Genomic DNA, 72,089 nt, shown 5'->3' with positions numbered 1-72,089 from the left:
AAAGCGGGGAGTCAACAGAATTTGCTGATGGATTGGATATGCAAGAAAATGTGGGATGTGAGCAACTAGAAAAGTATACTTGACATTAACTTTCAGGAGGAGCAGGCTTGGGAAAGAAACCCAGGAGTTAAGTTCTGAATGTGGCAAATGCTACATAACTTGGTGAACCAGTACTTTTTTTCAAATGGTCAATACATGCTGATACAAAATCATGCATAGGTAAAGATTCATTCAACATTCACAATAGATCAGTGGATTTCAAAATAACAGGCTGAGAAATTTACTGATACAGTTTCAGATTCTACATTACAGCACATCATTAAGGAACTATCATCCTTTGAGTTTCAGGGTAGTTTTAAAGACAAATATCCATAATTATTTGAAAATAATAAAAATAACAAAATACTCCCCTCCTTCCCCAATTACATATCTGTACATATTTTCTTCATACACTTGAACCAAAACACATATTGCAGTAGATTGAATCCAGAAATACATACGAGAATCTTACTGTTTAACATCTACTGTTAAGCCAGACAGTAAAGAGATTTGCAAAAATGTAAAACATTGCCACTCTTCTCATTAATGCTTTTTGTTTTGGAAATAATTATTTTTCATAAAAGTATACTATTTATGTTAACATGTGATAGGTTATTTTAGTTATTTTTAAAGTAAATCTAAATTTTCTCAATCAAAATTAAGATGGTACAGAACATTGAGAGATAAAACCACACAAACAAAAATTCTTTGGGATCCTCAACAAGTCTCAAGGTATAGAAGCATTTTGAGACCAGAAAGTTTGAGAACTGCTGGTTTTGTCTACTTTGCATAGCTAGCCTAGATTCTTATAATGATTGTAAACTTACCTCCTTTGGAATTCTTAGTCCTCCTCAGGACCAGAGCCAAGGAGTTAGGGCTCACACCAGCTGGCTCTGTTACTATTCATAGGCGACAGAGTGGACACTAGAGACTTTTCCTTCACTTCTGTATCCTTCACTTAGGGTGCAATGGAGCGAAGAATACAACAGCACTTGATCATGTCCAAGAGCCAAAGGGAAGCCGTTCTTCATGTTTATGAGATGGATTTCAAATCTTCAAACTATTTGGAATTGTCTTATGAAGCAATTTTAGATAAAGTTTCCTAAACAGAATTAATTTAAAGGCTCATTTAGAAAAGGATATATGTACAATTTTAATATCCTATACTCCATTGAGAATTAAGTAAACCTCTTTTGTCCACTTTTCAACTGAGTTGTCTTTTTCTTTTAGTGCATTAATTACCTATAATATTTGTAATTGTCACGTAAGTACCTTTATAGTTTGTAATATAAATGTGTTATGTTTCTACAGGTCAATCTACATAATTAAATTTAAGGTTTGAATGGATTTATTTTCAAATGCTGGCTGATATCAACTGTACAGGAGACAATTTATTTATCAAGTTAGATACAACCTCAGAAAAGTAACACAGGAGATGCAACAATTAATGCAGGCATATACTATCTTGTGTAGATTTGTCATAGAAATGATACTTCTGTTTCATTTGATGTATAAATTCTATGATCAGTTCTTGAGCAATATATAGGATGGCTGCAAACCATTTCTTATCAGTTTTTCACAATGCTTGGATCACACTCTGAAATACTTTGGTTATAATGCACCTGCCCAAGATTTTGTAATTCCATGCTAAAAGTGAAAGTTGCTCAGTCACGTCTGACTCTTTGATCCCATGGACTATACAGTCCATGGAATGCTCCAGGCCAGAATGCTGGAGTGGGTAGCCTTTCCCTTCTCCAGGGGATCTTCCCAACCCAGGGATTGAACCCAGGTCTCCCTCATTGCAGGCAGATTCTTTACCAACTGAGCCACAGGGTAAGCCTAAGAATACTGGAGTGGGTAGCCTATCCCTTCTCCAGTGAATCTTCCCAACCCAGGAATTGAACCGGCATCTCCTGCATTGCAGGCAGATTTTTCACCAGCTGAGCTATCAGGTCAACATCCCCATGCCGAAATGTCCTGTTACTTACTAGAATAAGCTTTATAAACTTCTTGCTCAGATAATAAAAGGACAAAAATTAAAATGACAAATTTCTGTTACCAGTTTCATGATAAAATTCTTAAACTCAAAATTGATATTTATGTTCAAATCAACAATCTGAAAATTACATGCAACCTGGCTAACCTGCTGTTTAGATTAATTTCATTAATTAAGTCACTGACTTATTCAGTGAACATTTATTGAGTGTCTAAAATATGTAATTGACAGTTAAAGGTCCTTTGTGCGGGCAGATGTGCTCAGTTGCTCAGTTGTGTCCGACTCTTCGCTACCCCATGGACTGTAGCCTGCCAAGTTCCTCTGTCCATGGGGTTTCCCAAACAAGAATACTGGAGTGGGTAGCCATTTCCTTCTCCAGGGGATCTTCCCAACCCAAGGATCGAACCTGTGTCTCCTGCTTGGCAGGCAGTTTCTTTACCACTGCACCACTTGAGAAGCCCTGTTAAAGGTCTGAAATGAAAAAGCATAATGAAAAAGACAAAATTCTTATGCTTATATTCTATATTCTAAGTATAATCATGTAATTCCTAAGTGGGGTATTTATTTGGAAACTGAAAAACTATCAATGAGAATAATGACAACAGCAATAAGTAGTATATTTTGAGAGCCATGTACCAGGCACTGTTCTAAATGCTATGTATTTCTTTTTTTTTTTTTTTAAATTTTATTTTATTAGTTGGAGGCCAATTACTTCACAACATTTCAGTGGGTTTTGTCATACATTGACACGAATCAGCCACTGAGTTACACGTATTCCCCATCCCGATCCCCCCTCCCACCTCCCTCTCCACCCGACTCCTCTGGGTCCTCCCAGTGCACCAGGCCCGAGCACTCGTCTCATGCATCCCACCTGGGCTAGTGATCTGATTCACCATAGATAATATACATGCTGTTCTTTTGAAACATCCCACCCTCACCTTCTCCCACGGAGTTCAAAAGTCTGTTCTGTACTTCTGTGTTTCTTTTTCTGTTTTGCATATAGGGTTATCGTTACCATCTTTCTAAATTCCGTATATATGTGTTAGTATGCTGTAATGTTCTTTATCTTTCTGGCTTACTTCACTCTGTATAATGGGCTCCAGTTTCGTCCATCTCATTAGAACTGATTCAAATGAATTCTTTTTAACGGCTGAGTAATATTCCATGGTGTATATGTACCACAGCTTCCTTATCCATTCATCTGCGGATGGGCATCTAGGCTGCTTCCATGTCCTGGCTATTATAAACAGTGCTGCGATGAACATTGGGGTGCATGTGTCTCTTTCAGATCTGGATTCCTCAGTGTGTATGCCCAGCAGTGGTATTGCTGGGTCATATGGCAGTTCTATTTCCAGTTTTTTAAGAAATCTCCACACTGTTTTCCATAGTGGCTGTACTAGTTTGCATTCCCACCAACAGTGTAAGAGGGTTCCCTTTTCTCCACACCCTCTCCAGCATTTATTGCTTGTAGACTTTTGGATAGCAGCCATCCTGACTGGCGTGTAATGGTACCTCATTGTGGTTTTGATTTGCATTTCTCTGATGATGAGTGATGTGGAGCATCTTTTCATGTGTTTGTTAGCCATCTGTATGTCTTCTTTGGAGAAATGTCTGTTTAGTTCTTTGGCCCATTTTTTGATTGGGTCGTTTATTTTTCTGGAATTGAGCTTCAGGAGTTGCTTGTATATTTTTGAGATTAATCCTTTATCTGTTTCCTCATTTGTTATTATTTTCTCCCAATCTGAGGGCTGTCTTTTCACCTTACTTATAGTTTCCTTTGTAGTGCAAAAGCTTTTAATTTTCATTAGGTCCCATTTGTTTATTTTTGCTTTTATTTCCAATATTCTGGGAGGTGGGTCATAGAAGATCTTGCTGTGATTTATGTCGGAGAGTGTTTTGCCTATGTTCTCCTCTAGGAGTTTTATAGTTTCTGGTCTTACATTTAGATCTTTAATCCATTTTGAGTTTATTTTTGTGTATGGTGTTAGGAAGTGTTCTAGTTTCATTCTTTTTCAAGTGGTTGACCAGTTTTCCCAGCACCACTTGTTAAAGAGATTGTCTTTTTTCCATTGTATATCCTTGCCTCCTTTGTCAAAGATGAGGTGTCCATAGGTTCGTGGATTTATCTCTGGGCTTTCTATTTTGTTCCATTGATCTATATTTCTGTCTTTGTGCCAGTACCATACTGTCTTGATGACTGTGGCTTTGTAGTAGAGTCTGAAGTCAGGCAGGTTGATTCCTCCAGTTCCATTCTTCTTTCTTAGGATTACTTTGGCTATTCGAGGTTTTTTGTATTTCCATACAAATTGTGAAATTATTTGCTCTAGTTCTGTGAAAAATACCGTTGGTAGCTTGATAGGGATTGCATTGAATCTATAAATTGCTTTGGGTAGAATAGCCATTTTGACAATATTGATTCTTCCAATCCATGAACACGGTATGTTTCTCCATCTGTTTGTGTCCTCTTTGATTTCTTTCATCAGTGTTTTATAGTTTTCTATGTATAGGTCTTTTGTTTCTTTAGGTAGATATACTCCTAAGTATTTTATTCTTTTTGTTGCAATGGTGAATGGTATTGTTTCCTTAATTTCTCTTTCTGTTTTTTCATTGTTAGTGTATAGGAATGCGAGGGATTTCTGTGTGTTAATTTTATATCCTGCAACTTTACTATATTCATTAATTAGCTCTAGTAATTTTCTGGAAGAGTCTTTAGGGTTTTCTATGTAGAGGATCATGTCATCTGCAAACAGCGAGAGTTTCACTTCTTCTTTTCCTATCTGGATTCCTTTTATGTCTTTTTCTGCTCTGATTGCTGTGGCCAAAACTTCCAACACTATGTTGAATAGTAGTGGTGAGAGTGGGCATCCTTGTCTTGTTCCTGATTTCAGAGGAAATGCTTTCAATTTTTCACCATTAAGGGTGATGCTTGCTGTGTGGGTTTGTCATATATAGCTTTTATTATGTTGAGGTATGTTCCTTCTATTCCTGCTTTCTGGAGAGTTTTAATCATAAATCAGTGTTGAATTTTGTCAAAGGCTTTCTCTGCATCTATTGAGATAATCATATGGTTTTTATCTTCCAATTTGTTAATGTGGTGTATTACGTTGATTGATTTGCGGATATTAAAGAATCCTTGCATTCCTGGGATAAAGCCCACTTGGTCATGGTGTATGATTTTTTTAATATGTTGTTGGATTCTGTTTGCTAGAATTTTGTTAAGGATTTTTGCATCTATGTTCATCAGTGATATTGGCCTGTAGTTTTCTTTTTTTGTGGCATCTTTGTCTGGTTTTGGAATTAGGGTGATGGTGGCCTCATAGAATGAGTTTGGAAGTTTACCTTCTTCTGCAATTTTCTGGAAGAGTTTGAGTAAGATAGGTGTTAGCTCTTCTCTAAATTTTTGGTAGAATTCAGCTGTGAAGCCATCTGGTCCTGGGCTTTTGTTTGCTGGAAGATTTCTGATTACAGTTTCGATTTCCTTGCTTGTGATGGCTCTGTTAAGATCTTCTATTTCTTCCTGGTTCAGTTTTGGAAAGTTATACTTTTCTAAGAATTTGTCCATTTCATCCAAGTTGTCCATTTTATTGGCATAGAGCTGCTGGTAGTAGTCTCTTATGATCCTTTGTATTTCAGTGTTGTCTGTTGTGATCTCACCCTTTTCATTTCTTATTTTGCTAATTTGGTTCTTCTCTCTTTGTTTCTTAATGAGTCTTGCTAATGGTTTGTCAATTTTGTTTATTTTTTCAAAAAACCAGCTTTTAGCTTTGTTGATTTTTGCTATGGTCTCTTTAGTTTCTTTTGCATTTATTTCTGCCCTAATTTTTAAGATTTCTTTCCTTCTGCTAACCCTGGGGTTCTTCATTTCTTCCTTCTCTAATTGCTTTAGGTGTAGAGTTAGGTTATTTATTTGGCTTTTTTCTTGTTTCTTGATGTGCGCCTGTAATGCTATGAACCTTCCCCTTAGCACTGCTTTTACAGTGTCCCATAGGTTTTGAGTCGTTGTGTTTTCATTTTCGTTTATTTCTATACATATTTTGATTTCTTTTTTGATTTCTTCTATGATTTGTTGGTTATTCAGAAGCGTGTTATTTAGCCTCCATATGTTTGAATTTTTAACAATTTTTTTCCTGGAATTGAGATCTAATCTTACTGCACTGTGATCAGAAAAGATGACTGGAATGATTTCAATTTTTCTGAATTTTCCAAGACCAGATTTATGGCCCAGGATGTGATCTATTCTGGAGAATGTTCCGTGTGCACTTGAGAAAAAGGTGAAATTGATTGTTTTGGGGTGAAATGTCCTATACATATCAATTAGGTCTAGCTGGTCCATTGTATCATTTAAGGTTTGTGTTTCCTTGTTGATTTTCTGTTTAGTTGATCTATCCATAGTTGTGAGTGGGGTGTTAAAGTCTCCCACTATTATTGTGTTGCTATTAATTTCCTCTTTCATACTCATTAGCGTTTGCCATACATATTGCGGTGCTCCTATGTTGGGTGCATATATGTTTATAATTGTTATATCTTCTTCTTGGATTGATCCTTTGATCATTATGTAGTGTCCTTCTTTGTCTCTCTTCACATCCTTTATTTGAAAGTCTGTTTTATCTGATATGAGTATTGCGACTCCTGCTTTCTTTTGGTCTCCATTTGCGTGAAATATTTTTTTCCAGCCCTTCACTTTTAGTCTGTATGTGTCTCTGGTTTTGAGGTGGGTCTCTTGTAAGCAGCATATATAGGGGTCTTGTTTTTGTATCCATTCAGCCAATCTTTGTCTTTTGGTTGGGGCATTCAACCCATTTACATTTAAGGTAATTATTGATAGGTGTCCAGAATACAGAAAACCCACTCCAGACACAGCAATCTAAACAAGATGAAAAGGCAGAGAAATACCCAACAGGTAAAGGAACATGACAAGTGCCCACCAAGTCAAACAAAAGAGGAGGAGATAGGGAATCTATCTGAAAAAGAATTTAGAATAATGATAATAAAAATGATCCAAAATCTTGAAAACAAAATGGAGTTACAGATAAATAGCCTGGAGACAAAGATTGAAAAGATGCAAGAAATGTTTAATAAAGACCTAGAAGAAATAAAAGAGAGTCAATTAAAAATGAATAATGCAACGAATGAGATCAAAAACACTTTGGAGGGAACCAAGAGTAGAATAACAGAGACAGAAGATAGGATAAGTGAGGTAGAAGATAGAATGGTGGAAATAAATGAAGCAGAGAGGAAAAAAGAAAAAAGGATCAAAAGAAATGAGGACAACCTCAGGGACCTCTGGGACAATGTGAAACGCCCCAACATTCGAATCATAGGAGTCCCAGAAGAAGAAGACAAAAAGAAAGGCCACGAGAAAATACTCGAGGAGATAATAGCTGAAAACTTCCCTAAAATGGGGAAGGAAATAGTCACCCAAGTCCAAGAAACCCAGAGAGTCCCAAACAGGATAAACCCAAGGCGAAACACTCCAAGACACATAGTAATCAAATTAACAAAGATCAAACACAAAGAACAAATACTAAAAGCAGCAAGGGAGAAACAACAAATAACACACAAAGGGATTCCCATAAGGATAACAGCTGATCTATCAATAGAAACCCTCCAGGCCAGAAGGGAATGGCAGGACTTAATGAAAGTAATGAAAGAGAATAATCTACAACCTAGATTACTGTACCCAGCAAGGATCTCATTCAGATATGAAGGAGAATTCAAAAGCTTTACAGACAAGCAAAAGCTGAGAGAATTCAGCACCACCAAACCAGCTCTTCAACAAATGCTAAAAGATCTTCTCTAGACAGGAAATGCAGAAAGGTTGTATAAACGTGAACCCAAAACAACAAAGTAAATGGCAACGGGACCACAGCTATGTATTTCTGACAAGGAAATTCTTCTAACACATCACTGCACTCTCCTAGTTTCAGCCTCTTTCTAGAGTAACACCCTCATTAAATTAGGGTGGGGAATGGAGGAAAGACAGCGACTTCTTGCTGCTCTTGTTCAGTTGCTAAGCTGTATCTGAGTCTGATCCTGTGGACTTCTTGCTCTGACTTCTACCATTTACCTTGTATGTATATGTATGTGTGTGTGTGTGTGTGTGTGTGTGTGTGTGTGTGTGTGTGTTGGGCAGGGGTTGGAGAGGAGGGAGACTAGATTCCCTGTTTACTTTCTTCTTTGGTAATTTTTGGTATTGTATGTTCTTCACCACGAACTCACATTTCTGGTTTTACTAGTCACCTGGTTCCTTGGGTTTGAGACTAGATTCCCTGTTTACTTTCTTCTTGGTAATTTTTGGTATTGTATGTTCTTCACCACGAACTCACATTTCTGGTTTTACTAGTCACCTGGTTCCTTGGGTTTCTCTGTTACAGGAAACCCCAAATTAAATTGCTCTTAATACTGCCTAGGGGAAGGGCAAAGAGCTCTCAAGACAACGGAAGTAGAGTTGTTTGTAACAGGCAGCCCCACTTAATAACTAAACACAGAGAAACACAGCATTGTTCAATCTTGTAGTATCCTGGTACTGTACCAGTCTTCTGTTTTGGGGTAGGAACTAAAATATAATCATTTTGTCAATGAAAACCATCCTAACTGAAATAAATCTGGGTTCCAGAACTATTAACTTTATATTTTCTTTATGTTCCTTCACAATTTGGGCTAACATTTGTTGAGCACTTATTCTAGGCACTGTTTCAAGAACTTTTATACAACTTAACTCATTTTCTACTCATGATGACTTTAGGGTTGGTTTTGATGTACATCTATTTCAAAGGCAGAGAGATTGGACTTCCCTGGCAGTCCAGTGGTTAAGACTTCATGCTCCCATGCAGGACTCACAGGTTTAATTCCTGGTCAGGAATTCCACATGCCGCATGGGCAGAATAAATGAATAAACAGTAGAGAAACTGAGGCATGAACAGTTGAAGAAATTTCTCAGAGTTACAGAGCAGGCAAATCGTACAGCCAGGATTTGGGTCCAGGCAGTCTAGCTCTACATCCCATCCTTTTACCCACCCGATAGATGCACTGTATAATTGTGTTCTTTTCACACGTGTAATTAATGCACTGACAAAAGGTACATGTTCAGAAGACAAACTGAAGTTATCATGGAGTAATCACAGAGCAGGCAGACAAAAATGGAGTGGGGAGGCCAGTTCTTCCAGTTCACAAAGTCTTTGTTCCCATTCTGCTGTTGAGCCTACCGCCGAACTTCCTTATTTCAGTTACTGTATTTTTCATTCCTAAAGTTTCCATTTGGTTCCTCCTTATATCTCCAATGGTTTGCTGAGGGTTTTGATTTTTTCATCTGTTTCAAGCATGTCTATAGCTGCTCACTGAAGCATGTTTTATCATGGCCGCTTTAAAATCTTTGTCAGGTAATCTGATGTCGGTATCATCTCTGTATTGGCATGTATTAATTGTCTTTTATTCATTCAGTTTGAGATTGTGTGGTTCTTCATAGAATGGATGCCTTCATATGGGAATCTGGACATTTTGTATGATGTTATGAGATTCTGGATTTTATTAAAACCTTCTGTTCAGCTGTTTTTTTGACACTGCTCTGTCAAGGAAAGGGGGCTGCTGCCTAGATACTGCCAGATAAAGGGAGAAGCCGAGGTTCTCCTCTAGGCCCTCACTGACCCCCAAGGTGGGGAGCTCCTTATTATTGCTAGGTGGGAATGGGAGTACTGATTTCCACCAGCACCAGAGAGGAGGTGGTTTTGTTAGCACTCTACAAGGGTGAAAGTACTGGCTGTCTATCGGGTCTCTTCTGACACCACCCCAGTGGGGAAGGAGGGAAGAAGCTCGTTACTTCTGGGTTGGGGCAGAAGACCAGGTTCCCCAGATGATCTCCACTAAAATTGAGGGCTGAGGGGGCTCCGTGTCAGTCAGTGAGAATAAGGTTCTGTGTTCTTTTCTGACACCACCCTTAGTGGGGTGCTGGGGCACCCAGCTATAGGTTGTAAGGATGGAATCCTCCCCCCGCTCCCCCCCCCACCAATATTTATTTATTTAGCTGGCTACGCCAGGTGGGATCGAACCCAGGCCCCCTGCATTGGGAGCATGGTGGGGTCTTAGCCGCTGGATGGCCAGGAAAGTCCCAAGGATGGAATCCTTGAAGCTCCACTCAGACTTTGTTGGCATTGGTGGACGTGGGGCCACAGTTTTTCTTGTGGTGTTTGGCCAGAGCAGAATGTTGTTGTCTGAAAATTTTCTATCTTGTTAGGCTGTACATTGCCTTTTAGTTACAGGGAACAGATTTGATGGGGGTGCTTTTTTATTTTTGGTCTGTACCCAATGGCATTTCTGGCTTGCTAGCTTCTTTAGCACCAATTTGGGATATACAGGACAGAGAAGAAAATCCAGGGAACTCACAGCCATGTTGTTCCTTGGTTCTAGAGATCCCTGGCTTGTTTCTCTTCTTCTCTCCTGCTATCAGAGTCTTGTTTTGATTGTTTTATATATAATGCCTACAGTTTTCAGTCGAACTAATTGGGAAGAATAGGAAAAGTACTCGCCCTCCATATTCCCCACTGTTATTTATTTTGTTGTTCAAATTGTCTCATAACTGGCTACTGGGAGACTCTTCAAACTGGCTTCTGTCTATTTCTAATGCATTTCCATCATTCTTTGAATATACCCTAACTTTCTGGGCTAACAGAATATTCCAGGCTCATCATATACTTTCCCTGCTCAATCCTTAGGCAGCCATTTCTCTAAGAAATTCGAGTTCCTTCCAGTGGAGAAGGGCAGTTATACATGGGCACTAGATGCACTTGCTGTTACTGGTGGTTGCTGCTCCCAGGCCTTCTCGGTGGACACAGCACACATACGTATTTATATCTGTGATGGTCAGTCTTATGTGTCAATTTGGCTGGGCAATGGTGCCCAGATACTTGGTCAACCACTATTCTAGATGTGTCTATGAGGGTGTTTTTGTATGAGATTTACATTTAACTCAGTGGACTTTGAGAAAAGCAGACTCTCCTCCATAGTGTGGGTGGGCCTTACCCCATCATCTAAAGGCGTGACTAGAACAAAAGACTCAACACTTACAAGGAAAAGGGAATTCTCCAACTTGATGGACTTTGGACTTGAATGAAACATTATCTCTTTCATGTGTCTGCTGTCTGATGGCCTTTGAACTTGAACCACCACATCAGCTCTTCCTAGGGATTCCTGCCTCTTGACTCACTCAGTAGATTCTGGTCAAATTCAGAATCTAGCTCCATTATTGAATGAGCTAGCTCAAATGCTAAAGAACCTGCCTGCAGTGCGGGACCTGGGTTCTATCCCTGTGTTGGGAAGATCCCCTGGAGAAGGGAAAGGCTACCCACTTCAGTATTCTTGCCGAGAGAATTCCATGGACAGAGGAGACTGGTGGGCTACAGTCCATGGGGTTGCAGAGAGTCAGACACGACTGAGTGACTAACACTTTCAATTTACCAAAATGAATCTTGCTCTATATTCATATCCTATTGGTTCTGTTTCTCTGAAGACTGCTAACACTATCTTTGGCGACTCCTAACACTATATACTCCTAACACAATATTTATACTTATTTATGTATCTATATATTGAAAATCATGAGTTTATGCTAACAATTAATTCCAATTGAGAGAAAACTCTTTCCTTCTATATTTTAACTTTCTTTGATAGAGAAAAACCTGGATCCCACTATTTTTAATATATTCACTTATTTGCTTAATTCCTCTTACAAGTCTTTGAGAGATGGCGGTATGTATTTTGTTAATTTTCCAACAGGCAGAAGCGAAGTGTCCTGAGGATGGGGTCACTTTGCTTTCTAATTCCGCAGGAGACTATAGACATGGGGTGATGCTGGTTCGACCTCCAGGGAAGATGTCCCAGGAGAGGAGCTGGGAGATTGCCAGGGGCACAGCACACGTCCCTGGGGGTTTTAAAAGCCAAGTCATGGAAACTGGCAATAATGATTACAGGTTGTACAATATTTGTGTAACATTTTAAAGGAACTTTCACATATTTATTTTTAGTTTGCTCCTAACTGCCTTTACCTTACATATTTTATTTTACCTTACATGGCAAGAAGTACTTGGCCAATATGATTAAACTAGGGTTTTGAGATGAGATCATCCTGGACTGTGGTTGATTTTCAATGTGCCTGTGTCCTTGTAAGAAAAGAGTGGAAGGAGATTTGACACGGATTGAAGAGAAGGAGGCAGAGGTTGAAGTCAAGTGGCTACAGGCTAAGGAGAGCTAGCATCCACGGGAAGCTGGAAAAGGGTTCAGAAAGCCCTGGCAGACTCTCGCAAATACTGAGAATATGATTCAGCTCCATCTGCAAGGAGGCACCAGCCTGCCAGAGGTTCTCACCCTTGTGTTATCCCTGGAGTCAAGGATTTTCAGTCTCCCTTTAGTGCTCCTTGTTTCAGATTCCCGAATCTCTATGGGGGTAGAATTACATTTTGACCTGGAGATGATGGCCTTGGCAAGTACACAGCAAGGGGACCTTCCTTAAGGAACCACCAGAGAGTGTCTTTCTTTCCTCCTATGCTCGTCTCCCTTTTCTTGGGGGGCAGGATCCTTCCAATTCCATTTCTGAGGCATAAAGTTTCCCTGAGTCCTACTGGACTTTGAGTTAAAGTTCAGTATTTTGCAGTTCAAAGATCTTGAACTTGCAGTTCAAAACCTATCCTCCGCTGGTCTGCACTATCATGCTTTTCTTTAGATGATGAATACTTTTAGCTCAATGGTGTAAGTAGAAAAGGATTAAAGAAAATAGGAGGGTATAAATCTCAGTTGTTCTCTCAAATACTCATCCTGCCACTGAGAATTGGGTTCAAATATTGTGCTGGAACAGCTGAGTAAAAGCTGTGACACTGGGCAAGTTACTTATAGTTTCTGAGCCTCAATTTTCCCTTCTGTAAAATGCAGGATTTGTTGTGAGGATTAATGTGCAAATGTATGTATCTTGCTCTGTTGGCATTGGCATTCAAGGGTGGTCTAGATGAGTGTTCCTCCTTCTAACATTTCTGAGACTTCAAGAGAACTAAGAGAAACCTTGTGTAAATATCCAACTGTCTCATGTTGTGTTACTGATCTTCCTTCATCCCCAGACTTTAGTTCAAGAGACTGTATATATCTGGTTAGTTTCTTTCTCTTGCAGAGGCTGGATGGGTAAAATGGAGTAAGATGAAAACCAGAGAATTCTGGAAATGTCTCATGCCAAAATGAAGAATAGGAGAAAAAAGAAAAGAGAAAGAAAATATATAAAAGAATCTGGCATTAGGGACTTACCTGGTGATCCCATGGTTAAGATTCCATGCTAACACTGCAGGGGCCATGGGTTCCATCTCTGGTCAGGGAACAACAACAAAAGATCTGGCTTTAAAACTAAGTGTTCAGTGAAAGTGAAGTCACTCAGTTGTGTCCGACTCCTCTTTGTGACCCCATGGACTGTAGCCTACCAGGCTCCTCCATCCATGGGATTTTCCAGGCAAGAGTACTGGAGTGGGTTGCCATTTCCTTCTCCAGGGGATCTTCCTGACCTAGGGATCGAACCTGGGTCTTCCGCATTGCAGGTAGACACTTTAACATCTGATCCAAATGTTCAGTAGATGGCTTTTATTCATCTCAGCCCTCAGAAGTTTGGGTTGTGGTAAGCAGATATATTGCAAGTTGTTTCTATGGCACTTTGTAATTCTATTACTTCTGTAGTTAACATAGAACAGTTTAGCCAAAGCTTTGCTCTGGGCATCAAAATGTGGAGGGTATATAACTTTAATGTTTTTAAAGAACTGTTAAAAAATTAAAGCCACTCTCTGTCTCAGGAAATTTCTTTTCCCTTTTTTCCCCTGCATACCATCCTACCATTAATTTCCTAGTAGAAGAAAGAGACAGACAAAGTGGGAGACTAAACGTTGAGGATTGGAATGCCCCTGTACCTGAAGAACAATTCTTCCTTTCCTCTGTTCCTCAAATACTCTTCCTCCTACCTCCCCCAAGTTAAAAAAAAAAAGCAAACCAAAACCCCTTAGTGTCTATTTTACTTAATCATATTCTGCTATCCTTTACTGCCCACTGTGTGCATGCTAAGTCGCTTCAATGGTGTCCAACTCTTTGGGACGCTATGGACTGTAGACCACCAGGTTCCTCTGTCCATGGAATTCTCCAGGCAAGAATACTGGGGTGGGTTGCTATGCCCTCCTCCAGGGGATCTTCCTGACCCAGGGATCGAACCCACATTTCTTAGGTCTCCTGTATTGGCAGGCAGGTTCTTTACCACTAGCTCCTGGTAAAGAACTTGGGAAGCCCGAGTGCCTATACAGATAAACACAAATTCTTCAGCATCTTATTGAAAGCCCTCTTAAATGGCTTCAAATCACCTTCATTGGTAATTTATGTCTTATTATTTTCATATTAACACCAAAATCAGATTGATTATATTCTTTGCAGCCAAAGATGGAGAAGCTGTATACAGTCAGCAAAAACAAGACCGGGAGCTGACTGTGACTCAGATCATGAACTCCTTACTGCCAAATTCAGATTTAAACTGAAGAAAGTAGGGATAACCACTAGACCATTCAGGTATGACCTAAATCAAATCCATTATGACTATACAGTGGAAGTGAGAAATAGATTTAAGGGACTAGATCTGATAGACAGAGAGCCTGATGAACTATGGATGGAGGTTCATGACATTGTACAGGAGACAGGGATCAAGACCATCCCCATAGAAAAGAAATGCAAAAAAGCAAAATGGTTGTCTGAGGAGGACTTACAAATAGCTGTGAAAAGAAGAGAAGCGAAAAGCAAAGGAGAAAAGGAAAGATATACCCATTTGAATGCAGAGTTCCAAAGAATAGCAGGGAGAGATAAGAAAGCCTTCCTCAGCGATCAAAGCAAAGAAATAGAGGAAAACAACAGAATGGGAAAGACTAGAGATCTCTTCAAGAAAATTAGAGATACCAGTGGAACATTTCATGCAAAAATGGGCTCAATAAAGGACAGAAATGGTAAGGACCTAGCAGAAGCAGAAGATATGAAGAAGAGGTGGCAAGAATACACAGAAGAACTGTACAAAAAAGATCTTCACGACCCAGATTATCACAATGGTGTGATCACTCACCTAGAGCCAGACACCCTGGAATGTGAAGTCAAGTGGGCCTTAGAAAACATCACTACGAACAAAGCTAGTGGATGTGATGGAATTCCAGTTGAGCTATTTCAAATCCTGAAAGATGATGCTGTGAAAGTGCTGCACTCAATATGCTAGCAAATTTGGAAAAACTCAGCAGTGGCCACAGGACTGGAAAGGGTCACTTTTCATTCCAATCCCAAAGAAAGGCAATCCCAAAGAATGCTCAAACTACCGCACAATTGCACTCATCTCACACGCTAGTAAGGTAATGCTCAAAATTCTCCAAGCCAGGCTTCAGCAATATGTGAACCAAGAACTTCCAGATGTTCAAGCTGGCTTTAGAAAAGGCAGAGGAACCAGAGATCAAATTGCCAATATCTGCTGGATCATCGAAAAAGCAAGAGAGTTCCAGAAAATCATCTATTTCTGCTTTATTGGCTATGCCAAAGCCTTCAACTGTGTGGATCACAAAAAACTGTGGAAAATTCTGAAGGAGATGGGAATACCAGACCACCTGACCTGCCTCTTGAGAAACCTGTATGCAGGTCAGGAAGCAACAGTTAGAACTGGACCTGGAACAACAGACTGGTTCCAAATAGGAAAAGGAGTACGACAAGGCTGTATATTGTCACCCTGCTTATTTAACTTATAAGCAGAGTACATCATGAGAAACGCTGGGCTGGAAGAAGCACAAGCTGGACTAAAGATTGCCGGGAGAAATATCAATAACCTCAGATATGCAGATGACACCACCCTTCTGGCAGAAAGTAAAGAGGAACTAAAAAGCCTCCTGATGAAAGTGAAAGAGGAGAGTGAAAAAGTTGGCTTAAAGCTTAACATTCAGGAAACTAAGATCATGGCATCTGGTCCTATCACCTCATGGGAAATAGATGGGGAGACAGTGGAAACAGTGTCACACTTTATATTTTTGGGCTCCAAAATCACTGCAGATGGTGATTGCAGCCATGAAATTAAAAGACGCTTACACCTTGGAAGGAAAGTTATGACAAACCTAGATAGCATATTAAAAAGCAGAGACATTACTTTGCCAACAATGGTCTGTCTGGTCAAGGATATGGTTTTTCCAGTGGTCATGTATGGATGTGAGATTTGGACTGTGAAGAAAGCTGAGCGCCGAAAAATTGATGCTTGTGAACTATGGTGTTGGAGAAGACTCTTGAGAGTCTGTTGGACTGCAAGGAGATCCAACCAGTCCATCCTAAAGGAGATCAGTCCTGGATGTTAATTGGAAGGAGTAATGCTGAAGCTGAAACTCCAATACTTTGGTCATCTCATGCGAAGGGTTGACTTGTTGGAAAAGACCCTGATGCTGGGAGGGATTGGGGGCAGGAGGAGAAGGGGACGACAGAGGATGAGATGGCTGGATGGCATCAACGACTTGATGGGCATGGGTTTGAGTAAACTCCGGGAGTTTGTGATGGACAGGGAGGCCTGGCGTGCTGCGATTCATGGGGTCGCAAAGAGTCGGACACGACTGAGCGACTGAACTGAGCTGAACTGAACTGAACTGTTTTATGCTTAACTACATATTCTTTTCCCCCAGCAAAAAAGTCTTGTACTTCCTGGCTCCTCTTTACCTTTTGGGAGCAGTTCCTCCCAAAAGCTATCTGAGAAGTTATCTCCTGGCTAGGGTCCTCAGTAACTAGTGTTTGATCATCTACCCTTTGAGGACAGAATCATTCTGTTGTAGGTATTCGGTCAGTTTAGTCGCTCAGCTCTGTTCCACTCTTTGCGACCCCATGGACTGCAGCAAGGCCAGGCTTACAGGTCCATCACCAGCTCCCGGAGTTTACTCAAACTCATGTTCAACCAGTCGGTGATGCCATCCAACCATCTCATCCTCTGTTATCTCCTTCTCCCGCCTTCGATCTTTCCCAGCATCAGGGTCTTTTCCAGAGTCAGTTCTCTGCATCAGGTGGCCAAAGTATTGGATACTTTGGGATACTGGACAAAGTATGGGATATTTTGGGACAACGTATTGGATTTGGGATGCTGCTGTAGCCCAAAGGCAGTATTTGGCACAAAAACAGGAATGCAAGTTCCTGTTTTCTGAACGAACCCCGTTTTACAGATGAGGCACCTGAGACTCGGAGATGTTAACATCACACAGGTGGTGGCGTTGGTCATCTCTCCATTACATTTCGCTAGGAAAGCTTCGGGTTTCTGAGCGCCGACCGCAGATCTGATGTGCAGGCTGCGGTGTCCAGTTACAAAGGTTAAAGTTTGCTCTCTGTCCCCCTTCCCGAGCCAGTCAGCGGTAACGCCTGCTGCTCTCGCCCGGGGCCACCACCGCAGAGTTAATCCGAGGCTCCGCCCCATGGGCGGGGCTAGGGGCGGTGCGCGTGTAGGGAGCAGCAGCGTCTCCGGCCGTCTCGAGGTTCTGCGCCTGCGCGCGGCGCCCAGGGGACTTGGTCCGGCTGAGAAATGGCGGCCTCCGTGTTCTACAGCCGGCTCTTGGCTGCCGCCACGCTGAGGAGCCACCGACCCCGGACGGCGCTGCCGGCCGCCGCCCAGGTATTGAGGCCCTTTCCGATCCCGCCTTGAGGGTTGGCAGGAGAAAGGGCGAGGTGGAGGGCTGGCTCCTGTGGGCGAGGTGCGAGGGGGCCCGGGGCCCGGCTCCGGTCACTCCGCAGTCGGTGACATTGGGTGACAGGGGGGGTGCCCCGCCGGAGTGGTGGGCAGCTTGCCCGGGAGTGCTGCCCGCCGGGCCTGCGAACGGGCTCATGTTTGCGCCTTTTTACTGCAGCCTAAAATCTGCGAGGAGCTCCGGCCGTCTGGCCGTAGCTGCTCACCTTGTTATTGAGAGGGCGGCGGCGGGGAATGCTCCGAAAGGAGAGGCGGGGGGCAGGACACCTTCTCCTGCTTGCTCCTGGCTCCGGCGCGGTGGGCCGAGGCTTCCGCGGCTCTTTGAGGAGGAGGGCATGCCCTTCAGACACACTTTTGTGCCTCTTGGATGCTTCGCAGAACCAGCACTGCTTGCTGACTGGCCCTTCCTGAGACGAGGCCGGGAAGCTTCCCCGGGAAGCTTCCCGTTTCCCCCAGGTAGTTGTTTAATAGTGAGAATGAGATGATGTTCACCAACTTATCAATTGGGGAAATAAAATAATCTTTTGGGTTGCTTTTTTTTTCTGCATACACAATAGCATCATAGCCTCAGAGTGTGTGTGTGTGTGTGTGTGTAAGTGTGTGTGTAAGTAAAAGTAACGGAGCAAGGGCTTGTGTGTCCATGGCATAGAAAGCCAAATTCTGACAGGGGTTGTTTGCAGCAAAATAAGGGTTTGTTTGCAGGGCACCAGGCAAGAGAGTAGGAGACAAGGCACAGATCCACTGCAGCTTGATCTTTCAGTTAGGAGTTCTTTTTTTTTTTTTTTTAAAAAGGAGTTGTATTAAAGGGGGAGAACAAAGAAGTTGGGATTAATCATTGGCTTGTGTAATTTCTGTGACATTTCTGATTCTAGTGTCAGGGAGTTGAGTTGTCTATTATTTATGATTCTGTGATAAGTGGTCTAAGGCTTGGGGCCTATTAACTCATCTTGTCATGGAGAAGCAGCCTGGGTTTGTTCTTTAATGATGGTACCTGCAGTAGCAGTTTTAGGACATGAATGATGTTGTGAACACAGCAGTTTTAGTCATCAGACTCTGGTTGATTAGTGTTCAGATAGCACAGGATTGAGGTAGGAGGGGATAAGAAAGGGAATAAAGTTTTGGGTAAAGAGATTAATCATAAATTCAGTAAGGGAATTTGGTGGTAGGAGGCATTGGTTTCTTGTGTGTTGGAGCATTTGCTGTCTGCCAGGAACTGTGCCAAGCGTTTTACATGTAGTTTTTCATTAGGCTTTTGGGCAACACTGTAAGGAAGTCATTAATCTCCATATCAGTGATGGAGAAACTCCGGCTAAGAGAACGAGTCATTTGGTCTAGATCACCAAGCAGGTGAGATCAGAACTGGGCCTTCATTCCGGAAGCATGTAGCTCCAAAGTCTCTGTGTTTGAATCTGCTCTACAGTTTTTTCTAGAGCATGAGAATTAGACAATTCTTCCCAATATATGTTGACACGAACAAACTTGTGGAAGGGTAGGATTAGCTTCATAAGTCATTTCTAGAGCTTTTGGTTGTGTTTTGGAAGTAACTTCAGACATGCTGTAAATGAATTTAGACTTTTTTTTTTCTTTTTAAAGCTATTCATTATTTCAATCTAGTGAATTCTTTGAGTTTGCTTCCTAACAGGAGAAGTGATTTTCTTTTTTTTTAGCCTTGAACTTCCTTCTTTTGGGTCTTAAAGGGTTTTTAGAAAATGAGGCTTTGGTGAACAAATCTGTTTCCCTTCTAATCATCATCTTTATACTTTTGGAAATTCCTTTAAAAGTCTTTATTTCTCCTTATAGAGATGCCTAATATATTGTCTTAAACATCTCTTCCACCCTCACTTTAAGAAATACAGCTTTGGAGTTTGAAATCACCTTAGTCTAACCCCTTGCTTTTATTTTTAATTTGATCTTTAATTTGTATTGGAGTACAGTTGATCAATAATGTTGTGTTTCAGGTACAGTTTAGTGATTCAATTATATATATATTATACTCAATTATATTTATATATATCAATTATATACGGATATATATATGTGTGTGTGGTATACATATAAATACATTCATTCTTTTTCAGACTCTTTTTCCCATCTAGATTATTACAGAATATTGAGTAGAGTTTCTTGTGCTATAGAGTAGGTCCTTATTGATTATCTGTTTTATATATAGTAGTGTGTCAGAGAAGGCAATGGCACCCTACTCCAGTACTCTTGCCTGGAAAATCCCGTGGATGGAGGAGCCTGGTAGGCTGCAGTCCATGGGATCACTAAGAGTTGGACACGACTAAGCGACTTCCCTTTCACTTTTCACTTTCACTCATTGGAGGAGGAAATGGCAGCCCACTCCAGTGTTCTTGCCTGGAGAATCCCAGAGACGGGGGAGCCTGGTGGGCTGCCGTCTATGGGGTCTCACAGAGTTGGACACGACTGAAGCGACTTAGCAGCAGCAGCAGCAGCAGTGTGTATGCGTTAATCCCAAACTCCTAATTAAGTGTTCCCCACCCTTTCTGGCACCAAGGACCAGTTTTGTGGAAGACAGTTTTTCCACGGGCTGGGGGAGCGGGGATGGTTTTGGGATTATTCAAGTGTATTATATTTATTGTATACTTTATTTCTATTATTATTACATCAGCTCCACCTCAGATCATCAGGCGTTAGATACCGGAGGTTGGAGACCCTTGTCCTAATTTATCCTTCTTCCCCAAGTTTCCCCTTTGATAACACTGTTTTTGAAGTCTGTGAGTCTGTTTCTGTTTTGTAAATAAGTTCGTTTGTATCTTTTTTTTTTTTTATTACACATGTAAGTGATATCATATATTTATCTTTCTCTGACTTAGTATAATGATCTTGAGATCCATCCATGTTCATGCAAATGGCATTATCTCATTCTTTTTATGACTGAGTAGTATTCTGTTGTTTAGATGTACCACATCTTCTTTATCCAGTCCTCTGACAGTGGACATTTAGGTTGCTTCCATTATCTTGGCTATTGTCAATAATACTATGAAGAATGTTGGGTCTAACCCCTTACTTTCGTAGATGGGGACATAGAGGTGCAGAGCTTAAGCAATCTTGTTCAGGGTCACCCATTGAGTTTAGCAAATTCTCTTAAACATTTTGTTTAGTGCTTTGACTCTCTTCTTGTGTCTCTGTATCTTTTGTCCAGTGTATATTTGATAAAAATAGTTCAAGTTATGAGCATATTAAACAATTTTAGATATATTCTTGTCCGTTGTGAATCATACTCCCTAGTAACTACACTTCCCCACTTTTGAATAAGTATTACTTAAACTCAGTATGGATTGGAGAGGTGGTGGTGTAGGAGTTTGGCCAGGAGTTGGTGACTTTTTGGCAGTAGGAATCTTCTAAGTGATACATCAGGAAAGAAAAATGCATCAGTGTGGGGAATCTTTGTGATTATGCAGGGATTTGTATTACCATCATGATTCCTAGCTGATGATATTTCAAGTTATAGCTTCTAGTGGCACAAGGAAAGGATTATCAAAATATTTCTGATATTTAAAAAAAACCTTAATGTGGTCTGAAAAGCTATCAGCAACACCTTATGAGTACTACTAAGTCTTTTAGACATTTGAAAGAAACCATAGAATTTTGTGTCATGAATTTATCATCAAGCTTTTTTGGAAAAATTTCAAGCTGATAGGTATGTTTCAACTATACAGTGAACACCCATATCACCCTCACCTTCATTTAACATTTTGCCACATTTTCTTTATCTTTAAAAATTTACATGTTATTCATTTTATATAATTTATATAAATATGTCACTTAAAATATTATATAAATTAAAATATTATGTATAATATATAATTTATGTACATATGCATGTATATATAAATTATATTCATGTATTTTTGTTGAAGTATTTGAGAATAAGTTTCAGCTATCATTGCACTCCATCCTTAGATATTGCAACATATGTCTCTTAAGAATGAGAGACACAAATAACCACAATATAGTTATCATACTTTAGAAATATAAAATTGCCATAATACTAATATCTAATGTATAGGGCAGATTTGTATTTCCCTAGTTGTCCCTGAAATGTCCTTTTTAGCTGTTAGATTTTTTTTTTTTTTAAACTAGAATCAAGCCTCTGTAGTATTTTTTCTGGTCTGTCTGGACAATTACATTCCACCTGGTGATTATGCCCACTCTTACACGTGTTGCAGCTGTTTATTTACACATCTGTGAACTCTGTGGTTGGGACTTAGTTGATCTCATTCTTTTAGTGTTCCTAGTACAGTGTCTGGTATATAGGCATCCAAAAAATGTTTCAGTGCATGACTGTTTTTACCAAGCTTATGCTAGGTACTCTGCCTTGGCCCCCTTATTTTTTATTATTTTGAGGTATAATTTCTGTACAGCAAAGTACATAATTTATATACAACTTCAGTTTTTGCTGTTCATTTGCTAAGTTGTATCTGACTCTGTGATCCCATATGGGTAGCTAGATCAATTTGTATGTATGAATCCATCTTTGTAGCTGCCGTTCAAATCGTGGTATATATATGTGTGTTTTTAGCCTTCGGAAGGCACTCTCTTTATCAGTACTCACCAACAGGTAACCTTCCACTTGTTCTGACTTCCATCACTGTATGTTAATTGAGTTTGAACTATATTAAAAAAATTGTATAAGTATGTATTGTTGTGTCTGGCTTCTTTCCCTTAAAATTGTACTTGTGAAATGAATCCATTGTTTTGTGAGCAATACGTTTTTCCTTTTTTGCTCTGTACCCTTCTATTGATATAGTACATTTTACCCATTCTTCTATTTTTAAAACGATTTAAATTATTTGTTTTTCTATTTTGGCTGTGCTGGGTCTTCATTGTGGTGCTTAGTTGCCTCAAGGCATGTAGGATCTTATTTCTCCTACCAGAGATTAAAACCATGTTTCATGCATTGAAGGGTGGATTCTTAACCACTGGACACCAAGGAAGTTCCTACCCCTTCTTCTGTTGATGAGTAGTTGGGTTGTTTCCATTTCCTTGTCTATTATGAGTAAGCCTGCTATATATATGCCTTTTGATAGACTAAGCACTCATTTCTCTTGAGGCTTTACCCAAGGGTGGGATTTCACAAGGTAGATGTACACTGAAGTTTAGGAGGTTGTTAGTTTTTAATACTGAAGTGAAACTAAATCAGGGAATTGAGCTAACAAGAGAAATTTTATCCAGCATTTTAGCTTACCAAATGAATCAGAAATAGCTTGCTATTCTATGTGATTGATTTGTTAGACTATTCGTTCTCAAACTGTAGAGTGCTTAAGAATCAACTGAATAACTTTACAAATGCAGGTTTTTTTGTGGCACAGTTCAGAGATTCTGCTTTTATAGATGAGAGTAGGGCCTTGGAACCTGCATTTTGGGGGCATTCCTAGGGAATCTTGATGCAGGTGGTTCATGAACCCTCTTTAAGAAGCAGACTGTTTTCTATGAGATTGTTTTAAATTTATTTCTTATGATACTCTGTGTTTCATATGAACAATGTTTCAGCATTCTTTGTGGAGATAATAGAAATGTATGGATGGATAACATTTAAATGTGTGATTCCAACAGCACTTAATTTGTTCTGCATATTGCCATATAAAGTTGATAGAACTGAGGAGTCTGGAAAAAGGTTGAGAAGTGTTTCTGTGTGGTGTTAATGATGGTTTAAGACTAGGCTGTAACTTAGGGGATAGTTTTGGAACCCATAGATGCTCGAGATCTTTTCTGATTGCATCCTTCTTTCAGTACTTCTCATTGTTATGGCCCTACAACCAGACGCTGACAACTCTCATACTCCTTTGTCTTTCAGCAATGACTTATTTAGTTTGTAGAGGGATATCTTGTTTCTGTTTCCTACTTATTTCTTTTTGAAAAAATAATTCTTAACTCAGCCCGCGCCCCGCACCGCCCCCGCCCCGGACGGATGTTTTAGTAGAGAAAACTCCTGCAACTGTATAAAATAGCACTTCTTATTTTTTAATTTTCTGTCTTTTTACTCTTATTGCTGTTTGGCGTATTTTCTTTCTTTATTGTTTGTGCCTCCCCCAACTCCCGACATACAAATACATACTAAACTGTAAGCTTTAGGTGCAAGGATTTTGTTGGGTTGACCTCTCTATTTCCAGTGTCTAGGTGCTCAGTGAGTTTTTGAGTGAATGAATGTTTTACATAGATTGAAAAAGGGAAGTTGGTGGGGCATTTCTTTCTTAGAAGCTTTCACAGTTTGTGAAGCACGTACACCTAAAGGGGTTTATAAAAGGAATAGTTTAGAAGGAATGCATTAAAGATGATATTGCAGATTGTAATTTGCCAAGTATTCGATGGAGAGTTTCAGAAAGGAAGTTTATTGAAAAGTGATCTCAGGATCAATACCTGTGGGAGAGTGAAGGAAGGAGGATTGACTGCAACTCTAGTGTAGTGCAGTGGGACCTCTGCTCTTCCTATGGGAGGTCTGCAACTAGGATGATCCTGAATTGTCCCAGATTGGGGTGAGGTGCCAGGTATTTGGACTTTCCCGGTGCCTTAGCAATAAAGAACCCACCAGCTAATGCAGGAGACATAAGAGACGTGAATTCGATCCCTAGGTCGGGAAGATCCCCTGGAGAGGGCATGGCAACCCAGTTTTTCCAGTATTCTTGCCTGTAGAATCCCATGGACAGAGGAGCCTGGCGGCCTCAGTTCATAGAGTCACAAAGAGCTGGACACGACTGACTGAGCGGCTGAGCATGCACACGCACACCAGGTTTTTACGTCCCTACCCTGACTCTCATTGGTCAGGCATTGGCTACAGAAAGGCTCCAGTGAGGGCACTCAGCTGAGGCCTGTCAGCTGCCAACCCTCCCAGCAGCTGGGGCTATGAATGCCTTGGTCCTAAGTGGGGATCTGGGCGGCACACCACGATGTGCAGTGCTGATGAAGTCGGGGTTTGAATTTTGAATGTATGAAAGATTGATGGTACCACATCATACAGGTACCTCATGTCTTGTGTCAGGCAATTTGTTAGGTGCTGGAGGAATGATGGAGAGAAGAAAGATGGGAAGGATTTTTGATTTGGTGGAAATAGGAGATTGGTTTTAGATCTGCAGAATTTGGCTTTGAGGTAGAAATGCTCTGTAGATCATTAGGGATATGGAGGTATAGCTCAAATGAAAGTTAAAGACTAGCGATATTGAGGAAAAAGTTAAAACTGTAAGGGTCACTTTTGATGTTTAGCTAGTAAATTAGCTGTTAGTTTTGTGCTGTAATTTACTCTGAATATGATATTTTGATGTTTTAATATGACAATTTTGTTATAGTTTTGAAGAATCAAGTACTCCAAAGTATTTTGAAGTGTTTTTAACAAGAATTTCTGCTAAATCACTCTTTATATAAATATGTACCCAATTTCTCTAGGTCCTGGGAAGCTCCGGATTGTTTAACAACCATGGAGTCCAAGTACAGCATCAACAGCAAAGGAATCTCTCTCTGCATGAATACCTGAGTATGGAATTGTTGCAGGAAGCTGGTGTCTCCATTCCCAAAGGACATGTGGCTAAGTCACCAGATGAAGCTTATGCAATCGCCAAAAAATTAGGTACTAAATTAAGAAATAGGTTCTCAGATAAGATATGAACTTTACTTCTGGCTTATGACAACTTTTGACTTTTCTTTTATATTTTTTCAAATAAGTTTTATTCATGTAAAAGAGAAGGTAGAACTTAGGATTTTGACATGCTAAAATTATTGAGATTTTCTGAGCTCCCATAGTGCCCGTAACTTAAGAATCAAAGTTTCAAGAAGCTGAAGTCCTGTGTTTATAGTCTTTTGAGCTGAAGTCCTTTGGGGAAGGAAATCTGACTCTGTTGATTCTTCAGGGAATGGTGAAAGATGTTAGCTATTTATGTATTTGTAAAGAGAAGTCTGGGGCTTCCCAGGTGGCATAGTGGTAAAGAATCTGCCTGCCAGTGCAGGAGACCCAAGAGACTCTGGGTTGAGAAGATCCCCTGGAGTAGGAAATGGCAGCCGGCTCCAATATTCTTGCTTGGAAAATTCCCCAGACAGAGGAGCCTGGCGGGCTGCAGTCCATGTGGTCACAGAGAGTCAGATATGACTGAGTGACTGAGAACACAAGGAGAGGTAGAGTGTTTCCCTGTCTTTTTTTGGACATGAAAAATAGAGAATCAGAAGGAGAAAAAAAGAAGTTCAGCATTAGAATGTAAGCTCTATGAGAGAAGGGCTTCTTTGTCTTTTATTCACTGATAGACCCCAACCTCTTAGAAGAGGGCTTGACCCTTAGGTAATCAATATTAATATAAATGTTAATCTTTTTAAATGAATTAAATAGTTGCCCATGTTTATTAGATTCTTTTACTGATAATAGAAACCTTAATAGCTTTGATTAATTTGAATTTATGTTAATCTCAATTAAAAAATAAATGTGGAGTTTGGAAAGTATGCTTCACTTTATATTTTTAAGGATCTAATAGGAGAACATGTTAATGAGTAATGTACTAGCTATACACTGCATTTTCTTTTTAGCAGTATTTAAAATCACACCAATTTTATGTATTAATAATTATCATAATCTCTCTTGTATGTACATTTGACTAATATGCCTTTAAATGTGCTTTGGTGAAAGTTTTGCTTTTATTATTTTTTTAGGAAAGATGTGGAACATTTTAAACTGTTGAAAATTGTAAAAGTTTTCGTCTCTATCTGTACTTACTTGTTTCTAGGATGGATTTTTGTTTCAAAAGTGAAAGCATGTAGAAGATCAAAAGGTTGTCATCTATCATATGATATGTTTTTGAATGGGGGTCACTCTTGATTTCCTTGTCTTGGAAGTATGGTTTTTAATTTACAGTTTTGTTTATTCTTAATCAGAAAAACAGTTCTTTTTATTCAGATTACAAGCAAACTTCTTTTTATTCAGTAAAAATCTGATGCAAATTCATACTAATTTTGGTGAAATTTTTGTTAATTAATGGTATCCTGCAGTGTGAACTTGTCCATGGTAAAAGATGTACCTCATTTTAACCTTTAAAACATCATGTATATTAGGGGCTTAAAAGCCATGGGTCAAAAGGGTCATGGCTTAAAGAAAACTCATGATTGTATTTCTGTAGTATTTCTTTCAAAGGCACTTTTTAATAACTACCTTCTTGAGATTCAGTCTTAGATATATGACCTAAATGTTAATTTCTAAAGACCCAGATAACTAGGAAGCAAAAGGCTTTCTTATTCTACCCTTCTGTACTTAAGGATGAATTTCAGACATTTGACTTTCTTCTTTTAATTTTGTTAGTTTAATCTTTTGAGTGATTAATTTTTTCATTTACTAGTTCTTTCCTTCTTCATAAAGCTGAAGGCATAAAGTGTTTTCCATACACTTTATGTGATAAAAGGGTCAGATTTAATGAAGCCAGTTAAAGCTGGTGTTTCTTTTTCTGCTTCCAAATTATTATAATTGGTTTTCTTAGTTTTCCGTATATTTTCTCATTTAGTCAAATTTCACTATGTTGTCAAAAAAAATAATTTGTGTACAAACTTTTTCATAAAATAAGCAGGGTTTATTCAGATGCAAGTTTCTTGATTTATTTACTCACTGTAAAAATCTTTAATGATTTCTAGCTGTGGAAGAAAGAATAGTTAATATATAGGATATATTGTAGCTGTGAAATTTCTGACAAGTTCTCTGGATCCAGGACTTGGAAGTAGTAAGGAGCAGATAAGCAGCTCTGATTTTGAGGCCCTTGGAACTGAAGGCATCATGTTTATCTAGAAAGTGTGCTTTTGTCAAAGAAGGCTGCAAAATGACGATTGTCATAGGGAGTGGGGTTAGTGACAGATAGGACCTTTAAATCTAAAGGGCCAGAAACACTACATTTTAAAAGATGCATTTCATCGCTACTTGAAGAATGTTGAAACAATTTTGTTTTTTGTGGTGAGTCATTAATACCAGAAGATACCGATTATGGAATGTAATTGTACAAGTTGTGTCATGAGGTGCCCTAGAAATACACCTGATTCTTTCCATCTAGCTAGCAATTTTCAGTGCTGATTTTGGCTAATTTTTGCTTCTCAGTTACTCCAAAATTCATAGAATGTTAATTCCCATTAAAAAAAAAAGTCTTACCTCACCAACTGATAAACTAGGGCAAAAATGTGTTACAGATGTGACAAAGTATTGCTTCCCTTCAGTCCTGTGGCTGGCAGGAGAAGTTTAGTTAGCATGAGGCCTGGGGCCACTGAGCCCTGTAGCTGGTAACTCCTTCCAGAAGAGCTCTGACCTCTTTCCCCAGTATTCCCTACAAATTCTATCATTTTCTGGCATTATCATTATCATGACATCTGTCATGATGTGATAAAAGTTTGAAAACACTGCCCTAGCGGCAAGCTTTACCTATTGTGAATAATTGAAGTTAGGGATAGGAGAATGGTTGGAAAGAAATCTAATTCGGTATTTTAAGACTCATAGGAGTCACACAATGAAGGGTGACAGAAGAAAATGGAATGGAATGGATTATCAAAGGGTTGTTAAGCACAGAGAAATGAAATAGTTATAATTTGGGGTCAGTTCTAAGAGCAGGTTCCCATCTCCTTACAGTTACTGCTTTAAGAAAACATGGTTTCACTAAGACATTTGGTAGAATTCTTATGATTTCCCTGTTGATCATAGAAATATAGTTTGGATTCTAGTATAGTTGAGATAGAATTTCTCTCTGGTTAAATAAACATGCAGAGGGTGCAAAATAGTGAATGTCAGCCTGGAGGCAGATTTCTATTGGCGTACAACAGGACTTTGCCTTTTTCTGATGTCTTATTAGATGACTGTGTATGAGGAGTGCTTAACTACATTTGTGAATGACTAAAGCTAGGAGGGATGGTGAATATACTTTAAAAATAATTTTGGTACCCACAAATTTTGCTCTTGTCTGACTAGAGAAAGGGTCAAATCCAGTAAGACTGAGCTCTCTGCTCATTGTTATATCAAGAAGTCTAGCACAGTATCACCTATGTAGATGTAACTGTTGATTGAATTAATGAAATTGAATAAAATCTTTCTTTCAATCATTTGTCCTCAGATTTATCTTCTAGTACTCCCTGTTTTGCTAGCTGATGAGATTGTATGTCATTACTTGTATTTCTTTTTTTGCTCTTCTTTTGTTGTGAAAGACTTTTTTAGAAGGAACTTTTGAAGAATCTTTTGTGCCCTTAAGGAGTTTATTTTCCTAAGAAAAAGAAAATTGACACTGGGGGAAGAGCTTTCTGTTTTGTAAAATGTTTTTGAAGAAATAGAATTTCATTACTCTTACTTAATAGATCAGTATGTTAAGTTCCCAGCTTGATGAATAGGAATGTTTGAATTTAGCCCAGCAAAGCATCAGTTTAACTGTTGTCCATTTTTATATTACATTTATACTGTTTGGATTATAGATATCCTTTTTGGATTTAAATGAATACTTAAGTACTGGAAAACTAACCAGAAACAGGTAAAATGACTAGTGGCTGCTGCTTTTGTCAGTAATTTGGGCGTGAACTCTAATTTGCCCTAGTCCCTGAGGCTGCCTGTTGTCTTCTCAATAAGGAAATTATTGTCAGTTTTAAGGAAATTTCTGAACTTTCTCTAATCTTTATCTAAAATTAGTTGTTACATTTGAGAATGGTGGGTACTGTGGCAAATTAAAATAATGTCTTGTGTAAACAAAATACTTTTTAGTCATTTCTGGTTGTAGGGCCCAAGATTTCCAATTCAGATTTTTTAAGAGCAGTGGAAAATCTGGATTCATAAGAATTCTCTTGGTTTGTAAATGTTCTTTTATTCATCATTCAGAATATATTGTGTTCTAGGAACTCTCCCAGGACCTTGTAAATATCACTGAGCAAGATTCTGCCCTTCTGGAGTCTATATTTAGTGGGGGAGCAAAACAAAAATGATAAACATGAGAAAATTATGTTTGAAGGCGATGACTTCTATAAAATAAAGAACAGGGTAAGGTGGATTGGTCACGGGTGGGCAGTCGCAGTGTTAAGTAGAGTGATCAGGGTAAATCTCATGGACAATTTAGACTTAAAGAAAAACTGAAAAGGAATGGGTACCTTTCCTAAATGGATACCTGAATGCAGAGTATTCCAGGGAGAGAGGTTGCTGGGAGCCAGATCCTGAAGAAAGACAGGAACGTGGCCAGGACCAGAGAGACCAGAGTGCTGGTGTGTGAGCAGTGAGGAGGACGTGATACAGGGCAAGAGTTCTGGGGGAGTACACGGAGCCTTGAGGCCACTGTAGGGACTCTGCCTGTAACTCCCGGGCAAGTGGGCATTCAGTGCAAGGTTTTACGTAGAGGAGTTTCATGCTCACTTTGGCTGCTGCCAAGAATATCCTCTTGGGGATGAGAGTAATCTAGGTGAGAGGTCATGGTGGCTGGGTTCAGGGCCGAAACTGGAGGCGATGACAAGTTGTCCAGAGACTGGATACATTTTGAAGGTGGAACCAGTATAATTTCCTGACTGAATGTTTGGTGGAGTGTGAGAAAGGACTTTTTTAAAAAACACTGCCTGAACTGAGTCACAGAGTTGTCTTCTGACTTGTGTACATTTCCAGTGTGAACACATTCATATCATTAGTGAAAGTTGCTTAGTCGTGTCTGACTCTTTGCGATCCCATGGACTATATAGACCATGGAATTCTTCAGGCCAGAATACTGGCGTGGGTAGCTGTTCCCTTCTCCAGGGGATCTTCCCAACCCAGGGATCGAACCCAGGTCTCCCACATTGCAGGCGGATTCTTTACCAGCTGAGCCACCAGGGATGCCCGAGAATACTGGAGTGAGTAGCTGTTCCCTTCTCCAGGGACTTCTGACCCAGGAATTGAACTGGGGTCTCCCGCATTGCAGGCAGATTCTTTACTAGCTGAGCTAACAGGGAAGTCTAAACATTTTGTAGTAATTGTTCCAGTGTAAACTTTTGATCATTTCTTATTTGATCACAATCTGTATTTGTTACCTCCTTGAGTAGGTGAGGGTGCCCTCTCATCTGGCTTGGTATATGCATGTTAGAGACTGGCCTTTCCTGGTGGTAGAATTCCGATCTTTAGCCTATTCAGATACACATTTATGGAGTGGTCGTTACATCCCAGGGACCTCTTTGTGCTGGGGATACAACAAATAAGATGACAGTGTCCTTCATCCTGACCTCAAAGGTTAATTGTTTTTCATAATGTAATAGTGGTGTTACGCTGCTGTAACTGTAACTGAACAAACATCTGTGCTCAGTCATGACTGACTTTGAGACCCTGTGGACTGTAGCCCACCGGGTTCCTCTGTCCATGGATTTTTCCTGGCAAGAATACTGCAGTGGTTGCCATCTCCTCCTCCAGGGGCTCTTCCCCACCCAGGGATCAAACCCTTGTCTTCTGCAGTGGCAGGTGGATTCTGCAGATTCAGGCGGTAACACTGCACCACCCGAGTATGGGCAAAATACTATGAGAAGCAAAATGAGGAGGCTCTGAAATTCTGCCTGTCTCGGGAGACAGAATGTTCCTCTAAAAAGTGTTGATCGGGATCATGAAGAGTAGTACCTAAGCTAAACAACTAGTTTGATAATTTTCTTCATCATGTTAGAAAAGGAAGGAAAAGAGATCAGTTTACCTGTTAAAGAAGAAAAATTCAGATTATTTTCTGAAAAAATGTCTTAAAGACTTGGAAGCATACCATTCTGGAATCTTTGGATAAACATGCCTTAATTCCTATCATCCCTCTCACAACAGTACAGCTGGAGAGTGTAAGTGGGATGGCGTGAACTGGTATCGGTAGTGGAACTTCCCCTGAAAGTCATGGTACATTTCTACTCAAAGCAGCATTTATACCTCAAATTTTCATAGGATAGCAAGTTTACATATCAATAGGGAGGGAGGAAACTGTTAGGAAGGTACTTGACTCTCAATTTTGTAAATTTCATACCTTGCAGAGTAATTAATATTTAAAGTACCAAATAAAGGTAAACTTATTTTCAGTATGCTTAAGAAATGGTTTAATATGAGTGGCTGATTTTTTTAAGTTTGTGCATCTTTAGGTGGTGAATATTTTAGTGTCCTAATCTAGAAAATCTATGTACATGGAGTGCCTCATTTTCCAACATTGTGGGTAAATGGATCTTTAATTTACTCCGTTTAGTAAGATTGCTAAATATGTATGTTTAATAGCAAAGTATTGTGTGTTGTGTGCTGCTCCATGTGTTGTTTCTAATAGAAGTGGTTTTCTTCTAGGTTCAAAAGATGTTGTGATAAAGGCGCAAGTTTTGGCTGGTGGCAGAGGAAAAGGAACATTTGAAAGTGGCCTCAAAGGAGGAGTGAAGATAGTTTTCTCGTAAGTTTTTTTTTTTGTAAATCATCACTATTAAAAAAATAATGAATATTATAAAAGATGCCCTTATTGAATTGATAAAAATACTGAGATTTAAGTAGTAGGTGAGATAAGGTTTTGGCTGTCATGTGCTTATATTTATCTCACTTGGAGGAGAAGAGAGTTTGAGTTCTTTTTCTTATTTTAGTCCAGAAGAAGCAAAAGCTGTTTCCTCACAAATGATTGGGAAAAAGTTGTTTACCAAGCAAACAGGAGAAAAGGGCAGGATATGCAATCAAGTATTGGTTTGTGAACGAAGATATCCCAGGAGAGAATACTACTTTGCAATCACAATGGAAAGGTCATTTCAAGTGAGTAATTGTAGATATGATGCATTTAGGATGATCTTATTACACTCAGTTTCATAAGTTGATTATTATTTCTGTTTGTATGGGAAAGATTAAAAAGGTATGGTCCATAATCTATTGGTATATTTCAGGAGAACAATGTTTTTGTTTAAAGAAAACAACATGATTAATGCCATAAAACTTAATAGAATCTTATGTAATAAAAACTGTAGGTAAAACCATGCTGAAATAAAATCCACAGAATTTCTAAATTGTTAATTTGCTAAGAGCAGCTTAATTCATCTCTGATTCACCTTTAGATTCCATAAACTGAGAAAATAACTTCTAGCACAGTAAAATAGTCTAACCAAAGAGCAAGTTTCTGGATCCACTAAGAGAATGTGTACCCTTGGCTTCATCTTTGTCTTTTTCAACTTCTTGGAATTTTTATACTTTGAGGTTTGTTTCATAATGACCTGCTACTGGGTAAGTTCAAGGAAGACATTCAGTAGCAAACAATATGCTTCTATGAAACATAACCTTATTCTTCTGCCTTGCTTTCTTTATGGAACTTAATATGCTAGCAATGAATTTAAGACATCACAGGAAGAGAAATTTCTTTCGTAGACCTTGTGCTTGGAGAGGGTGTTGACAGTCATTTTATAGTATAATTATCTGGCTTTTTGAGTGCATTGGTTAAGTTTTATGAGCTGAATCTGTATGCTAACTAGCTTGTCTTTTGAAGCAGACTGGGTTCATATTTGGTAGCCCTGGTCAAGATTTGATGTAAAGCATCACTAAATTATATAATTGGTAATATGACAGAAATTTTAAGAGTCATGAAACTCTTTTCTTATATAAAACATCTTTTAAAAAAATAGCTGTTTTCCATACTGTGTTTTTTTTTTTTAACATTTAATTAAGCCTTCTAATAATTTTTGAGTGATATTATAAAATGTCTTTTGTAACTTTTAATTTTTATCAGAAAGTATTTCTTAAGGTATAACACTAGATGGTAGTAAAAACCCACCCAGGATATAAGATAAAAAGCATTGTTTTGTTTGGAAGTGATGTCTTTACCTCTAGGTTTCTTCATGTGACAGAATTTACTTTTGTAAGTTGCTTTAGAAATGCCATGACAGTAATCTTGTATATTACAAACACTTATAAAAACTATGTTTTTACAAATTCATTTATGTTTTTCTACATTGTCTTTTCCTTTTCAGTGATGTTATATATCAACATCTATCATTCTGTTAGTTATTATGTTTTTACTTTTTGTTATAGCCAGAAACAGGATACATGTGCCTAAACAGTTTGAGATGATGAGTCCTGTTATATTGCACATTCAGAGTAGCTCATTTTGATGGGAATAAATGTAGCAAACTGAATATGTTTTAAAGATACAGCTATAACACTGTGAATGTGTTTTATTAAAGATATGTTAAAGCAATAGAGAAAATGATCAAATTTGAATTCATTTTAAGAACTTGAATTTTCAGAGAACTTAGAGTCTTATTAAGGAAAACTGTTTTTATTTCATTTCTACAAGTAATATATAGTTGTAGTAATTCATGCTAAAGATTCAGTAGTATTAGTTGAACCATTCAGCTAAAGACATTATAATATAATATAATATAATATATATATACTATATATATATATTATACTATAATATAATATACTTTGATACTATCATGTTAGACCAATGTGGAGTTGGTTGGTGTTACTTTTGGGGGTAAAATGAACTATTTTGGGAATCCCTATTAAACAACAAAAAATAAGTCAGCCATTTAAGTTAAAAAGAAAAGCACATTTGGATTGAATTAAAGTCATCTGCTTCTGAGTTAGTAGGTCTTTAAAAGTTGATTTGGTTGCTTATCTGTTTTCAGGAGATGAATCATAAGCTCTACTGGTCTTTAGTGTGTATCACATAAGGAAGCCTGAGCAAATATTTACCGTAGGGTTGATGTGACCCCCAAAATTGATTTTAAGTTCCTCTTCAGTATTTTGGCACTTTAAAAAAATCAGGTTTCTTAACATTTGCCTAGTGCCTGTTGGGTACTTTTGGGCTGAGACAAATCTAATTCAACAAATCATATTTGCTACTTAATTTTTCAAGTAAAACACTGCAGGCTGCTGTAAATGAATGGTACATTTAACTCTGTCATTTTTTTTTTTTTTTTTACTTTCTTGGATTAGATTTAAAATGTGCTGCAAAAATTCCAAATGTTAATTTTCCATACTTCTATTTCTTTAAAAAGAGATACATAAAGTGGCTTCTTTGTCATATAATTTTAAATTCAGTTTCATTTTAAGGTAAAACCTTTCGTAAGACCAACAAGAAAAGAGAAATTTAGGCTAAGAATGTGAGAATAGCATTATTAATTTATTTGAAATTACAATTCTTTGCCAGAATTCTTACTGTTCTGTTAATTTATCACTAAAATTTCAGAGTTAAAAAGCAGATAATTTGAATTACCAGTTCATTCAACAGGCATGACCACATGCAAAACTACAGCCATTGTTTTAACAGATCTCTTTCTTATTTTCCTATGGAAGCCTTCTTCTGAATAGTTGGCTACATATTTGAGGGTTTCTGTCTAATTAATTAGTTAGGGAATTAGTACAAAGAGCAGTTAACTTTGTGTTATACATTTAATTTCATATATATTTTTTTAGATTCTTTCCTCTAACTTGCAGCCAACTCTTAGAGATCTAATCATTACTTTAATGAGAATTTAATGTTAACTATTTTTCCCCAGTAGTGCTACCTTTTATGTGGCTCTTCACTTCTCTTATTAGTAGACATGAGAAGAAAAGGACAGTAAAACTAAAATAAAATGTTCAAATAAACTCTAAAAAGTTTATTCATTCTACCTCTTCTTTTGAATAAAATCATATTTGGGAGTTATCTGTAGATTAATTCATCTATATTATACTTCAGTAGCATGACAGTAGTAGATAGACTCTTAAATCTGAACTTTTTCCTCTCTTTAGATCTCTTAAAAGCTTATAATTATGAATTGCCTTTCTAGGGAGGAAATGAAGAATGCCTTTTCATTTGAAGTTTGTAGAGAAAGTAAAAATTATACTTTTAATTTCAAACATTTCCCTTTACTTGAGCTTGCTTCTGTTTTCTTCTTTAGTTTCAGAAAGTCGCAGTGAATTTTTTTGTTAAACTGTGTATGTGTGTATGTGTTGCAGTGAGTTCTGACACCAGGGTACCCAGGGTTGAGCCAGACTTCACAGGTTAAGGGCTCATTCCTCTGCATGACTGACCTTACTTCAGACATCAGTTGCAAATTTAGCTTTCCCAGGTCACGCTCACTTCTGACTAACTGGCAACAAATTTAGGGATTCCTAGTATCCCTCATTCTGTCATTTTTGAGATTGCATATAAGTACTGCATTTCGGACTCTCTTGTTGACCATGATGGCTACTCTATTTCTTCTAAGTGATTCCTGCCCACAGTAGTAGATATAATGGTCATCTGAGTTAAATTCACCCATTCCAGTCCATTTTAGTTTGCTGATTTCTAGAACATTGACATTCAGTCTTGCCATCTCCCTTTTGACCACTTCCAATTTGCCTTGATTCATGGACCTAACATTCCAGGTTCCTATGCAATATTGCCCTTTACAGCATCGGACCTTGCTTCTATCACCAGTCACACCACAACTGGGTATTGTTTTTGCTTTGGCTCCATTCCTTCATTCTTTCTGGAGTTATTTCTCCACTGATCTCCAGTAGCATATTGGGCACCTACTGACCTAGGGAGTTCCTCTTTTAGTATCCTATCATTTTGCCTTTTCATACTGTTCATGACCAACAGACTGGTTCCAAATAGGAAAAGGAGTACATCAAGGCTGTATGTTGTCACCCTGCTTATTTAACTTATATGCAGAGTACATCATGAGAAACGCTGGGCTGGAAGAAGCACAAGCTGGAATCAAGATTGCTGGGAGAATTATCAATAACCTCAGATATGCAGATGACACCACCCTTCTGGCAGAAAGTGAAGAGGAGCTAAAAAGCCTCCTGATGAAAGTGAAGGAGAAGAGTGAAAAAGTTGACTTAAAGCTTAACATTCAGGAAACTAAGATCATGGCATCTGGTCCCATCACTTCATGGGAAATAGATGGGGAAACAGTGGAAGCAGTGTCAGACTTTATTTTTTTGGGGCTCCAAAATCACTGCAGATGGTGATTGCAGCCATGAAATTAAAAGACACTTACTCCTTGGAAGGAAAGTTATGACCAACCTAGATAGCATATTAAAAAGCAGAGACATTACTTTGCCAACAATGGTCTGTATGGTCAAGGCTATGGTTTTTCCAGTGGTCATGTATGGATGTGAGAGTTGGACTGTGAAGAAAACTGAGCACTGAAAAATTGATGCTTTTGAACTGTGGTGTTGGAGAAGACTCTTGAGAGTCACTTGGACTGCAAGGAGATCCAACCAGTCCATCCTAAAGGAGATCAGTCCTGGGTGTTCATTGGAAGGACTGATGCTAAAACTGAAACTCCAATACTTTGGCCACCTCATGCAAAGAGTTGACTCATTGGAAAAGACCCTGATGCTGGGAGGGATTGGGGGCAGGAGGAGAAGGGGACGACAGAGGATGAGATGGCTGGATGTCATCACCGACTCGATGGACATGAGTTTGAGTAGATTCCAGGAGTTGGTGATGGACAGGAAGGCCTGGCGTGCTGCAATTCGTGGGGTCACGAAAGAGTAGGACACGACTGAGTGACTGAACTGAACTGAAGTATCCCTTAGGTTCATAATTTCCTAGAATGACTCACAGACCTTAGGAAAATATTGGATTTATGATTATAGTTTTATTATAGCCAAAGTATAAAAGCCAGAACCAGCCAAATGGAGATGCACAGGGCATAGTCTGGGAGAGTCCCACACATAAAGTTTCTATTTGCTTCAGGATTCTGTCACCTTCCTCACATACTTGATATGTTGGTATGTGATATGTTGATATGTCACTTGTTGAAATGTGACAGCACGCAGAGTCTTGTGCAACCTCAGAAGCTCACTGAGCTTTTGGTCTAGAGCTGTCATTTTTTTAAGTTGTGGTCAGCAACATAGAATATGAAATTTACTGTCTTCAACTGCTTTTATGTGTATCTTAACTAAGATCATGGCATCTGGTCCCATCACTTCATGGCAAGTAAATGGGAGAAAAATGGAAAAAATGACAAACTTTATTTTCTTGGGCTGCAAAACGCTATGGATGGTGGCTGCAGCCTTGAAATGAAGACTCATACTCTTTGGAAGAAAAGCAATGACAAACCTAGACAGCGTATTAAAAAGCAGAGACATCACTTTTCCGACAAAGGTCCATATTTTCAAAGCTATGGTTTTTCCAGTATTCATGTATGGATGTGAGAGTTGAACTATAAAGAAGGCTGAGCACAGAAGAATTGATGCTTTTGAATTGTGTTGGAGAAGACTCTTGTGAGTCCCTTGCACAGAAAGATCAAACCAGTCAATCATGAAGGGAATCAACCCTGGATATTCATTGGAAGGACTGATGCTGAAGCTGAAGCTCTAGTACTTTGGACACCTGATGCAGAGAACCAACTTATTGGAAAAGACCTTAATGCTGGAAAAGATTGAGGGCATGAGGAGAAGGGGATGACAAGTAATGAGATGGTTGGATGGCATCATCAACTCAGTAGACATGAGCTTGAGCAACCTCCTGGAGATAGTGAAAACAGGGAAGCCTGGCATGCTGCAGTCCGTGGGGTCACAAAGAGTTGGACACAACTTAGCCACTGAACAGTAACAATATTGAAATCTAGTCATGTAATATTACATTTAAAAGGTACAAAGATGTACTGAGAAGTATATATCTTCCACCCACACAATTTTTTTTCCTTGAAGACTGGTACTTTTAAAAAATCTTTTTTTGTCTAGGTATAATAACTCTCTTTAAAAAAGATAATAAATACTCCCAGCGGCATCTCTTTGGCTGTTGCTGTATTTTGAGGATTTGAAACACTGTATTGTTTTCCAAACAGTAATGAATATTTTGGTTTGGCCAAGAGGTTCATTCAGTTTTTTCCATTAAGACCGCTGTAGGAGTGCTTAGTTGTTTTTAACTTCATTTGAAACACTTTTGTTAGATTGTGTTGTCACAATCTAACTGCTGTCAGATCAGTGAGCTTTTAAAAAAAAAACACATCACAATTGGTGAATTTTTGTATAGCCATTTTAATATTGAAGATGGAAGAAAAAAGCAATGTTTTTGGCATATTACGCTTTATTGTGTCAAGAAAGTAAAAATGCAACTGAAATACACAAAAAAGATTTGTGCAGTAAATGCATAAGGTGCTGTGACTGAGTGAATTTGTCAAAATTGGTTCATGAAGTTTTGTGCTGGATATTTTTCACTGGACAATGCTGCTCGGTCGAGTAGACGAGTTGAAGTTGCTAGAGATCAAATGTGCCTTTTATTTTTACTTAAAAAACTGGACGAAGATTTTGACCAACCCAATAGTATTATTTCTTTACCTTATATCTTGAAATGAATTTGTTACTGAAACATTTAGATGCTGGGGTAGAAAAGTGAAATTAGTCTTTAGGTTTTTTTTCCCCCCCCCCCCGAATTAAGGATCGTATATTCACTGTAGAAATTTTCTTTTTTTAGAAAATGTTGTTGTTCAGTCGCCAAATAGTGACACAAATAACAAAATAAAATAGCAGAAGTCTTATTTAATGTTTTATTTCCTATCTTTCTGTGTGTCTGTGAATAGTGGGAGGGTACACATTTAAGCACATTTTATGTTAAAAAAAAATTGAGTATAAAATCTAGGGTTTTGTACCTTTTTTCCCCCAGATAATACTACTGAATCATTTTCCTTTCCAGAAGCATTAAATAATCTTCAGTAGAATGTTTTTACCATTTCCTATTTTTGCATGTTAAGATTATTTCCAGTTTTGTGCATAGTTTGGCAAATCTATTAGATAATTTTGCTTCAAGGTTTTTTCCTTAACTGATCTTAGGAGACTCAAAAGTTAACTTAATTGGTTAGTATTTATGTCTTACTTTATTCTTCATGATAATAGCCAGAGCTCTTCTTTGAAGGTAGATGGCTTTCTTTTTCACTGACCTCCAGTAGCCTAGAGATTATAAATCGGAAGGTTTGTTCATTAGACTTTCCCTTTTAAATATCAGTAAACTGTTTCTATTATTTTTTTAAATGTTCTTTAAACAATACTTTAATGTCCCTTCAGTTTTTGTGAGAAATATAGAGGTTATATTTCACATATACGTGTATATTTATATTGTTTGGTATGCATTTTGTATATATTTTTAATCCTTTTCCCCTCACAGGTCAGATAGTGTCTTCCTGTTACTTTTCATTTCTTGTCCATTATTTCAATTGAACGTTTAAAAGAACAGTATAGGAGATGCAAGGATAAATTCCCAAGGGGGTTTAAAAATAGTGGGGAGTGACAGATGTATAAGTTCGATAGTATGCATAAATAGATTTTAAGATTTTATTGATGGGTCCAAAATAAAATCTAGCTGTTTTTTCTGTTTCCCTTCCTGCTAGGGTCCTGTATTAATAGGAAGTTCTCACGGTGGTGTCAATATTGAAGACGTTGCTGCTGAGACTCCCGAGGCCATAGTTAAAGAGCCTATTGATATCGTAGAAGGCATCAAAAAGGAACAAGCTGTCCGGGTATGTTGTGTTTTGAAACATTTCTAGGTTTTATTTGGATAATTGCAACACTTAAATTAACTTTATGTAAGTGATTTGCTTGATAAAACTTCTGAAAACATTTTTTTTTGAGTGTTAGGGTATGTTAAATCTTATTTGAAATGGAAGCTTTTTAGAAGTATCTACAGCATTTTACTTCATGTCCTCCATAAATATTTTAATATGTATTTTTAAAAGATAAGGATTCTTTTAAAAGAGCCACTATATGTACCATAGCCATACCTAGTAAAATCAGTATCTTCACTTACCCAGTCATTCCAGTTCCCTAGTTGTCTCATGTTTTTTTTTTTTTTTTTTTTCCTTAGAATCTGTTTGAGTTGGGATCCATATAAATTCCTTCATTGCAGTTGGTTAATAGGTCTCATAGGTCTTCTTCTGGTAGTAGCTTATAGATTTCCTTTTCTTCATTTTCTTCATCCATTTTCTTTCATTTGTTGGAGAACCTGGAGTGATAATACTTTGTTTTTCATACTCTGGATTTTACATCTGCATGGTGGCGTTTAATATGTTCCTGTCCCCCCTTTATATCCTATACACTGAATGGAATGGTAGGGACACTGTCTCATATATCCCTATGATAGATCAGTGATTTTATTTTGGGGATTTTATGGGTGCTTTTAAGAATCTGATTAAAGCTGTGGGCTTTCTCTCAGTGTATTCACATGCACAATAAATTTTGCCTGCAATTTCACTAGTTTTCTCTACCATCCTTCTTGTGTGCCTCTTCCTCTCATTACATTCCCCCTCAAAAAAGAGCTCTCCAAGACAAAAACTTAAGTATGAAGTTAATTATGGTATGTGAGAATTCCTTGGTAATGTTTGTAATATTGCTATTAAATTGTTTATATATAAAAAATAAGTGACCCATCTTAAAAAGAAGTTTGAGTATTAAAGTTTGAATGAAATTAACATCTCTTATCAGGAAACTGTCAAATGAAGCTAATGGTATTGAAGTACAGTAGAGCAGGAATTTTGACTGATACAGAGAACTCCCTGATAAAGCGTGAAGCAAGTCATTTAGGCAAGTGAGTGGTATAAATGTTTAAAGGGGACAGAGATTTGACTCATTAGATAGTTATATGAGAGTGGTAACTAGAGTCTTGAATTTAGATGAGAGAAAACACTTGGTTTACTACAATATTTGAAGGAATAATCTACTAAGTTTGTAGCTTTTTGAGTGATGGATGAATGGAAATACTACTCAGTATAATGTGAGACAAACTGATGTCATACTGTTCTGATCAGAATTTTTTTGCAATTCTCAGATGTTTAAATTTAAAACAGTAGATTGTGACCTCTGAAACTTTTCTAAATAAAATGGTACTTTTAATTTTCTTATTCTTTTATTTTTTTGAAATGTCTTAACCCCAAATGGCATTTCTCAATTAGATCATCCACTTTATTTTATTTGTATTTAATTGTTTGCATTTGACTTCTTGGAAAAACCACATTCACTTTCAAAGAATTTAATATTTTCTATTATTAAAAGTTAAATGTATTGTAGCTTTAGATAACAATTGGAAAATAGGAGAAAACTCCTCCAAAGGGTTCCTGAGCAGCTATGGCAGTTAGGATGAAAAAAAAGAGACATGTAACTTCCATACATGTAGCTTCTTCTGTAGGTTCAAAATTGCTTATAAAACTTTAAAAAATTATAGATCTTTGATAACCTATAGAACTTGTGAACCACAGCCTCTGGGTTGAGACCTTGGTGTATGTATGTTTTACAAAGCTCTTCAGGTATATTTAGCAAGAAATCTTTGCTCAAGACTGTGAACTCTTCTTCTAGATTAGAAGCTTGAAAGTGAAAGTCACTCAGTCATGTCTGACTCTTTGTGACCCCATGGACTATATAGTCCATGGAATTCTCCAGGCCAGAATACTGGAGTGGGTAATATTTCCCTTCTCCAGGGGATCTTCCCAATCCAGGGATCAAACCCAGGTCTCCCACATTGCAGGTGGATTCTTTACTAGCTGAGCCACCAGGGAAGTTTAAGTACTTTGGAATCTAGCATTTATTAGGTGCTCAGTAGATTTTTTAATGAACAGGATTAATACTCATTTTACTAGTCATTTTACTGAATGTGTCTTCATTGGTTGGTAGATACTCTTCATAAATTACCTGAAAGGTAAAATAGGGTTAGTATTTTGGCCATTGTCTTTAGACCAGTGGGATTAGTAGTCTACCTTTTATATGTAGTTTTAATAAAATATAAGCCTCTTTTTTCAGTTTAGGTTGGCTGTAAGGCTCAGTGGCAGTATGGAGGCTATGGGATAAACACGAGAACAGGATTTGAGGTGAATGGCAAGTCATTTGACCTCTCAGAATCTCTTTCTTTGTAAAATGGGCATACTGCCTGCTTTGTGAGGATTTTGCATAGTTTTGTTTAACCATTTATTGATAGTAGTGATTAATATTTGACCATAAATGATTTGTGCTTATTATTTAAATGATAAACTACAAGGTTACTTATTTACAACAATTTAATGTTGATTAGATGTTATGCAGCATTCCTATAATAAAGAGACATATTGCTTTCAGCTTGCACAGAAGATGGGATTTCCAGCCAGTATTGTGGATTCTGCAGCAGAAAACATGATCAAACTTTATGACCTTTTTCTGAAATATGATGCAACCATGGTAGAAATAAATCCAATGGTAGAGGATTCAGATGGAGCTGGTAAAGTATCTTCTTTCATCAAACATTGATTGTCTATTTAGCCCCTATCATATGCTTCACTGAGGAAGTGAACTCATTCCTATGTAGAAGCTTGTTTTATAATGAAAACAGTGAATGTGAACATTTGAAAAGAATGAATGTGAACAAAGAGACACTTTAAACAAACCCTTTATATATTTACACACAGAGGGATTAAAGCTGCGCTGTATGGCAGCTAACAGTCACATGTGGCAGTTAAAATGAATTGAAATGGTATAAGATTAAAATATTTCTCAATTGCAGTAGTTACATTTCAGGTGCTCTTTAGCCCCATGTGGTTAGTGCATTAGCACATACAGAACAATTTCATTCTTGCAAAAAGTTCTGCTGGGCAGTGTTGGATTAGAGTATTTAGCGCGGTAGTGGATAAATAGTTGTAGTTTGGGGGAATTAGCCATTTTAATCTCCCCAGGTTTCAGACTTCAGAGACATGATTGTTTTTATACAAAGAGTATATTTTGATACTGGAATCCTTTTAATATTAGGGAAGAAAGGTTGGCTTGTTACTTTGACAGCTTTCCTTTTATATGTGTTTAAAAGGTAAGTCAGATTCTGAATTATCATCCCTTCCCTGTATAGATATTCTAAAAATATAAGCTGCTTTATTATAGCCTAAGTTTTTCTTGATATTTCATGTTAATTGCTTCTCTTGCTGTGATTTGTTAGATTTTGTTTCACATTTCTTTGGACATTTCTAATCTTAAGCATTTATAGAACTCTTTCACTTTTGTACTTCTAATGAGTTCTGTTTATTATTGTCGAAATCAATTTTTAGGTGGTCATTTATATGGTTGTATAAAGACAAAGGAGTAAAAAATCTCTTGTGATTATAGAGGTAGTTTATAAAACTAAAATTAATTAAATTTTTTAAAGAGTGAGGGCTGATACACATTTTAAAAATGAAATTTTAATAATTTGTGTAGGAGAATTAATCTGTATAAAACACTCTTTTTTTAAGGGAGGCAGTTCTTAACATATTCTTTTAGATTGTCATTACTTAACCTGTTGTGGGTCAAGGACAAATTTTAAGAAATGCAGTGAAAATTGTATGAAAGCAAGTAGCAGTCACCAAGGAATCTGAACCAATGTTCCCATGGGTGTGTGTGCATATACACTGTAGAAGTCTAAACGTTCATGCAGTTTAGAAATTCTCAGATTCCTTAAAGCCTTTAGTCCTGCATTTGGTACTTGGATGTCAAATTACTAATTCTATTGCTAGGCAACCTTTAGAATCTTTTTTTCATGTTTCAAAACCAATCATGCTGAAATTTTATTGGAATTGTATCATCCCTATAAATTGCTGGGGAAAATTGACATCTTTCTAGAAGTCAGTCTTTCCAACTAGAAATACAGTTTTTTTCCATTTATATTTTTTTAAAAATAAGGCATCTTTTGGAAGGTATTTCTTTTTAGACTTATTTGTAGAAATATATTTTTTGTTGCTATTTTAAATTAAGATTTTTTCTACCATTGCATTTTCTTACTATTTATTGCTGCTCTGCAAAGACTTTTGATTTTGTTCTTCATTTGTTGATTTTAATTCTGTCATTATGTTTGTTTTCCTTAGTCTGTGAAAAATATTTCTACTGTGTTTCAGCTTGTCTCCCATGTTTTGGTTTGTTTTCAGTTTCTTCTTTCATAGTACTTAGTTTTTAATTTTGACCATACAAAAGAGACATTTAAAGTATACTTTGGTTTCCTACAGTAAAGTTTTTCTTTTTTAAAAAATATTTTCCCTCTATTTAACAAAAACATAGCAAATACTTTGTGCCAGGTACTGTTGTAATTGCTTTTCAAGTATAGACCCTGTAGTTCATTAGATGTTTATAACAGTTCTGTGAGGGTAGGTACCATTACTGTCCTTACTTTATAGGGTAGGAGACTGAGTTATCAAGAGGTTTACATGACTTACCCAGGGACACATGGCTAAGGGTAGAGCAGGACTGCAGAATTTGCACTCTGACATATGACACAGCTGTATGACAGGGATGTTTTGGGTAGAGAGTAGCATGTCAGCATTGGAGTAGTAAGGGATTAGCTGTTAGGGTACTCTTTTAGGCTGGGACTTTCTGGTGGCTCAGTTGTAAAGAATCTGCCTAGCAATGCAGGAGAATATGTGTGCTGTGTGCTCAGTCCAATTCTTTGTGACGCCATGAACTGTAGCCCACCAGGCTTTCCTGTCCTTGGGATTTCCCAGGCAAGAATTCTGGAGTGGGTTGCCATTTCCTTCTCCAGGGGATCTTCTTGACCCAGGGATTGAACCTGCATCTCCTGAGTCTCCTGCATTGGCAGGCAGATTTTTTTCCCACTGAGCCACCTGGGAGGCCAGGTTCAATTCCTGGGTCAGAAAGATCCCCTGGAGAAGGAAATGGCAATACACTCCAGTATTCTTGCCTGGGAAATTACATGGACAGAGGAGCGTGACAGGCTGCCATCCCTGGGGTTGCATGACCTATCGACTAAACAGCAGCAGTCTTTTAGGCTAAGAAGCTTAGTAATAGTCCTAGTAGTCCAAACAGAAGGTAACAGAGGCAGTGGGAGTGGAGAGGAGAAGGGTTCATTTTACAGATGAGTTCAAGCTCAGGCTCTGGTAACACATCTACATTTCTTTTATGTATTTTGCATGAAGGCTTCTGATCAGTGTACTCTGGGTAGTTCTAAACATCTACAGATTGATATGTTTTATTTATGAGGTACATATTGAGTTTTGAAAGTAATATTTAAAAAAATAGGAAATACAGATATTTGTCTCCTTTTGTACTAAGTTACCATATGATAAGATAGTATGTACATTTGGGGAAATTATCATAGTATTCCTTAAAATAGTAGTTTAAGGACATTTTGAATAAGACTAAATTTTGAATTATTTCCTTTGTGCATAGTTCTTTTGGAACATATCTGCTGCATAGAATTGAAGTATACCTATTAATTTGTACGGGTTTAATTGTTTGAATAATTTTAAGAGGCAAGCTTGTAGACTGTAGACTTACTTTCCTAGTAATGCTCTGAAAACATAGGGTAATATTGTAGACTTACTTTCCTAGTAATGCTCTGAAAACATAGAGTAATATAAAAATATATATATTTATTTGAATAGAATTGCTTAAATAGCTTGTCATACCATTGCTATCATTGGGGTTTCTGAGAGCTCTTCCAGTGACTACCCGTCTTCCCTGCCTGAGTTCTAATTAAAATGGATCTGACAGCTAAATTACAATTAGACAGGCTTAATAAATCTATTCACATATGAGGCTTTAACAGGGCAATACTTTCAGGGATAGGCTATGCCTTGGAAATAGCAGTTGGAAATCCTTGTTCCCTGTGAGAAGCTTACTCCCAAAAGGAAGAAAGATTGAGATAAATTAGGTATGTCTGGTTTTATAATATCTAGATTAATTAGACAGTTAATTTACTTCCCTTCCTCTGGGAAGAAGTAAGTAAAGAGACAGTGACAGGACAGATGTTACACTAACTGAGCCCTTTGAATGTGAAAGGAAACATCCAGAGTGCGGGATTTGCTTACCTACTCGCAAACATTCCACAGTATTTTCTTTACCTACTGAGCTCAGCCATTAAGCCTGTGATCTATCAGGATGGATGTAGAAGTTTTGAGGGACAGTGATTAACTGTCTGTTTGCATAGTCTTGTTCTGATTTTGAGGCTGTCATTCCAGTCCCAGCCATGTTCCTTTGGATGTTATGGGAGCACCTATAGGTAGTTTGAATTTTTACCCCCAGAAATTTCCAAAATGGGTCAAAACAGTATACCAGTATCAGATGTTTAAGAAAGTGTTAGGCTTAATTGTGAAAATTTACTCTTTTCTGTTTCTGACTCCAGATTGTGTCCAGTTGTCTATTGGAGTATCAGAAGTTCATGGGTGAGATTAGATTCAGTTCAGTCGCTCAGTTGTGTCCGACTCTTTGTGAACCCATGAACCACAGCACGCCATCACCTGTCCCTGTCCATCACCAACTCCCGGAGTTTACCCAAACCCATGTCCATTGAGTCAGTGATGCCATCCAACCATCTCATCCTCTGTTGTCCTCTTCTTCTCCTGCCCTCAACCCTTCTCAACATCAGGGTCTTTTCAAATGAGTCAGCTCTTCACATCAGGTGGCCAAAGTATTGGAGTTTCAGCTTCAGCATTAGTCTTTCCAGTGAATATTCAGGATTGATTTCCTTTAGGATGGACTGATTGGATCTCCTTGCAGTCCTGGGGACTCTCAAGAGTCTTTTCCAACACCACAGTTCAAAAGCATCAATTCTTCAGCACTCAGCTTTCTTTACAGTCCAACTCTCACATCCATACATGACCACTGGAAGACCATAGCCTTGACTAGACGGACCTTTGTTGACAAAGTAATGTCTCTGCTTTTTAATATGCTGTCTAGGTCATAACTTTCCTTCCAGGGAGTAAACGTCTTTTAATTTCACGGCTGCAATCACCATCTGTAGTGATTTTGATTGCAGAGATTAGATTATGTAGCATTAAAATTCTCTGAAATACTTTAATAGTAAACTGCATAAAGACGCAGCTGAGACATAAAGACACAAATGTGATAAAGTCCAAAGGACCTAGAGAACTGAAGTCCCAAGTCAGATTCTTTTATCTGAGTTAGAAATTCAAAGAAATTAATGTTCTTGCTAATTTCTTGACTATTTTCATTGAACAAGAGGTTGTGAATTCTAGATACAGTTTAAATTCTTTCAGCCAGGGCAGTTTGGATTTTTTTTTTTCATAGGAACAGGTAGAGTTTCTCTGTAGTCTCAGAAGTTGCATTATTTGAATTTCAGATCTCTTATGGGCCTCAGTTCTAATGGTGTACAAAAGGTTAATAATACATGTAAGTTTATCACAGCTATGACCCTCCATTACCAAATTTGGGGGGGGTGGGAACCAAACCCAGGCCATTCCCACTGCCAGGAACAGTGATCTCAGGCACAGTTATTTCTCAGAACCATGTACTTCGTTTTATGAAGGGTCATGGAAGAAACTCAGGCTTCCCTGTGGCTCAGACAGGAAAGAATCTGCCTGTAATGCGGAGAGACCTGGGTTCAATCCCTGGGTTGGGGAGATTCCCTGAAGAAGGGCATGGCAACCCACTCTGGTATTCATGCCTGGAAAATCCACATGGACAAAGGAACCTGGTTGGCTACAGTCCATGGGGTTGCAGAGAGTGGACATGACTAAGTGACTAAGCACAGCACAGCACATGGCAGAAGCTCAGTGAAACCTGAGTAAAGGAGAGTGGATTGATTTTAGTCTCACCAGGAAGCCGGGTGATTATTTTACCTGTGCACTTTAAATCAGTTGAAAGAAATCTCTGAGCAGAAAATTAATTTTGGCCTAGTGATTTTGGCAATTAATTTGGCGTTTGTGATTTCTAGGGGGAAAAACCAAATATGTACATCTCTTAAAAGCTTTCCCTCTTTTGAACACTATGAATTGGGTGTGGGCTCTGTTTACTGGTATTACACATACCCTTGCTTAGTTAGCAGAGTTGTCAGTGGCTGGTTCTACTGACTGTTACAGAGCTCAGGCCTAGGAAATGTCCTTCCTAGGTATTTCACCTCAGGTTTTTATTGGAGAATCACCCTCAGCTGAGTGAACCTGTCTTGATCTTCTTGAGTCTGTATGCCTTGGAGGCCTACTAAGGATTAGTTACTCGGTCATGTCATCCTCATTAAAAAATAATAGATATACAGTTGATCATTGAAAAACATGCGTTTGAACTGTGAGGGTCCACTTATATGAAGATTTTTTTTTCCCCAGTAACTAGTAGAACAGTACTACACAGTCTGTAGTTGGTTGAATCTATGGATGCAAAGCTGTAGATATGGAGGGCTGACAATAAAGTTATATGCAGATTTTTTTGCTGATGTATCTTGAGCACTTTTTGTGTTTACTGAAATATTCTTTTAAAACATTTACTTTGATGTTTATAATCCTGGCATATATAGATATGCCACAATTTGTAAATTTGTAAGTGATTATGAAAATACAAGGGATCTGAATGAAGCATTGCAGTCTAAGAAACATACATATTATCATTCATCAGTGATTTCATATATTGTACTTTTCAGTTTAGATCTTCAATATGGTTCGTTTCATAGTTTTATTTTCTGCCGATATTTCTTACCTAGTGCTTTATTATGAACATATTTTCCTTTAGGTCATTTTAAATGTGTTTAAAAATGCTGTTTCACAGTTTTCTGATAATTTAAAATTTGAGTCATCTTGGGTTTTGTTTCTTTTGACTGCTTTTCCTTTTTACCATTGGTTACGTTTTCCTGTTTCTTCAGAGATCTAGTAATTTTTATACTGGACATTCTGGGAGGCTGAATTTTGTCTTCTTCTGAGAGAATGGTTGACTTTTGTTGTTGTTAGTTAACTTGGCTGACTCCAGACTTTGTCTCTTGTTTCGGGCAGCAGCTGAAACTGCTTGGTTCTTTTCACCTCTATCCGTTCAGGAGTAAGGAGAATGTTGTAGTTAGATTGGAGCAAGGAAGGGATAAAATACTGAAAGATGAAGTCAGACAACTAGCCTTCATAAGGACCATTTTGGTAGAGTGCTGCAGGTAAAAGCCTGATTAGAGTGAATTTAAGAGAGAATGTCAGCAGGAAGACTTGGCACAGTGAGTCAAGCACAGGTATTGGCAGATAATAACTATTTCAGGCTTTGTGGACCATGTAGAGTCTCAGTTGCTGCTGTTTTTCTCCTTCTTCCTTTACCCTTTCTTTTTCTTCTTTTTAACTTTTTATTCATAAAAATGTTAAACCCTTTGTTAGCTCACAGGCCATTAAAAAACCAACACAGGCTGAATCTGGCCTATGGACCATAGTTTGCTGACCCCAGGTTTAAACAGACAACTTTTTCTGTGAATAATGCTGTATAGGAAGAGGAGAGTAAGGGGAGGTAGCGGGTAAAAGAGTTTCTTCTTTCTATTAGGTGGGGAAAAGAATAGCTTTTTTTGCAAGCCAGTTTAAGTTAGCCCATGGAAAAGTAGAGTGGAATTTATGGTGCTGGAAAAGCAGAATTGCTGTGATAGTGCCCTTGAGTTGGGACCCAGAACCCAAGCAATGGAGTTAGCTAAGAGCATGGACTGTTATTTCTTGGTAATTAAAAAGAACATTAAATGCTTCTGAGGTTTTTCTTTCTTCTTTATCTGTTGCTTAGGACAGATGTAGAAGCAGTAACTTTGATGGGATAGTTTTAGATTCTCACATATTCTTATTCAGGAGATAGTTTGAATCAGTTGTGAGCATGAGTTGAAATACTTTCAGTAAGTAACAAAATGTGTTTTTCCCCTAAAGTAAAAAACATTTGATTATTGTATAGGTTTTTTTTTTTTTTGGTCTATCTTGAAATTAAAATCACTTTCTTTTTTTCCTTTAAAGTGCTGTGTATGGATGCAAAGATCAATTTTGACTCTAATTCAGCTTATCGTCAGAAGAAAATCTTTGACTTGCAGGACTGGACCCAGGAAGATGAAAGGGACAAAGATGCAGCTAAGGCAGATCTCAACTACATTGGCCTTGATGGAAATATAGGCTGTCTAGGTACCATGTGTTCTTATGTTAGAGTTGGATTGGTTAATCTTATTTTCTTTATGTTGCTTATACAAATCATTATCCTCTCTTGGTAGTGAACGGTGCTGGTTTGGCTATGGCTACAATGGATATAATAAAACTCCATGGAGGGACTCCAGCCAACTTTCTTGATGTTGGTGGTGGTGCCACAGTCCATCAAGTAACAGAAGCGTTTAAACTTATCACTTCAGATAAAAAGGTAAGGGCAGGACCTATGTTTTAGATTTGAATGGTAAGAAGTAACTTGATTAATTAGTAGAGTATGTAGTTTTACTTGTTGAGCATACATAGGTCATTAAGAAATGTTTGTTATTGATGGGGCTTTGAATTTTTTCTTGGTGTTAGATTCTAGAATTGTTTAATAAAATTTTTTTTTTTATTGCTCTTTCCCTTTGAGTCTATGGACTTATTTGCCATATTCAACTTTATAAAGAGCATTAAACTAAAATGAGATACAAAATGTACTTTGTTTCTTTAGCTTTGTAATTATTTTTTAAAAAATAAATTTTATTGGAACTATATTCCTATCGCTTCCTTTGGCAAAAACTTAAAAGCAGAGCATTATCTAATTACCTAACTGTTGACTACTTCTCTGAGCCACCAGAGAATTCCAATAATATGAACTAGAATTCTAATTATATTTCTAAGCATGGCTTTTTAGGCCTGTGTACAAGAATGGAGAAAAGCATATGAAGAGTTCCTGTGCTGGGGCATTGGAGCTGGAAGCAGGCCAGGAGCCCAGGGTGACAATGTGGATAGCACTGAAGTAGCTGTATACATATGTCCCTTTGTATTGGACACTGTGCTTGGATTTAGGAACACATGGTTTTTTCCTTCAAGGCCTTTTATAGTGTGATGTGGCTGATGAATTGAATGTAGTGCTATAAAAGAACAGAAGACAGAGCTGATAAACTGGGAGAATCAGAGTGGCCTGACTCTCAGTGTGAAAATGAAAGAATGCTGACCCAAATAAGCCCTGAGGTTTGGGTGTGACATGTATTCAGGAGTGGCCACACTTTTTGAGTGCTTTGGAGAACCTGGTGTTTGTGAAAAGTTGGTAGAGTTGATGGGGAAAAATGAAGAGATGATAATGAGGACTAAGTTGGAGATCTTGCATATAATGTTGTCTTACCACCTGGGCTAGTCATGTTGCTAATGGCTATGCTTAATAGAAAACAAGTAAATGGAATCAGGAGGTCTTGTTAATGTGGAGCAGGAGAGAAGAAACTATGGACTAGGTGTTGAAATTACCCAAGGAGGGGAAGGAAATTTTGGTGGGTGGTGGACTGCCAGACTTCAGTGATGAGAGCTGCATGCAGAGAGTATGGCTCTTTGGTCTGAAAATGTTTCTGTGGAGTTAACTTCTATAAGGCACAGATAGGGCTTCCCCAGTGGCTCAGCGGTAAAGAATCTGCCTGCGATGCAGAAGACATAGGAGACGCAGGTCCGATCTCTGGGTCGGGAAGATCCCCTGGAGAAGGAAATGGCAACCCAGTCCAGTATTCATGTCTGGAGAATCCCATGGATAGAGAAGCCGGTGGGCTGTAGTCCCAGGGTCGCAAAGGGTCAGACACGACTGAAGTGACTGAGCACACACACAAGGCACAGATATGAGTGTGTTCTTGAGAAGGAAGGAAAAATAGTCATTCCTTTAAAATTTTAACCTCCTCAAACATTTTATTGATAGGTACTGTCTATTTTGGTCAACATTTTTGGAGGAATCATGCGGTGTGACGTTATTGCACAGGGTATAGTCATGGCAGTAAAGGATTTGGAAATTAAAATACCTATTGTGGTACGGTTACAAGGTGAGTGTAAAAGGTATCTTGTAATTGTTTCACTAACTCTAAAAGTTAAAAGTTCATAATTAAACTTTTATTTAAACTTTTAAAAGTTCATTATTAAAAGTTCATAATTCCAAGGAGTTTAGTTCATTTAAATTTTAGTTTTAAATAGCTGTATTTTTAAAATGAGAGTGTATAATAGAGAATTTTTTATATGTGAGTTTAAAAAAAATCTAACATTGGGACAAAATTGTTGATAGTTTTGTTTGGTATAAGTTGATACATTATTTGCTATGCATTGTCTTGAGTTCTGACTTGTGTGAATTACCATTAATGTGATAAGGCAAAATATTTTACAAGATAGCTCCAGATTTTTTACAGCATTTTCTTTGGTTTAGAAGCATTTGTATTAAATGACAGATGTTGGTTGAAATTTTATATTTGTAGTATATTGTGACAAACATTTTAAATGATTTTGTGTATGTTTTTAAAGCATCTTTATATTTGCATAAATCATTTCCAGGTACACGAGTCGATGATGCTAAGGCACTGATAGCAGACAGTGGACTTAAAATTCTTGCTTGTGATGACTTGGACGAAGCTGCTAAAATGGTAAACGGGTTATGTTGATCTAAGGAAAAATTTGCAGTGTCTGAAAGGTTTATAAGCATTTAGATTCTAAAGTGAACAGCTAATACTGCTAATAATTAGTTTTTCACTTAAATTCTGGGAGTATTGAATCCCGTATACCTATCATACCCCATATCCCAACATCCTAAACAGTTACCAGCTCATGCCCAACCTGTCTCATCTAACTTTTACCTGCTTCCTTCCTTGCCCATGATTTTTTTGAAGCAACTCTCAGACACTGTATCATTTCACACATACCATCATGTATCTATAAAAGATAAAAGCATTGATGATATAAAGGAATTATTGTTATTTATTTCAGATGGGATAGTGGTATTATGTTTATATTTTATAAAAAAGAATCGAGTCAGTGTTGAAACGTCTCTGATTTTCTTAAATATATTTTGCCTATGTTCTTTGTTAGATTTAGGATCAAAATAAATCTATGCTTGCAGTTGGTTAATATATCACTAAATTTCTCCTTATAGATTCTCCCTTGCCCTCCCCCCCCCACTTTTTGAAGTTTATTTGTTGAAGAAAAACAGGCTGACGGGCTAGTCGTGTTTCCTATAGTCTGGATTTTAATGATTGTGTCTATGGGGTGTCATTTAACAGTTTTTTGACCAGAGGTGTGTTAATACATTGTTACCTGAGCATTATTCGCTGGAATGTTTCAGTATTAACTTACCTAACATATCGCTGGCCACAGGCATTAGTTTCTGCAAAAAATCCCCTGGTCAGTAATGCGTTAACACGTTTCTTTGCTCCTATACTTCCTGTAAACTGGTAGTTCAGTCTATAGGCTTGATCGTATATGTATTTGATTTTGAGGAGCGGGGAGCAAGAATATTTTATTGGCGATTTTGTGTAATTCCATAAAGAGGTATATAAATGTCACGTAACTTATCAGATAATACTAGCAGTCCTTGACACTCATAACTTAGATGCAGCATTTTGTACAAAAGTGGTGATTTTCTAATTCTGTGATTATTTGTTATATAGAATACATATAAAAAGTGAAACTTTCTTGTATCAGTTATTTTATTGTCATGGTGCACATTTTGCCTAGAAAAAGCTGCATACTTACTTGATTCTTTGCTTTTATTGATAAGTAAATTTTAAATGATTTTGCGTAGATACTTAAAACATCTTTAAATTTGCATAAATCGTTTGAGGTATATGAGTTGATGATGCTAAGGCACTGATGGTATCAGTGCCTTCATTATGGCCTATGAAAGTGACCCAGGCTTTTTTGTTTCTTAGTTTTTGTTTTTAGGTGTGTGTTGTGTGTTACATGGCATGCATGCATACACATCCTATTTTGAACTCATGGATTTAAATACATTTGACGTGGTTCAGTGCATTTTAGTTATTTTTACTGATTCTTAGATTATCCCATCTGTGGTCAGTGAGAACCTCTTCATGTTGACTCTTGAGTCCTCACATGTCCTATGATGTGCTTGCTTTCTAGTGTAATGAGATGTTTCAGGCTCATCTTTACATTTCTTCCTGCTGACCTGAAATCAGCCAAATGGTGTTTAGACATCACAATTTAAACCTTAAGGGTACTTATAACTTTTGGGTTGTTCATGGTTTCTAGATTTTTTAAAGTTACAAGTCTAGAAAAATATGTGTTTTTTAAAGAGAGAAATACATGAGTACATACTGATATTTCCAAATCCAGGAGTACAGTTTGGTTTTTTTTCTTATCTGATATGTTTCTTTTTTTTTTTTCCATCCCATGCTAACAAATATTTATTGCTTTGTCCCTCAATACAAACAAAACAGTTTTAGAATAATAATACCAACAATATGTCTCCTGAAAGTAGAGTAGTAGATTTGTATCTACAGTTCTTTTTGTCCTTTGAAGTATTTCCCAAAATTTGCTGGATTCTAAAGTTCCTGTGAAATAGTTCTTTGTTTTATCCCACTCTGAAGCAGTTTCATTTCTTTATTTTAAAAGTAATTGCTTAATTTTTTTTGTTATAAATATTTGCATGGTTCCAAAGTCAAACTATAAAACAAGATATATTCAGAGAAGCTAGCCTTTATACCTATTACTGTTTCTTCCTTCCCATAGGTAGTCAGGTTTTTTCTTTTTTAATTAGAATTTCTTAGTTCATCTTTTCACTTTCTTTAAAAACACAAATACGGTATGTATGTATGTATATGCATATATCTCTCCACTTTCCCACATTACATCATGGTAACATGTATTTTACCTCATTTCTTTCATTTAACACTATATCTTTCTTGGTGAATACTCTGTAGTGGAAACAGAGATGTTTCTAAATGAGAACTTTTGACTCTTTATCTGAAGTTCACAGACAGTTCATTGTGAACTTATACACAATCCTGAGTTTAAATTAAGATTTTGAGTAAGGGTCTGGTAGGGAGAAAGTGTTTCAGAAAGCCTGTTTTGACATTGAGATGTGGAATCAATTGCTGAAGGAAAGAGTGAGGGATAGTAGGAGTCTGCCTAGTTCGGTAATTAGATATGAGGTGAGGTGAAGGGAATGAATAGGTTAGAACTTTTCTCTGAAAATATGCTTGTTTGCAGTGAGAGCCTGAATTACGAAAAGCTTTTTGGACATGGAGAGGAAGGATAAGTATCAGTAGGAGCTTGATCAAATAGACTGTGAAAGATCAAAGTGAACAGTTGATTTAAGTTGTGTCTGTAGTGTTTCTTTAGTGAGTAGGAGGTTATGGAAGTCATGACAGTATTAATAATATGATAATGTTAGCAATTGCTACCATTTATAATTTATTATGCATGCAATGCTAAGCCTTTTTTTCCCCTTCCCCTATTACTTGACTTAATATAAGTTTGATGATACAATATCCACTTTTATAGATAAAGAAACAAAAGCTTGATACATTAATCTTATTTAGGATCACATGTTGTAAACATCAGAGTGGGATCTGAACTCAAGGTGTTTAACTTTAAAACTTTCTCTTAACTATTCTGCTGGAGAGGAGAGAAGCTAAATTTGTTGTTTGGTTTTAGATATGTTTAATTTGTGCATTTTGTATAGTACCAGCTGAATATTCTCAGATAGATTTATATAGAGAACATTGGAATTCAGGTTGATAATTGTTAACTTACTGACAGAAAGTAAAATAGTAACTTCCAGATTCAAGCTCCTATCCCAACATTCTAGGATAATATACATATTTTTAAAATAAGCTTTTATTTATTTATTTATTTATGGCCATGCTGTGTGGCTTGCAGGATCTTAGTTCTCTGACCAGGGGTTGAACTTGGGCCCTGACAGTGAAAGTCCTAACCACTGAACCACTAGGGAATTCCCCAAACTTTTATTTAAATGTGTTTTGCGTTGTGTAGTATCCAGCTAAGACAGCCACTATTTCTATCATCAAAGATAGTTAAGGGCAGCAGATGGAAATAAGACATTTCTCCAAAGAAGATATACAGATTGATGGCTAACATGCACATGAAAAATTGCTCAACATCGCTAATTATTAGAGAAATGCAAAACTACAATGAAGTGTTACCTCATACCAGTCAGAATGGCCATCACTAAAAAGTCTATAAATAACAAATGCTGAAGAAGGTGTGGAGAGAAGGGAAACGTCCCACAGTTTTTCGGTGGGAATGTAAATTGGTTAAATCACTGTGGAAAACAGTATGGAGGTTCCTCAAAAAACCAAAAATAGAACTACCATATGATCCAGCAATCCTACTCTTGGATATATCTGCAGAAAACTAATTGGAAAAGATAAATGCACCTCTGTGTTCATAGCAGCAAATTTACAATAGCCAAGACATGGAAGCAACCTAAATGTCTGTCAACACATGAATGGATAAAGAAGATGTAGTGTATATATATATATATACATATATTCAATTGAATACTACTCAGCCATAAAAAAGAATGAAATAATGCCATTTGCAGCAACATGGATGGACCTAGAGATCATCATACTAAGTGAAGTAAGTCAGAAAGAGAAAGACAAATACCATATGATATCACTTGTATGTGGAGTTTAAAATATGACACAAATGAACTTATTTACAAAAGAGAAATAGACACAGATATAGAAAACAAGCTTAGGGTTACCGAAGGTGAAAGGGAGGGGGAGAGGAATAAATTAAGAATTTGGGATTAACATATATCCACTATTACATATAAAATAGACAGTCAGCAAGGACCTGCTGTATTGCACAGGGAACTATATTCAATATCTATAAGGGAAAGAATCTGGGAAAGAATCTATGTATGAATAACTGAATCACTTTGCTGTATACCTGAAGCTAACACAACTCAACTTCAATTTAAAAAGAGGAAAAAATAAAGATAGATACAATTTGGGCAGTGAAAAAGAGGTAGATACATATAGCAGATATGTATCTATTTAATATCTTCTGATTATATATATATATTTATATTATATTTATTTAATTTAGATATATTTATATTAAATATATTTAATAAATATATATTTAAATAATGTAAATAAGTATTAAATTAAATAATATTTAATATAAATTAAATTTATATTATTTAATATTAAATAAAATAAATTATTTTATTTATTTATTTTAAAATTTTATTTTTAATTTTATTTAATTATTTATTTAAATAAAATATTAAATAAAATTTAATATTTAATATAAATTAAATAAATATATATTTATATTAAATATATATATATATATTTTAATATGTGAATAAAATCTAGTGTGGGTTATAACATCCAGGTTATGAAGTGTTAGATTTGACTATCCTCCTAGGAGTGGCAAGGGCTTCCCATGTGGCACTAGTGGTAAAGAACCCGCCTGTCAACGCAGGAGAGGTAAGAGATACAGGTCGATCCCTGGGTTGGGAAGATCCCCAGGAAGGGGGCACAGCAGCCCACTCCAGTATTCTTGCTTGGAGAATCCCACAGATGGGGGAGCCTGGCGGGCTGCAGTCCATAGGGTCGCAAGGTGTTGGACATGACTGAAGCAACCTAGCATGGATGCATGCCAGAGTGGCAAATGCTTCTGAGACTGTGAAGTGGCTTATAACAATGTCAGAATAGCCCAGATGTTTTAAATGAAAAGGATTGAAGATGCAGTTAATTTTGCATTGACCAATTGTCCTGATTCTGTGTTTTTGTGAAAATAGAGACAAAGATTGTTTTCTTTTCCTTTCAGGTTGTGAAGCTCTCTGAGATAGTGACCTTAGCCAAGCAAGCCCAGGTGGATGTGAAATTTCAGTTGCCAATCTGATCTGAGAATCCAGTGGTTGACTGAGGATGTTAAATGTGTTATAATTGTTAAAAATACTGTGTTCTGTATTACTATTGTTCCTTTTCTCTTCAGCGTGTGAAGCTTTCTAATTACCACCTAGGCATAAAAACTAAGAGCATTTGGTTTGTGTTTATTCTGTTCTAAAGGGGCTGTTTGTATAAAGAATGTGTAAGGCAGTTATCTAGTTTGTTCTGTTGCAGCTTTCTTTTTCACTTTTACAGAATATGCCAGTTTATTATTGCAGTATGCCAGTTTATTATTGTTGGGTACAACGTTCTTCATTGATAAGAGTCTTATGAATAAAATAAATATGAAGATAAAGCTTTATTCTTTAGTGTTAGAAATGTATTATATCTAATAAACTAGTTTCATCAGTAGAGCAATGTATTAAAACAATGTTTTATATAAGAAGTGTTTATCTTCAGCACCAAATACTTAACTAAGTTTATCAGTCACTATTTATAAGCAGATCTTTCAAGCACTCCCCAGAATATTTTAAGTATTTCGGTGAAGTAACTTGTGAATTATTTGAACATTATTTTAATCATTACAATACTCTTGATGACTTCTAGTCGTCATGATGATCCTGTTATTTGAGAGCCTGTAAGTTTGTATCAGATAAGGGTATATTTACTAAGGACTTGGCAGACAAAATTAACAATGTCAGTTTAAATTAATAAAGATCTCCCAATGTGATTTGGATTAATTTTTTTTTCCTTTTTAAGTAAACACAGTAAAAAGTGATGTGTTTATCATTGCACTAAATACCTCTGAGAAACTGATTTGTAGATTGTGTACTAGGCATGATATTTGCATATAATAAAGCGATCTAAAGATATTTCACTTGAATTCCACTGTTTATGTGTGTGCCATCTGGTACTCTTCTTCAGAAAAGCCTACACTGTCCTTTGTGTCCCAATTCGTATATGTGTGTGTATGTAGATGTCCATCTTCATTGCATAGAACAGTTGATAATTTAACTATTAACAGGTTAAGTGCCATGGGAGGAAATATCAGCCAAGGAGTAGACTATGTATGTAAACATACTGGTGAATTTGAGAACTTCCGCCTGTTTCTTGAAATGTGATCACACACACACACTCTGAGGGGCAGCATAGCAGAATGATTATGAGCACAGAACTTGAAAGTAGACTGTATGGTTTGAATCTTGCTTCTACTCCTTACTAGCTATATAAGCTGATCAAGTTTCTAAATTTCAGTGTACCTCAGTTTCCTTAGCCCCTTTCTCATCCTCGCTAGAATTACTTAGTGGGAAGAGGGAGATACAGGCAGAGAGAGGGAGGGAAGGCAATATAGACAGAACACATGAAATATACACACATTCAAACCACCTATATCATATGATCCGTCTTCCCAGCCTATACATTAAAAAGACTAAATGAGAACCATTAAGCCATTTAGAATTGTGATAAAGTTATAATTAAAACTCCAAAGCATTTAGCTTTTAATTAAAAAAACAAATTCCAAAGAATGCCAGCCCATGATTAGCTCAGAAAATACTGGTGTTTGTTTTGGTTGGGTCCAGTCAGGAATTAAAGACTGCTTGTATTTCAGAGAGGATGTAAAACAGGCTCTGTTTTTTCTTATCTATTCTTGCATAATAGATTATCCCCAAACTAGTGATTTTCAAATAACAAAATTGTAACCTCACAGTTTGTGTCAGAAATTTGGAAGTAGTTTATCTGGGTGGTGGTCCTGGTGATACACTTACTTGCAGGTTTGAGGACTGCTTCCACGATGGCCTCCATGCATGGCTGCTGGCCTCCACTTCTCCCCGTGTGGCCTGTCCTCGGGGCTGCTTGACGGTCCTTGTGACAGGGCAGCTGGCCGCCTCCAGAGCATGTGATCCAAGGGAACAAGAAGGAAGTCGCACTGCCTCTTGTGTCCTCACCTCAGATATTTGTGTTCTCATCTCATTGTCCCTTCTGTGACAACTATTAGAAACGAATCAGTAAGTCCAGGGACTTCCCTTGTGGTCCAGGGGCTAAGACTCCGAGCTCCCAACACAGGGGCCCCAGGTTCCATCCCTGGTCAGGGAACTAGATCCCACATGTCACAATTAAGTTCTCATGCCACACGCAACTAAAGATCTCACATGTCGCAACAAAGATTAAAAGATTCTGGGTGCCGCAACTAAGACCCAGCACAGCTAAATAAATAATTTTTTTTTTTTTTTTAAAAAGACCTTAAAAAGAATCACCAAGTTCAGTCTACAAGAAGGGAATTCATCTCCATTCTTGAAGAGGGAAGTATCAAGGAGTTTGTTGACATATTTTAAAACCATCACAATGTGTGCTGGGTACTGAAAGCAAACCGTGCGTGCTGAGTTCAGAGATCCGTAGCTGCTCAGACTGAGATGTAATGAGCATCTAGGATCTTTTTTTTTGATAGGTAAGAAGTGGATTTATTCAGAGAGAAACACTCCACAGACAGTGTGGGCCATCACAGAAGGTGAGTGCGGCCAGCATCTAGGATCTTGAAAGAGTTCTGAGGCTTGGAGCACTGAGAGGAGAGTGTCTTGGCTGCTAATGTTCAAACCCTGCTTGAATGGTGAACCCTGATAGTATCACCTTACAGCTGAGAAGTCAGGTAACAGGACAAAAACTAGTGGAATTGAAGCAGCAGGCTATAACTAATCTTGGTAAGAATGATTATAATGTAATGGTGGGGGAGGAGGTCAGTTCTGTGGAGAAGAGAGAGTGGAAATAACTGACTGGTGCCTGCTTATACACCCTCCTTCCTCATCCCCCAAGCACACATACAGGCACACCTTTGAGATAATGTGGGTTTGGTTCTAGAATACTACAATAAAGCCAATATCCAATAAAGGGAGTCATACCAACTTTTTGTTTTCCCAAGATATATGTATACTGTGGTTTGTTAGGTGTGCAATAGCATGTCTAAAAACCAACGTACATACCTTCATTTTAAAAACTTTTATTGCAAGGACTTCCCTGGCGGTCCAGCGGTTAAGACTTCACCTTCCATTTCAGGGGGTGTGGGTTTGATTTGAAACTCCAATACTTTGGCCACCTGATGCAAAGAGCTGACTCATTTGGAAAGACCCTGATGCTGGGAAAGATTGAGGGCAGGAGGAGGAGGGGATGACAGAGGATGAGATGGCTGGATGGCATCACCGACTCAATGGACATGGGCTTGGGTGGACTCCGGAAGTTGGTGATGGACAGGGAGGCTTGGCGTGCTGTGGTTCATGGGGTGGCAAAGAGTCAGACACGGCTGAGCGACTGAACTGAACTGGGGAGCTAAGATTCCACATGCCTTGTGGCCAAAAAGCCAAAACATAAAACAGAAGCAATATTGCAACAAATTCAATAAGGACTTTAAAAAGGGTCCACATAAAAAAAATTAATAAAAATAACAAACTTTTATTGCTAAAAATACCATTATCTGAGTCCTCCATGAGTCATATTAGTGACTTCAAAGATCACTGATCACAGATCATAAAGACAAATATAATAAAAATGAAAGAGTTCGAAATATTGCAAGAACTCCATAATGTGACACAGAGCTTCTAAGGGAGCAAATGCTGTTGGAAAACTGGCACCCATAGGCACGGATGCCACAAACCTTAAACTTGTAAAAATCATGGAATCTGCAAAACACAATGAAGTCAAGTATAGTTAAGTGTGGTGCACTTGTGAAACTCATGAATGTTCTCTACTAAGTCTTGAGGCTTCCTTCCCTACAGCCCTACTTGCTTCATGTGGAAAGAAAACCTACCTTAATATTTGAATACTCTAAGTTACAGTTGAGTAGATCCATTTAAACTTCTAGAGTTTCTGCATAGAATATAGCCAATTTTGACTATTATATCACCTTTACAGCTACAGAACCTGGGGCAGTAAGCTTGATAGGTCCTGGTGTTTTGTAGGAGATGGGATTTTAAAAACTCACACATGTTAAGGGAGAAAGCAAGCAAAAACCAAAAAGAAGTGACAACTCCAACAGGATGTTGAAGCTATTCACATTTTAGTGAGTTGTTTAGTGAGTCCTTTGCCTGGCAGAGAATTTTATTTAAAGAAAAGTTAAAAATCATGGGTGTAAATGTTAGCAGACTGTGGGTCAGGTGTGCAGGGCTGTAATTAGAATCATGCTCTTTGGTCATGTTGAAACGTAAAGGGTGAGAGAAGACCTTTGGAAAAATCAGTTTTCAGGTGTATGTAATTTATCGTGTGGTGATAACCTGAAATGAGCTTTAGAGGTTTGCAATATAAAATGAAGAAGGATGAAAGGTTGGGAAATCAATTTTTGTTTCACGTTTGATTTAAAACGAAGTGGTGAACGTGAAGGGATAAAATAATGATGTAAAAGTTGGTGTCTGAGTCACAGCCTGGAGAGGAGAGATCTGGTCTGTGAAGGCTTTTCTGCAGTGATGCAGGAGACACGAGAGAAAGCTGAGTGTCCTTGGGCACGAGGATTTGACCTACTGTCTGACTGTTCTCAGAATCGAGGTTGTGGCGGTCTTTGTTCTCAAACAGCCAGCTCCGACAGCATCTTTTTCTTCTCTGAAGTCTTTGAAGGACTTTCTTACTCAGAACTTTGCCTCATAAGGAGGTAAGATTGTGGACAACTCTGTTTCCTCACACATAACCAGCTTCTTTCCATTTTTCACTTCTTTCAGTTGTGTGTGTACATTGCTGCGTTCCTGCGTCTTGCCTGCCCTTCAGGTAGTCAAGGGGAGCCATCCCCGTTTGCCTTCCTTCACTTGACGATTCCACTGCTGGTGCAGCGGCAGCAAGCGGCTCAGTAAGCGGCCATCTTGGGAACACAAGACTGCTAGCGTCCACCTTGTCAGGATCCGGTCCGTCAGCGTCCTGTAGGAGTTTGGTGTGTCCTCCACAGTCACCTCCACTGTTGGTCATTCCTTCACTAGAGTTTATTCCTTTCACTTTAGCCTTTCGGTTCTCTGCTTTAAGAACAGATATGTGAGGTCTCTTGGACTTCACCTTGCCCTGTCTGTGGTCAGCAGAATAATAGCCCCTCGCAGATGTCCACATCCTAATCCCTCTAACCTGTGTCTATGTTACCTTACAAAAGGACTTTGCAGATGAGATTAAGGCTGTGGCTTTTAAAAGAGGAAGATTATCCAGGATTATCCCTGTGGGCCTCTTTTAGTCCATTTAGGCTTCTATAGTGAAATGCCATGGGCCAGGTGGCTTATAAACAACAGGAAAGTGTTTCTCACAGCTCTAGAGGCTGGGAAGTCTAAGATCAAGGCACCAGTAAATTCAGTGTCTGGTGAGAGCCCGTTTCCTGGTTCATAGTTGATACTTTCTCCCCATGTCCTCACATGTTGGAAGGGTTGAGGGAGCTCCGTGGGGTTCCTTTTATAAGAGCACTAATCCCTTAGTTTCTGGAGGCTCTCTACTGATGACCTGAGCACCTCCTAAAGACCCCACTTCCTAAGACTATCACATTGAGCATTAAGTTTCAGTATATGAATTTTGGGGGAAACAGATACTCAGTCCATAGCAAGCCCCAGTCAGTCAAGCCCTTAAAAGCAGAGAATGGCCTCCAACTGGAAGCAAGAGAGATGCATTCAAAGGGAAAGCTGAGAGATTCTAGGCATGAGAATAATTCAGGGCACAAAGACCAGAGAGGAGCCTTTAACTGAAGATGGCCCTTAGCTGACAATCAGTGAGGAAAGGAACTGGATTTTGCTAATAGTTGGATGCATTCCTAATGAAAGTGTACATAGCTGGCTGACACCTTAATTTTGGTTTTGTGAGGCTGAGCAGAGAAACCAGAAAAGCCTACAGAACTAGGAGATAATAAATTTGTGTTGTTTTAAGCTGCTAAAATTGGTGGTCGTTTGTTATGGCAGCAATGGGAAACTTAATATGCTAATATATTCAGACTGCTGGAAATGAGTTTCACCCCTGAAACTGAGGTGAAGGAGCTTTCTTTAAAAATTAGAAATTTATACCTTTCAAATCTATCACGGACTGATTCTTTTATAACACACTATTAATAATAACTATTACTGAAGAAATAAAATTTTAAAAGCATACAAAATATAAGCCCCGATTCTTTTACTTACTTATTTTTGATTCAACAGCATAAAATTGCTCTTTCAAATTGCTGTAAGGGTTTCTGAATGCTTACTCTATAATATCTGCTTCTGTCTTTGAGGTTTGTGAACTGTTCATGGATCACCATTAGTTCACACAGATCACATTTTCAGTAGGACCGAGAAAAGCTCCATCACATCCAGTTTGTGAGGATGTAAACACACGAACTGAAAGTAGGATGTTAACAAACATCTAGGGTTGAGAGGCTTAACACTGAATAGTTTCTAGTGAACATTATGATACTCACAGCTTTGAAAATCTCTGAAGCAATTGCAGTTCATAAAAAAAGCCATGTGACTTCTTTATGCCCTAGAATCTAGTTGAATTTTATGTAGAAATTGATCTGTTTAGTGAATTAGAGGGGAATGCAATGAAAGGGCCAGGAGATCCTGAGTTTCATGATGTTAACTGAGCCCTGACATTATCAACATCTTTGGTAGGAGTTACTTGACCACCAGTTGAGATTGTGTGTGTTCAGGCAACATGCTCCGGGTTGATGGGGTGGATATTTCATAAGAAGGAACCTGGAGACAAACCTTGAATACTGCATGATTATTTCTCTGATGAACTCCAAAAGCAGAAAACATCCTTTCATTCTGTTTTTGATATTATGCGCTTGATGAAACTAGCATTTTCTTACAAAAAGAGACCTTTGGTTTAGTGAAAATGATACACATTCATTATAAAAACAAAAACCCCCAACAATACAGAAAGTACAAGACAAGTAAAAAATTAATGACAAAGCCAGATCCCAGAGATGACTAGTTAACAGTTTGGCAAACATACCTGTGGTCTTCTCTACCTATGAACATGCGCACACACACACACACACACACACACACACACACACACATATACTTTTACATAAATGGGATCTAATTATATATAATGTTCTACAATTTGCTTTTCTTCAGTAAAATACTTGGGCCACTTTCCCTGGTGCCCAATATAGGTCTGCGTCACTTTCAATGGCTCCACACACAAAAGAATGCACATATTATCGTTTTACATAACCTAGTCTTGTATTATTGACATTTACTTTCTACATTTAAAAAATAATTTTATTTATTTATTTAGGACTCTGCTGGGTCTTCATTGCTGCACAAGCTTTTCTCTAGCTGTGGTGTGTGGGCTTCTCTTTGCGGTAGCTCCTCTTGTTTCAGAGCATGGACCCTAGGGTGCTCGGGCTTTCAGTAGTTGTAGTACCCAGGCTCTAGAGTTCTGGCTCAGTAGTTGTGACACATGGGCTTAGTTGCTCCACAGCACATGGGATCTTCCCATACCGGGAATGGAACCTGTGTTTCCTGCATTGGCAGGCGGATTCTTTACCACTGAGCCACCAGGGAAGTCCAATTTTTGCATTTTTAACATTGTAGATAACAGAGGTGAATGCTCTGGTGCATATGTTCATCACGTGGTTAATTCCGTTAAAAACCTGTAGGTGGAATAGCTGTGTAAAAGCATAACTGGTGGTGGTTTAATGGCTCAGTCATGTCCAACTCTTGCCACCCTTTGGACTGTAACCCACCAGGCTCCTCTGTCCATGGGATTCTCCAGGCAAGAATGCTGGAGTGGGTTGCCTTCCAGTTGCTTTCCTTCTCTAGGGATCTTCCCAATCCAGGGATCAAACCCGGATCTGCTGCATTGGAGACAGATTCTTTACTGACTGAGCCACCAAGGAAGCCCCAAAGCATAACTATATGTAATATTTTCATGGCAGTTACCGAGCTGCTTTGCAGAAAATCTGTACTGGTTACTCTCCCATTTGCAGTGCATATGGTTTTTTCAAGGTTTTGACAACCGTGCATCCCTAATTCCAAATGGGCAAAACACAGATTCTTCCTGTTTAATATTGACTGAACTTTCATCTGTTTACTAGTCCTTTGTGGAGAAGCTTGTGTATGTGACTTCCACTTCATGCTCCTTGACTATTTTTCCAATGATTGTTCATTCTTACTGATATTTAAAAACTTTTTACATATTTGAGATTAACCATTTGTTATATACTGCATATGTTTCACCATATGTAGTTTTTAAAATTGTGGTGAGAACACAATAGGAAATCTACCCTCTCAACAAGATTTTAAGTACATAGACAGTATTCTTAACTGTGGGTACCGTGTTGTTCAGCAAATCTCTAGAACTTGTTCATCTTGTATAACTGAAGCTTGACACCTGTAGAACTCCTCATTTCCCCTCTCCTCATTTCTCCTCATTTCCCCTCTCCCAGCCCCTGGAAAACCACCATTCTACTCTGTTCCTGTGAGTTTAACTATTTTAGATACCTCATATAAGTGAAATCATACAGTATTTTTCTCATGTGTACTTTTTAATATACTCAAATGTACAGTCTTTGTGGTTTCTGATTTTCATGACATATTTTGAAAGACTTAATTTATAATATAACTTCATTTATTTGGTATAAGGTCTGAACTTGAGTTATGAATGCAGATATTTATTCCCCCTAAATTGTTGGCCAACTTTGCAAACACAATTTGTTTACTGTTTCATCCATTTCCCACCAATTTTGGAATGTTGTCTTTATTACATACCAACTTCCTATATGTTCTTGTGTGTATATGAAGTAAAAGTCGCTCAGTCATGTCCAACTCTTTGTAACCCCATGGACTGTATAGTCATTGGAATTCTCCAGGCCAGAACACTGGAGTGGGTAGCCTTTCCCTTCTCCAGGGGATCTTCCCAACTCAGGGATTGAACCCAGGTCTCCCGCTTTGCAGGTAGATTCCTTACTGGCTGAGCCACATAGGGGAAGCCCAAGAATACTGGAGTGGGTAGCCTATCTCTTCTCCAGTGGATCTTCTCAACCCAGGAATCGAACTGGGGTCTCCTGCGTTGCAGGCTGATTCTTTACCAACTGAGCTATGATGGCCTCAGCATATATATATATATATATACATATATGTATATATGTATGTATATATTATATACATGTATGCATATGTGTGTATATATACATATACATACATATATGTATGTGTATATGAAACTAGCATTTGAAGACATGCTCTTTATTTAATTTTTATTTGGGTAGGAAACCATGGCACAGGGTGTCACAGGCAAAGGAGTTTCCCTTCAGTCATTTACTGTCAAAGTCGTCACTGTTTATTTGTGAAAATTTTGACTTTCCTCTTTCTGATGATTCAGATTCTACTAGAGGGAAAAAACTGTAATATTTGACACCAAATGTATAAGACTGTGTGGGCTGACAAGAAGAAATGGAAATACTGGTTTGAGTGATGAGTTACTTTGTGTCTGGTCGGCCAAGACTCTTGTGAAGGGGGAAGACATAGATCTGAATCTTTTTTTATCTAATCCTTTTCTTCCAAGAAGCCCACATAAGGAGCCATATCTGACACCTTTGTCTGACCCAACATTCCTGACATTCGATGCCTATTATAGTTCCTTTCCCTCTTCCTTGGTGGCTCAGTGGTAAAGAATCCACCTGCCAGTGCAGGAGAGGCAGGTTCAATCCCTGGTTCGGGAAGATCCCCTGGAGAAGAAATGGCAATCCACTCCAGTATTCTTGCCTGGGAAATCTCATGAACAGGGAGCCTGGCAGGCTATGGTCCATGGGGTCAAGAGGAGAAGAGGGCGGCAGAGGATTATGATGGTTGGATAGGATCACTGACTCAATGAACATGAACTTAGGCAAACTCCAGGAGATAATGAGGGACAGGGAGGCCTGGTGTGCTGCAGTCCATGGGGTCACAGAGTCAGACACGACTTAGTGACTGAACACCACCAACAAACCCTTGATATTACTATTGCATCTTTGCATGGTCAGGTCAATGTGAACTGAACCCAACCTTCTGGCTTCAAACTCCATGTTTTTCCAAACTATATTTCCACACACTTCCTCTATATGTTGCTAGTTTTAAAGTGAAGGTGATGTTAGGCTGTAGCATATTCTGTCATTTGATAGGAGTTGTTGGAAGAAGTCAATTCATATTCCCTTTCTGAATAGGAGAATTCATACAGGGGCCGTTCCTGGTGGGACTCTATGCCTCACCAGCCTTGTGCTGTTTCAGCTCTTCCTTTTCCCCTCTTCGCTTCTGCTTGCCCATCTTTACTCTCTGTTCTTTTCTTTTTGCTCTTCCCTTCTGCTGATGCCCAGGCATCCATCTCAGACAGGAATGGTTGATGTCGTTGTTCTTCTTGAGTCGCTCAGTCATAGTCAACTCTTTGTGACCCCATGGAGTGTAGCTGGCCAGGCTAGGCTCCTCTGTTCGTGGGATTTCCCAGGCAAGAATACTGGAGTGAGTTGCTGTTTCCTCCTCTAGGGCATCTTCCCGACCCAGGGCTCAAACTCAAGTCTCCTGCATTGGCGGGCAGATTGTTTACCACTGAGCCACCAGGGGAATTCTGGAAAGGTCGATGACCTCACAGCTAATAGCATTCTATCATTGGCAGGAGGAGGGGTCAGACTCTACGAACCCCTGAAACTGCACACTCTGGGGTGCAAAGATTAACATACTCCATAAGTCACCAAGTTGAAACGTATCAATATTTGGACTAGATTTTATGCCCCAAGTTAGGACACTGAGAAACACTTGCCCAAAGGAAAATAGGCTACTTGGTAAACTATAGCAAAGGTAGAGTGGGCCTTAGTTAAGAACACAGATAGCAAATGTATAAGGGGGTGGTACCTTTATAATCACATTCCAAAAAAGCTGTTAATGCTGTGTAGGAATAGGAAGAACACCAGACCTTGTGAAAAGGAGTGAGACATGAACTCCTTAGAGGTGACAAAATCAAATGAACACTTCACTCCTTAATTTGCAAGGATAAGAAATCTTTTCTGTGTCTGACTCAAAGCAACTCAAATAGCTTGGGCTTTCCAGGTGGCTCAGTGGTAGAGAATCCTCCTTCCAATGCAGGAGACACAGGAGATGTGGGTTCAGTCCCTGGGTCGGGAAGATCCCATGGAGAAGGAAATGGCTACCCACTCCAGTATTCTTGCCTGGAGAATCCCATGGACAGAGAACCTGGCAGGCTCTAGGCCATGGGGTTGCAAAGAGTTGGACATGACTTAGTGACTAAACAACAGCCAAAACACAACTCAAGTAGCTCATTACTCCCGTAATGAAACAAAGAACACAAGCAAAGAATACAAGTTTGGGCAGTATATAACACAGGGAATGTGATTTGTTCCTTACATTGACTTTAATGTTCCTATAAGCCGTCACCTTAGGTCAGCACAGCTCAATATATTACTTTTCCCATTTCTAGGCAAGACAGTGCTGTAATTAAGCATTGAATAATTAGCTGCTTTTTCTCACATGAAAATCCCAGTCACCCTGAGAGATGGCACTAGAAGTTTATTTTCCACAAGTCAAACCAGCCAGTTCATTATCAGATAAAGTCTCTGCATTTTTTTCACTACTATGACACCTACGATTTACAAAAGGGAATTTCTAAGAGGGACTGTTCCTTTTCTTGAGAAGGAGAGCTACTTCTTTCTACCCACAACATTTTATATTCCCAATTTATTTATCCTCTTCATTCCACAAAAGGACTTGGGTGTCTTATAACAAAAGACATGCAATTCAGTTGAGTTGAACAAACATTTGTCAAATGCTAGACTCTTCAGCAGGCACAGAGAATACAAATTTGACTAAGATAACTGTGTTTCTTGATGGGTCTTGAGCTTCCTGGCAACCTGTAAAGTCCAGGGTTCAAAGGATGTTTATTAATGTCTCTCTTGTTTTAAATTGAAGTATAGTTGGTTTAAGATGTTATATTAGTTTCAAGTGTACAGCATAGTGATTCAATATTCTTATACTCCATTTAAGTTATTACAAAATAATGGCTATATTCCCTGTTGCTGTACAATATTTCTTTGTTGCTTATCTATTTTATACATTAATAGTTTGTATCTGTTAATCCCGTACCCCTGTCTGCTCCTCTTCCCTTCCCTCTCCCCATTGTAACCACTTGGACTCACAAATATAAATATAGAAAGCAAACTAGTGGAAATGAATGGTTCTTGAATGCCAGCACGATGAAAAGTCCCTTCTACTTTACACCTATGAAGGCTAACTTATTTTAACTTTTTTTTAATACTTCCTTTTATTTATTTATCTGGCCGCTCCGAGTTTTCATTGTGTCATGCAGAATCTAGTTTCCTGACCAGGGATTGAACTCAGGCCTTCTGTGTTAGGAGTGCAGAATCTTAGCCACTGGACCACCGGGGAAGTTCCTTAAAAAAATGTTTGTAACTTAATATCTCTTGGAAATTGCTTCAGTTCATAGGGAGATTCCTCTTTCTTCTTTACATGGCACTCCCTTGGGTGTACATACCATAACGTATGCAACCAATTCCCTTGTTTCATGCATTTAGGAAGTTTCCAATATTTTGCAGGTACAAGTAATGCTGTCATGAATAATCATGTGCACGTATATGTTGGTATTATTGTAGGTGTATCTTTAGGATAAATTCCCACAAATGGGATTACTGGTTTGATGTAGTTTTTTAAAGATATTTCCCAATTTCCCTCCTTGGGGACTATTTCACTTTTCTTTTCCTTCAACAATGTATGGGAGTGCCTGTTTTCCCCACAGTCTTGTCCAGCGAGAGCACTGCAACATTTTTATTTTATTTTTTTTTTCAAACTGATAGGTGATAAATGCTACCTCAGTAAAGTTTTAAAGTTTTGCATTTCACTTATTGTAAGTGAACATTTTTTCATTTATTCCAAGTCTATTTTAAAATCCTTTTATGAATTGTCTGTTCATGTCTTTTGCCCATTTTACTTATTTTTGGACATTTCCCCTCAATTGAAAAAGTTAAAAAGATAAATTGGGAATATTAGCTTTGGTATATATTACAGAACTTTATTCCCAATCTGTCATTTGTCTTTTGACTGCTTACAGTATTTTTGACCATGCAAAAGTTTTTATTCTTTCCTTTATGTAGTCAAATTTATCAGTCTTTTCTTTTATTGCCTCTGAGTTTTGAGTCATGATTAGAAAACCTTTCTCTGCTCCAAAGTTAGAGAGAATTCACTCATGTTTTCTTCTCATACTTGTGTAGTTTCACTTTTTTGGGTCTCTGATCCTTTTGAAATTTATTCTTTTCTCTAGTATAAGCATTGAATCTGATTTTTTTCCCAAATGGCTATCCAATTGTCCCAATCTCATTTATTAAAAGTGACTATCATTGCTTTAGTGATTTGAGATCCCGTCTTTATCATATACTTGATTTTTATATGTAGTTGAATCTGTTTGGGAGCTTTTCATTCCATTTCTTGGATTTGTTTTCTACTCATGTACCAATATTACACTGATTGAACTATAGAGGCTTTGTAGTTTGTTTTAATATCTGATCGGGCTAGTCCTCCCTACAACTCTTCCTTGTCAGTGTTTTCTTAGCCTTTATTTTCCCATGTGCCTTTTAGAATCATCTTTTATGAGACATTTAATTCTTGATTTTCTTTATTCCTGAAGGTGTTCTGGGACTCTGTTGGAAACTGTCTATCCTAGGAATATCCCTCCCTCTGCCCTAAAGTAACTGCAATCATGAGAACCTTTTACTGATGGCTTACATCACAGCTTTCAGGTAAGTTAAAGCCTTAGTACAATAATTCTTAACCTTGGCTCACATTAGAATCACCCAAAAAGCTTTTAAGAATTACGGTGTCAGGGCCTTCCATTAAATTAGAATCTCTGAGGTTGAAGCCTTGGTACTTGAATTATAAGAAAGCATCCCAGGTGATTCTAATGTGCAGGTGGGCCTGAAATCCATCACTTCAGAGATGTAACTGGGAATATCTTTGTTTAACACTTA

At 38.0% G+C, this 72,089-nt stretch overlaps 1 protein-coding gene across 1 annotated transcript; it reads left to right on the top strand.

Moving 5' to 3' along the window:
* Positions 1-17,548: 17,548 nt before the first annotated feature.
* SUCLA2 (succinate-CoA ligase ADP-forming subunit beta) lies at positions 17,549-59,007 on the top strand. The gene is made up of 11 exons (XM_065902034.1): positions 17,549-17,693; positions 25,170-25,350; positions 32,020-32,119; positions 32,304-32,466; positions 40,020-40,148; positions 42,730-42,868; positions 50,307-50,468; positions 50,555-50,697; positions 52,186-52,306; positions 52,806-52,894; positions 58,074-59,007. Exons 1-11 carry the CDS (start codon positions 17,604-17,606, stop codon positions 58,146-58,148), a joined length of 1,392 nt encoding a protein of 463 aa, XP_065758106.1. The 5' UTR covers positions 17,549-17,603; the 3' UTR covers positions 58,149-59,007.
* The last annotated feature ends 13,082 nt before the right edge of the window (positions 59,008-72,089 follow it).

The sequence above is a fragment of the Muntiacus reevesi genome, chromosome 11 (genome assembly GCF_963930625.1).
Source record: "Muntiacus reevesi chromosome 11, mMunRee1.1, whole genome shotgun sequence".
In the NCBI taxonomy this organism is placed as follows: domain Eukaryota; kingdom Metazoa; phylum Chordata; class Mammalia; order Artiodactyla; family Cervidae; genus Muntiacus; species Muntiacus reevesi.
This window is presented reverse-complemented; position numbering and strand designations above follow the sequence as displayed.

Coding starts and splice junctions, on each gene's coding strand:
- SUCLA2 (XM_065902034.1), top strand. CDS start 17,604: ATGGCGGCCTCCGTGTTCTACAGCCGGCTCTTGGCTGCCGCCACGCTG. Junction 25,351..32,019: donor TGCAATCGCCAAAAAATTAG/GTACTAAATTAA, acceptor GTTTTCTTCTAG/GTTCAAAAGATGTTGTGATA. Junction 40,149..42,729: donor AAAAGGAACAAGCTGTCCGG/GTATGTTGTGTT, acceptor TATTGCTTTCAG/CTTGCACAGAAGATGGGATT.